The 72,089-nt window shown below is 38.6% G+C and overlaps 1 long non-coding RNA gene across 1 annotated transcript; it reads right to left on the bottom strand.

Annotated features, from left to right (window-relative positions):
* Positions 1–35,907: 35,907 nt before the first annotated feature.
* LOC148116912 (uncharacterized) lies at positions 35,908–66,931 on the bottom strand. The gene is made up of 3 exons (XR_015733946.1): positions 66,865–66,931; positions 55,300–55,357; positions 35,908–36,112 (listed from the first exon to the last, which is right to left on the bottom strand). It is a non-coding gene; the product is annotated as an uncharacterized LOC148116912 (long non-coding RNA).
* Between the last annotated feature and the right edge of the window lie 5,158 nt (positions 66,932–72,089).

Raw genomic sequence — 72,089 nt, 5'->3', positions numbered from 1 at the left:
TCATACATACTTGCCAGCAATAGAAAAGCTTCTATTTTCACAACAGTTCTTTACACCTATAATTATAACAATTTTTTTTCTTCCATTCAATCATATCTCATTCTTGGAGATTTTTTTATTTTTTTATTTATTTTATTTGTCAAGCATGTATTAGATAACAGATATAAGTATAAACATGATTATGAATACATGAAATGGATACGAATAAAAGGGGACATTACGACAGGGACGGTAGGCACGTTGGTGCGTTTATGCACGCCCCTTAAAGCCCTTTTAGGAATGGAGTGAGATCAACACAAGACAGACTAAGGTTAAAGTTTTGGGGGTTTGGGGAAGAAACCACAGAATCAGGTAGTGCATTTCAGGCATTGCCTGAACAACTCTCTGTATTTTTCTTAGCAAGGTTTTTCAAAAATGGTTTGACATTTCCACCTTAGAGCTGATTAGCCCAAGGTTACCCAACTGACTTTTTACTTAAGGTGGGACTAGAATTTACAGTCTCCCAGTTTCTAGCCTGATGTCTTAAACCATTACACTAAAGTGGTTCTCCTCTCATAAAATAGATACTATTGAAATATTGAAGTATATTTGAGAGAGTTTAAATTTTCTTTTTTGAAGGTAATAAAATCAGACTTATCTCATTAAACTTCTCCTGAACTTTCATAATATTATATATTGGTGATGAGTGAATTTGAATGTCTTATCTCTACACATTTTCTTAAACATGACTTTTAGTGTACTAAGTATTGCTCAATATACAGTCAGGCGGTAGAAAAATGGTTCATGGTTTGTTTTGTAAACCAGATGATATTTATGTGAATACTGAAAAATTAAATATTTTGAAAAAGCAGTGGGAAAGCAGGGTTTTCAGATCTAGCTCCAAAAAACAAAGACCAAGGTAATTGCCATGCAGTTGCCTATGAATGAATCATTGCCCGTAAAGGAATTATTAATTTTGTAGAAAGGAAGCATATTTTTGTACTTCTTGTTCATAATTATGCTTTTGTACCACCATTTCTCCAGAGGCTTCAGGAAAGCATTTACTCATTCAGTCCACACATAACCATTTGAGGTGGTAGTAATCAGTCACCTAGTGGAAATTAATCTCTAATGTGAAGTCTCTGCAAAAAAGCAAATGTAGCCCAAAGGCTCCGTAAAATATTCTTGAACTCAAAATATCCTTAGCTCAGAATGATTATTTCAGCAAAGCACCCCATGATATATATAGTGCCTTTTTTTCTCCTTTCCTGGGACAAATAGGATATAATGTTCCACACTGTTTCAAGCATACCAATGTCTTTCCCTTACTTAAAAAAACCCAAAAACTTCTCCAAGTCATGGAGACTTGCAGCGTGTGCTATCCTACAAAGCTGCATCTATGAGTTCAGTCCACTTTGTCATTGCCTGAAGCTGATTATGACAAAGAACCAATAAGCAACACCCTACCCCATTCTCTATGTAATACTTCCTCAGCCCTTCTGTTTTTCTCTCCCCTTCAATTATTTAAATTTCTGCATCTCTGTCCCCTCCTCATAGGAAAGATCTGCTTCCATTGTGTGTGAGTGCAGGAAACGGGACTCCTACTTAAAATTCTTGGAGAATATCTCAACTGAAACAACCAACAAGTTGGAGAGATTTAATTAGATGCACCTTTATTTTAAAAAGAAAAGTAAAAGAATAATAATCATCAAAGACTTATGCAAGAAGAGAAAGCACACTCTGGCAGACACAAGAGTGGAATATATATATGTGTGCAGTATTCATACTGATTTAACTCTGTATGTTGCTTTTCTAGAAGATTCATAGCACATAGTAGAGAAATTCTCTCTTTAGCTATCGATAAGGATCAATCTTTTCCCCCAAAACTTTGTTATATTTGAAAAAGAAAATATAAAATACAGAAAACAATGAAAAAAGAATTAAAAAGAAAGAAAGAAGAGAAGGAAAAACCAAAACTGAGGAATGCAGACAAAAAAGGTAAAAAAAATCTATGGAAAAAAAGATAATTTCCGACTTTCTTCAATACAAGTAAAAACCTAAAAATCAATAATCTTTTGAACTGGAATAAACCTTAACAAACAGTATGTCTATCATCATAAACAAGTCTAATAATCAAGCCACGGTTAAAATTTAATTTCTTTCAGTTTCAAGCAAAAAATTCAAGAGTGGTTTCCAAATAGAAATGAAGCTAGATAAAGTCTTTTCTTTAATCAAGGCAGTCGGTTTTGCTGTCTCTGCCAACTCCATTAATTTCACCATCCATTCTTCCACTGCAGGTATTTGGGAATCCTTCCATCTCTGCACATAGAGTTGCCTTGCTGCTGTTATCATATATTAGAATAAAGTATCATGTTTTTTTCCCAGTCTGTTTGTCCATCAAATCTAAAAGAAAAGCCTCTGGCTTCAGTTGTACAATTGGTTTAAGAATTTTCTGAGTTAGAATACCTATATGATTTCAATGACTCTTAGCATTTTTACATATCCACCAGAAGTGATAAAAACTGCCTTCAGATTGTTTACATTTCCAACATACATTTGACCGACCCTTATACATCTTTGTCAATTTATCAGGTGGTAAGACCCAATGGTACATCATCTTACATAAATTCTCCTTCTAGTTATAATTCAATGCAAATTTCAGTTCTTTACTCCACATAATCTCCTACTGATCAAACATTATATAATAACCAAAATTTCTTGCCCATTTGATAATATAATCTCAAACATATTCATCCTTCTTCATTCTTCACTGGTTTTTACTTTCAGTTCTCCTTCAGAGGAAGTCAGTAAATCAGCATACGTCAACCAGGTATGCGTGGCTATTATTTCTCTTCTAAAAAAACACTTCTTGGCCTAACAAACATAAAGGAATTTTGGGAGTCAATCTTAATTTGTATATATTCCAAATGGCATTTCTATCAAAACTATCAAATGGTTTTGAAAATCTTTATTAACTTTAACTTTGTCATACCATAAATAACTGTGCCACTGATAAAGACTAGTTCTGATCAGTTTAGGAGTAAAGTGGTTGTGCCAATTCACAAGGCTACTTCAGGAAATTTCTTCAAAGCTATCTAGTTCCTGCTACTGGCTGCATAATCTTCTTGCTTCACATATTTCCCTTTAATAACAAAGCTCCCCCCCCCCTTTTTTTTTTTTTTTAGTTTTTTAGTTGTTTGGCTTTTAATCTGTCAATGGGTTTTACTTCGAATTGTTTTAAATTTGGGCCAAAGTATATAATTCTTTTAATAATTTTAAATTTTTTATTGTTGTGTGTTTTAGTTCTGGCTGAGTCCACTAGGAGAAGGACGGTATACAAATAAAATAAAATAAATAAATAAATAAATAGAATTCAATGTATTAATATTGTGTTGGGTCCACACACATATTATATTCTGAACTTTCCTGAGTTGATCCTGGAAAGAGACTGGGGCGAAACCTTTCCTCATTCTCCAGACCACATGGTCTTGAGTTCCTATTGTTCTCTAGAGTTCAACTTTCAAAATATTTCTTTTGTGAATACAACTCATTTTGAGCATATGCAATGGATTGTTTTCTTCTCAGCAGGAGAACAGAACTTTTTTTTTTCATTTTGTGTACACTAAAAATAGTCACATTGTTTGGATTATGTATTGGTAATGTAAGAGGAATGTATATCTGAACAAATAAAAGAGGAGGTAACAAAATTGGTCAGAGGTGTAGAAGATAAGTCCTATGAAGAAAAGTTAAAACAAGTTGTTTTGTTTCATTTGGAAAAGAAAAGGAACTTTTATTACTACAATCTACCCACTGCAGACTTTAATAACTGTAATGTCAAAGAGGACAAAGGCTGGTTCTCTGCTTTCTAGAAATCAGGATAGGAGTTTTTAGTTATTGAAAGATATATTTTCTTTTACACTAGATAGAAGAAAGTTCTTGATGAAAAGAATTGGTACAGTGCAACTAATCACCCACTCACTGGAGTTTCTTTTAAGCAAATGCTGGTCAGACATTTGCAGTTTTTCCTTCATTCTCCTGGGAATTGGGTTAGAGGACCTTATTCCCAACTTCTTGATTCATAAAATAAACAAGGCTGAACTGATATACATATGGCAATCTCATCTCGTTGGTAGGAAGATGGGGATCTAAAACTGAGTTTATGCCATTATATGGCATATTCTAATGTTCAGGAAGCCATCACATTCTAAGTCAGTATTTCTCAATATTGGCAATGTAAATTTAAGGGATTTCAAAGGATTTCAGGCCAAGGAATCTGCTATTAAAAAAATAATAACCATGGAACCCTTGATTAAGACCCAAAACTCTGATGATGGAAAATTAACTCTTGTCATGTAATTTTTTTTTACTTTAATCATAAAACTTTATTAAGTTCTTATAGAAAATCCCAGAGTTATAACAGGACACAGTTTAAAAAATCATGCTGGAATCATTACACCAAAAGTTTGATTTATTGAACAAATTGATTCACTAATTTTATTGTTTATTGAAAGCTCTTACATAATTAAAAGAATATATATATATAAAAAAATAGAAAATATATATGAAAAGGTGCTAGAAACATTACAAACATTACTCCCTCAACACCTGAAGCATTAAAACAGGAAGTAAAGGAAAGAAGACAAACCACAGAATGATAGTGTACTGTTTCCCTTCTTCCTCCAGAACATTCTACCTAACTTGATAAGCAGTATTAGGAAATATGCTCAGTGGCAGCTATTTTCATAAATTACAGCTAGATCCTTTGCAAGATTTAACATTCAGCTAAATTTTTTGATTTGCATCCCAACTGGACAACCATTTGAATGGAATGGCATAAGACTCCTGCCTTGAGGAGTGGACTAGAACAGGGCTGACAAACTCCCCGCCCATGGGCTGGATGCGTCACGCACTAGTCACGCCCACTTTAGCGAAGGGAGAAAAAGTCCCAATATGTCACATGATGCCGCCATGACAACATGAGTTTGACACCCCTGGACTAGAAGATCTCCAAGGTTCCTTCCATCCCTATGATTCTTTTTATTCCACTCATAGAGCACCATCAAATAAAGCAGGCAAATTCATCTTCCATGTTTCAGCCTTCCCCTCTGCTGTTCTCTTTTCCTCTGGATCTCTTTCTTTCCTTTTTCCCCCTCAAGTCAATTTCTCCTTTGAATTCAAGAAAAGACCCTCTTGTCTCTTCCACCACCCCTATATAATTGGGGTGGAGAGAAATTGCACTTTCTCTACTTTACACTCTCATAGCACAGAGCTATTACTTAAATTCTCTTGAGCTTTTTAAGATGGAATGCTTATTACAGTTATGTTTGTGGGCCAATCAAATATGACATTTAATCTGTGAGGTTGATATTTCCATACCCAAACTCTTAAGAAGAAAGCAATAAGTTGTGTAAAGTAACCATGGAGGTTCAGTGACCATAATTAGATAGTCGCCCTGCACCACATCTGCCAGGTCAAATGGAGATAATCGCCAATACTGACTTCACCACCCCAAGATATTAATCTGTGGCTTTTGAAATCCTTTCATTATGCTTCCTTTCAGACTTGTGAATATTTTATTATTATGGCTTTCTCTTCAGCTTCCTTATGTTGAACACAATCATTATCCAATTCTGTAGGCATCTTGTAATTTATTTTTGATCTTCTTAAAGAGCAATGTAAAATACCTGAGCTGTATCTGACATTCTGTTTCAGTGAGATGCTTGCTCAACATTTAGCAAACGTCAAAATATGTGCCAATGGAAGTTAAATTCTTACAAAACTTTAAAGTCCTTTTTTTTTTAAAAAAAAGTGATTTGTCTGGAAACTGCTATTACAAACTTGAAGTGAGACTATAAAACAGGGTTAAATTTTTATCTACTCCGTCCAGCTTTATTTTCAAAACTTTATCTTCCATTTTAAAACAGCTGACATGCCATAGCTATATGCTAAATTGGGATTTTGTTACTCAAACAAAACTCAACCTCAACAGGCCTGCTGGCTATTAGGCCAAATATATCTGAGGACAAAACAAAACAGTTGCATTGTCTTAATAGCAGAGTGACACCTGCTGGACCATTTGAAAAATGCAGACTATCTTGTGGAAATTCAACCGTCTTTGTAACCCCTAATACTGTACATGTTCCGTATCATAACAGCACAATCTGTGGAGTTTGGGGGTGGGAGGGAGCGTTTCAAGAAAGTTAAGATGGCGGCTATCACTGTGCGATCAAAACTCTGCCCCTTTTCACATGCACTGTGTATGTGATGAAAATAAAGAGGGGAAGGATGTTGAGCTTACTTCTCATGGTTGTCATCTAGACATTTTTAACACCCTTGTAGATTATCCCATGATACAGTCGAATATACAGGTGTAATCACACTAATAAAAACATTTTTTTCACAATCACAAGTCAGATGCTTATCTGAACATCTCTTAAGTGCACCAAAGTCTATTTATCAAAGGTGGGGAACCTGAAATCCCTCAATATTGCTAAATGGTATCTCCCAGCATTCTAGCTGTCTTGGCCAATAGTAAGAGAGACAGAGAAATGTTTTTTTTTTTTTTTAAATGGGATGGAGTGAATGTGGATGTGAAAATTTGACATCTTGGGTGTTTATGCTGATTCAAGATAAGTATCTAAGTATTTGGGGAAAAAGCAACACTGACTTATCTGTTGCTGCACCCAAATTTGTTTAATGTGACTTTTAAATGCACATGATTTCTTACTCAATTTTAACATGATATGAATTATGCAATATAACCACTCTTCTTGGATAAGCGCCAGTTTGTAGCTAAACAGATAAATAAACTAAGCTGTGCCATATCTTACCACAGAAGTGATGAATCCTGAACCCATATCCAAACTTTATTAATCAATGCCTATGCTGATGTGCATCTTAAAAACTGCCTTTGTTTCGACTTTATTCTTATTATTTGCTAGGTATGCTGCCAATTCCATATGACTGCAAAATGCATCAATATCTTTCCCCCACCCAAAACATTTGCTAATACCGCAATTCACGTCTGCAGGATATTGGTCAGGATAGCTAGGCGGATGAATGTTTCCACATTCCTGCTTTGTATCCAAAATACCTTGTTAAAAAGAGAGCATTTGCCACTCGGAACAATAGAAGTGCTTCTAATTGTTTCCAGATTTTAGATTCTTTCTATGCTGCCTTCCCTTGTGATTACAGGAAATCCAAAACTCCATATAAAGTATTCAAGAAATCTAGGAATAAAATCCAATTAATTTGGCAGCAAATGTATGAAGGAATCATCTTACTAATATTGTCGAAAAGAGATCTTCTTTCTTCCAAACAATATCTATGTCCATGCATAGCTCTTCTGCAACAATCTAATAGAGCTACCCACTCTGGGCTCCAAAAAACTTTACTTTTTTCAGTTGTTTGCTGCAAATACTTGTTCCAAAACCTAGATAATCACTAGCAGTGGTAGCAAAGAGATACAGAAAATTTGAATTCTTTCTTTGAATTCTAGTGGGCCTCTGGATTTTTGTAGTTATGATTTGATAAATATAATTTTAAAGTTGCAAAGAGGAGTATTCTTGGTTAGCAGTTGAATAATATTATTGTGTTTTTATTATTCAACTAATAATAAAAATACAATAGCATAAATAACATGATAATACAAGATCTAACAGCAGAGGTAAATTTCTATGATAGTAAATAGAAATGGCTGTCAATTATAGATTGTTGATTGTAGATTAAATGGATCTACAGTATGTAAAATTTACCATTAAACTGTAGTATTAACATAGAACATTGCTTATTTTCTAGCCAGATCAGGCACTTACTTGAGGCCACATAATTGTAATCCAGTCGATTGGAGCTCCTGCAGCACTCTGCCGGATGAAAACAGGCCGCACAGAGGCCCCATGAAGCCCATTTTCATTTGGCAGAATGCTGCAGGAGGCTGTGGAGGCTGAAAACAGGCTGCCTGTTTTGACCAACAGAGGCACTGCGGGCTGGTCCTTTGATATTTCCAGACCAGCCCCACAGGCCAGATTTAAGCACCACATGGGCCGGGTTCCAGAGGTGGTATTCAGCAGGTTCTGACCAGTTCTGGAGAACAAGTAGCAGAAATTTTGAGTAGTTCGGAGAACCGGTAAATACCGTCCTCTGACTGGCCCTGCCCCCATCTATTCTCTGCCTCCCAAGTCCCAGCTGATCATGAGGAAATGGGGATTTTGTAGTAACCTTCCCCTGGAGTGGGGAGGGAATGGAGATTTTACAGTATCCTTCCCCTGCCATGCCCACCAAGCCACGCCCACAGAACCAGTAGTAAAAAATTTTGAATCCTACCACTGCCAGATTCGGCCCGTGGGCATTGAGTTTGACACCCCTGTTATAGACCCTAAAATAGTACTGCTTTTATTTGTTATTTAAACTGAGATGCTCTTTATAGAGATTGGACTTTATAGAGAGAGGTTATTTTTAACCTTTTATTTTAAAATGTCTGTAGATCAAACAGGAAAATCCAGTTTCCCAGAGTTATTATCTTTTTCATGGTTATTGGTTGCTATCTGTAAAAATTTGAGGATGATTGACGGGTATTTACACAACCTTCTGAACCTTCTGAGCATTAACAGAATGCTCAGTTAATACTCCATGATAAGTAATTTTAATTGTGATTCATCTTTCCGACTTTTGTTGTTCCTGGTCGGAACAGCATGAGCTGCAGAAATCAGCAGGTGAAACTGTTCACAGTGTGGAGCAAATAATTCTCCTCTGCTAATAATATCCATAACTGTAGTAAATATCAAAGACCAAGCAACAGAGGGTTAGTAGTAGTATAAAGAAATCATACAAACTTCAATGGCATGTTTCTCTATGGTTTCACAGCTGGTAAGGCATCACCAACAAGAACATGTTGTTATATTCCACCAGGAATTCATTATTAAATCCAGGAGTTCTTCTGCTCCCTTCAGAGTTAAAAGATAATGGTGCCTTTGCAACGACTACATTTTATTTCTGTCTTGCTAAGAAGTAATGGGGCTGTGTGTATAGTGTGGTGTGTTTTAATGACTAACTTTCTCACTGCAGAAGAAGTCTGATAAGCATGTTTTCAGGTTGGACGAAAGGAGTTCATAGTTAATAGAAGCCTCAAGTCAACTGCAGGTTTAACTCATCTAACTGAAGAAGTTTGCCTCTTATTCTATGTTTAAGAAATAAAGAATTACAACATCATTTTACTTCTTCTCGATACTTAAGGCAGGCTGGCTAATATGTACCTGCCAGCATCACACAACCAAGGAGAACCTGTTTTGTGGATGCAGTTGTAACCCACTAGCTTTGAAATGCCCATCCCTTGAAGGTCAAACTTATTTATCTTTTCCCAGTTGGTGAAGACCAAGCTTTGTCATTTGTGCCCCAGATAAGAACTATAGATTTATTTGTTCTATGATTTATTATTTTCATTCTTGCATTTGGAATCTAGCATCCAGAACCTTTTGTCCCTTCAATCCCATTTTGTTAATACCACTTGTGCATTATTGTGTATTCAAAATTCCTTTACTTGGTTTTTGTCTTGTGCTATGGTTTCTCTGAACGATGAGCAGAATATAATATTTTAAATGAATGAATGGGAGTGAGGAAGGAAAACAGAAAAGAAACAATTATGGGGAATGTGAAATTTAAAACTTAGTTGTCCCTGCAGTCTCTTCCGTCTCTCGTAACTCAGCTGATGTTCTAGCAAAGAAAGAAGAGCTATTACAGGACAATCTTTTCCTCATTCAATTGTTTGCTTCCTCACTCAATTGTTTGCTCACAGCTTAGCTAAGCAAGATGGGAATGAGTGAAAATACAGAAGGGATATTTAACTGTTTCTCCATGATCTCTACATACTAAGGTCTTATTTGAGCAGTCTAGAACATAAGAGCAGTATAGGAAATAGGGGACTAGCAGAAGGTTGGTAAATCAGGTGAACTCCAGAAGCAGGCAGTTCCCAGAGACATTGTGATATGGTGGTTAAGATGGTACTCAGGCTAAAGTCCCCAGTTAGCCTTCAAATGTGATTGGATCACCTTGGGTGAAGCATTTATGACATCACTGATGTTACCTAGTTTGGGTAATGAACTGTCTACAACAGGGCTGTCAAACCCGTGGCCCAGAGGTTGGATGCTGCCATGATGATGCGAGTTTGACACCCCTGGTCTACAAGAAAATAACCATGCTCAGAGAATACCAAGGACCCTTCATTTCAACCCTGAGCTACCAATATTTTCCTCCTTCTCTGAGAATCATTTATTCTCAGTCTAATCTTATGGGGGAAAGTGTAGAAGGAAGTATTGCATATGATACTGGGAATCTTGGAGGGAAAAAGGACATAGATCTCCTAAAAAACAAACCAGCTTGTAAACTCTGAAGAAGATTAATGTTAGTCTATCCCAACCCCATATCAAGCTAAGCTTCATTAAACCTCCCCCCAAATATCTATTATATTGAGTTTAATATAAAAAAAGGTATTTTAATATTTATTTTACCACTAGTTTTAACTAAACTGTGGGTAACTATGGATTTGTGAAAGAAGAGCTGTATGTTCTGAGCATTTTCAGTGTTGGGAAAAGACTTTGCATCAGATGAAGCTTCACAATCAGTGGAATTGACTTCCATGTAACTCTGTTTAAAACAAGTGATGATCATTTCTAGCATGATTTAAACTTATAAACATTATTTAGAATAACATTGTCTGCATTCACAGGTTCATCACCAAGCATTTGAATTAGAGTATACAGATGGAGGTGAACTCACTTGTCCCAGACTCACTAGCAGTTGATTATAATCACAGTGTGCTTGTGCTTCATTTGTTTGACAAAATGACCTGTTGAGACTGAAACACAAAAGGAAATATAAAGGTTGCATCCACAGCAGTGTTTAGAGATGTGAAGATACACAGGAGGTTCCTAGAGCCATTATCTCCCATCTGTCTAAGTCTTATGGGAAATAAACTAAGAGTCTACTCATGTTGGGAACAGGAGATAATTATGAGAAAAAGCTAAATCCAAAGAGAAAAAAAATGTGTGTTGACACAAAAGCTGTTGTTCCTGTTTCGGTTCCTTTAACAACCTGTGGACATTTTTTTTCTGGTATTTTGCCATTTAACTTTCTATAACATGAGGATTATAGTTAACAATTCTAGCAAAGCAGCAACAATAAAAAAATATTGGTGCTGAAAGATGCTTCATGACAAGAGCTTGCTTGTTTTTGCTCCAGTTAATGTCAACATGCTTGGGGCTTTAAACCAATAAATTGGCACACAGTCAACATCTTATATGGAACACATAAATCGAGCTATTAATTAGCAGGTTTTGCTTCTCTCCATAGACCATAGCATAGAAATGTTTCCATTTAGGTTGATGAGCTCAAGGCAGTGGCAAATCTAGCATAGTTGACATATGGAATGGATCATTTTTAACACTCCCTCCTTTGCTGTGAGCCAGTTTGGTGTAGTGATAAAGTCATCAGACAGAAACCAAGAGATTGCAAGTTCTAGTATGGACATAGTCACAAAGCAAACCTGTATTAAAAGGACCAGATCTCATTCTTTGTCCTACAAATATATGCCTCTAATGTAGTTTTAGGTGCAGTGCTCATCCAAAACCATAAAGGGATGGGCCATTCCTTCCTCCTCCCAAGAGAGCAAAGATACAGTAAAATTGATAAAGAGACATATGCACTAAAATGGGCAATAGATGTTCTGCAGGGATATCTATGGGGTTGGGCATCCTCTCATCAACCACTCACTTGACTGAAACAAATGAAGGATACCAATTCATGTCTGACCAACAGTATTTGACACTTGCAACCATATACCAATTTAATATTGAACATCAAGCTAGAGAGCAACATTTCATTGCTAACACTTCATATCACTGTACTGTAAAAACAATGAGATTGTAATGACTTAGCCAATTTGATCTACCCTGTTTCCCCCAAATAAGATATTCCCTGATAATAAGCCCAAACGGGCTTTTGAGCACATGGCAATAAGGCCAAGCGCTTATTTCAGGGTTCAAAAAAATATAAGACAGGGACTTATTTTCAGGAAAACATGGTAGTGGTTAAGGCACCAGGCAAAAACTCAGAAGATTGTGAGCTCAAGTCCTGCCTTAGCCACGAAAGCCAGCATTTTGGGTCAGTCATTCTCTCTCAGTACAACCCACCTCATAGGGTTGCTGTATTGGAGAAAATAGGAGGAGGAAGGTATGTTGGATATGTTCGTCACCTTGAGTTATTTGTAAAAATAATAAAGGTGGGATACAAAAAATCAATAAACCTAATAAATTAAAGACTTGTTGTTTTTCTCTCTCAAAAGGGATGAGGTATGTGGAAGAGTAGGTTGTTTCGCAAAATCTTAGAAGGGAGATAAGGAAGAACAGACTTAAGAAAGAAACACTGAAGTATACCAGTAATAATATAGAGCAGTAATGGCAAACCTTTTAGAGACCGAGTCTCCAAACTGCAACCCAAAATCCAGTTATTTATCACGAAGTGCCAACATGGCAATTCAACCTGAATAATGAACTTTTAGTTTAGAAAAAACAACTCATTCATGATTAACGTCTTTTCTCTGAAACCCCCCCCCACAATAACAGAGGTTTCAATGAATCAAACAACTTTTTCTTGAATGGTAAAAGTTTGTATTTGGCATGCTTTTGATTAATGTGACTTTTGTTGTTGTATGTTGTTGTATGATAATTTTTCCAACCTTGGCTCATACTTTGTAAGTTTGAGAGCAATACATGCTCTTTTTCTCTCTCAGGTTAGTCCAGGCATGTCAAACTCAATTTCAATGAGGGCCACATCAGGATTGTGGTTGGCTGGGGTGGGTGTGGCCGGGGTGGGCCAGCTCCCACTGCGCTGTGCTCGCTCTCTTTGGCCAGGTTGCTCATGATGTGTGCGGGAGGGTAAAGTATGTGGGTCAGAAGGAGGCCCACTCCCTCTCCTTATGAGGAGACCTGGCTTTGTAACCAAAGCATCCTCAGGGATAGGATGGGAGACCACCAGGAGAGGTGAGGAGGAGGGGACAAGGGAATGGCAAAAGGCAGCAGGCCTGCTGGTGGTCAAGTGCAAAGGCAGGATTTACCTCAGGCCCTCACTCTCTCTCATTATAAACTCCTTCCTTCCCTTCTTTTTCCTTCCCTCTTCATTCTTTCTTCTTCCTTCCCCTTAGGTGCCATAGGTTTGCCATCACGGATATAGGGCATAGTATATAAATAATTGTAACAGGATAATTGGAAATAAAGTAATATAATATATTGAATAGTAAGTGGAGAGAATAGTATAATCATTCTCATAGTAATAGTAATCTCCCCAATCCTTATGGGAAATTATATAAACCTCCTCTCTAGAGTCCAATACTTTTAAGTTTCTATTGAGTTTGGGTCAATCCAAACTCAATTGGATATGGTTTTAAAAACTATATGACACTGATATTTTCTGCATGCAGCTTCTAAACAGCTCCTTTGCTCTTATGATGAAATGCAAGAAAATAGTTAACTGAGAACTTCTTATATAGCAGTGGAGTCAGAAAGCTAAGAAAACTTGGAAAAAGAGAGAGACGTGAGTAGAAAGGCAGTTGATAGATGACCCCACAACATCTTGCATACCTGAGGCAGCTTAAAGTCATTTAGCTTCTGAGCACTAAATTCATGTTCATAGCAATTAATAGGCCCTGTAGTGTGTGTCATGAAGTGACAGAAAGAGAACTAGCTCATGCAATCTCTCTTTGCCTGCCAAATCTTTTGGGCAGTTTGGAGAGAGACTAGCTAAATCTGGATGTCCAGCTGTCTGTCAAAACCATCCAGATCAACAATACTACTATGATTGAGAGATGGTTTTCTGACAGCTGGTGACATTATGAAGGGGGCGGGAGGGCAACTCAAGGAAATGAGAAAGCTGTCCGAAAGCCAGAATGGAGCATTGGCAGTGAGAACAGTGAAACCTGTATTGGTTTCATTTCCTGCTACAGTACCTCACAGGTGTGAGCTGGTCAAAGAGCCAGAATAAAAGAGAGAGCCAGAGGGGGAAAGGAAAGGAGACAAATCACTACTGCACATGATAAAGGAAATGAAGAAAGAGAGATTGGTAGATCTTGTGGAAAAATAAACTATCTTTCGGTATCACTGAAACAGAAGCAGCCTGTAGCCACACTATATTTTCAGTTGTTAAATGGATGGATGAATGTTACAAACCCTTTGGCCAATCAATGAGGCACAACAAACTTCTAATAAACTGGAGGATTGTTTTTAAAATAAATAAAATTAACATAACATTATCAATTCAGTTGCATCAACTGGCCCTTAATAGCAGTATAAAGATATTTTAGATATATCTGGGCTTAAAACTATAAAACATCAAGTTACATACAATGAATCCTTTCTCCCAGGGAACCCTGAAAGTAGAGGGTTTTTTTTTTTTTTAAAGATAATTTTTAGTGTCCCGGTAGAGAATACAATAGAGGAGAACATGTCTCATGGTTTGCATACATAACTGAAATTTTCTCATTCCTTGAGAAACTCATATCCAAATTGGATGATGGAAATGCACCTAAACAGGCATCAGTGAAAGAAACCCTGTATTTAAAGAAACTACCTGAGGTAGGTCTAGGACCACTTGCCATGGGCAACTTGCCAAAGCCAACCAAGAAAATGTGGTTTAAATGTATTCTTCACTAGATCTGCTTTGGGCCAACACACCATCATCTGTTTTGTTTCTCATCTCTTGCATTTGTAGCCCACCTTTTCCCTGAAGATGCTGTTCCTGGAGACCTTCCCTAATATGAATCTCAATTTACCTCCTATGAGGTAAATTGAGCTGAGAGAACAATCTGTCATAGGGACTTTATCCTGGGTGACTTTGATCTCTTAAATGTGATACCATATTGGTGCCTTCCAGATGTGTTTATTTATAGCGCTCATAAACTTCAACCAGTGTGCTCACTGACAACATTGTTCGAGGATGTTGGGAGTTTTATTCTGGCATATCCAGTGCAGTTTAGAAAAGTCTGGGCTAATAGATGCCATTAGCTGAGTGTAATATTGCCAGGAAGTTTTCAGGCCAGAATGATAAATGGTTGGAAGATTTTGCAGAATAGAAAAGGGAGCACTGAATCATTTTCTTATGCAGTTCTTCAACTATTATTCAGTTGAATGGAAAAGAAATTGTTTTCCTCACATTCCCTCTCCAGATATAAAGGGAGTAATACTTCAGAAGCATTTCTCATGAATGAACTGAGGAATTTTGGCATCGCTCTAGCTCCTAGGTAACCAACAGAGTGTTTTCTTCTGTAGGTGTCCTAGTATTATTTTTCCTTCCTTAGCAGCTTTCAAACTCTACAGTTTTCCAAACTTTAGTAAAACTGTAACACAAAAACATCATAAAGGAACTCTTTTCTCTTTGGGGATTTTTTTGATCAGGAAGTCTGAATAGTTGGAACTGTAAAAAGTGAAGTGGGACAGGGGACAAGTCAGACAGCAAAGGACATGAGATATATCATGATGTCCTCAAGAAAATAACATCAATTAATTTTCATGAGTTTTATGTAAATGGCAAATGTCTTCATTTGTGCAATGTCTCCATGTTATGTATGACATCGTGTCTTCTACGGGATGCTAGTAATGGAGAGTTGTGCATCAAAAAATAATGCTGGCACTCGCTACTCTTTCACAACAGTAAAATGAAAAACATTCCTCAAAGAAATTTACAAACAGTGTCTAAAGCATTCCGAGAATGATTTAAATGCCTCTTTTTGCAAAATAAGATTTTGATTAAATTGGAGGCAGATATTGGGAACTATTTAAGGAACTATATAAGAAAGTGCGTGTGATCTTAGGAACTCCATGAAAACAGCAACCATGAATTGTATGAAAAACACTTGAACTAATAAGAAAATAGGCACAATTTCTTCCTTTATTGCCCAAATATATCTTAGAAGATATTTCTGGGTCTTATGATTATAGGATTTCTGCCTATACTCTCCAAAAGTTATTGTTGTAGTTTATCATTGTTGCTATTAGGCTAGTCTGATGATGTTAATAGCCCAAAATTCAGAAGATGTCTTTCTGGGGGGGGGGGGGGATTCAATTTATTCCCCCAACTCCTAGCAATGGGTTGTGGTCTTAAAATATATACACATAAATAGAAACCACTGAAATTTCAGCTTAAGGTACAGAAGCAAACAAAATGGGAGTGATTCCATAGCCCCCCCCCAATACTTTTCCACTATGTGCAGTCTATATATTTGTAAAAGCACAAAGAAACAAAAACTCAAATACTAACAAAAGAGCAATAAGCTTCAAGTGGTATCTTCCTTCACAAACCAAGCCTGGATAAAAGTTATGTCTGTGGAATAGCTCATTATTCACCAAAGTGAAGAAAAGGTGATTTCTTTCTGTCTCTCTGCAAATACATTACAGAATGAAGAGGTGTTGACATAAAGTATGTGGAACATTGCAAACGTAATGGAGGGATAAGTATTTTCTAGAGAAACCTGTTTGGGACCATTTAGTAATAAATAAAAGCAATTGTTTTAAATAACAAGGGGAATTCCTGAATGACAGGGTATTTTAGTATGTCAGCCAAGTTTAAACACACTTAAGCGCTGTGTGAAGTAATAATAATAATACCGCATTATAACGTCAAGCGACATTAAAGCATTTAGAGGCTGGCTTATATGGAAGCTTCAAGCTACAAGAAAAAAAGACAAGCAGGCAGAAAGCAACAGCTAAACTGAAGTTTTGGAAAAATGCTGTAGAACATCAGCTATTTTTCAGGAGTTGCTAAGATCTGATAATAACATGAATCAAGAGGCAGTCCCATACCATGGTTTAGCCAGGTCTCTTTAACTAACGTAGCTTTAAATCTATATAATAAGGGGAAAATGCACCCTCAGGCTTGAACCTGAGGTCCTCTAGATGGGACTTCTCCATCAGGTCTCCTTGCCACCACTCCCAACATCTTCACTATAAGCTGTTTTTTCCTTTTCTGGGGAATCAGGAGACGTTTGAAGGGGAATTCCTCATCTCACCCTGGTTCTGGCAAAATATAAAAAGGAAAGAAAAGGGGAAAGAAAAAGAGACTTTGGGAATCTCTAGCTCAGCCAAGTTGAGGTGGGTGATAGGAGGTTTCAGAATTAAAAATTAACTTACAATGGAAAACTGCAAAAAAAAAAAAGTATTTCAGCCTATATATATAGGCTTTCTATCTCCTCAGTTTTTTTAGTGCACCTTTCTATTCCCTCCCCTGCATTTTTTTCCAAGTTATCAGACTGGGAATCCCATTTGTATAGTTGAAGCATCAACAACTAGATACCAAAGCATAGGAGCAACAGACCAGAAGTATCAATAGGCTTGGGAGAGATGGATGGATGGATGGATGGATGGATGGATGGATGCTTTTAGAAGAAAAAATTCCAAAGGAGCAATCTCTTGTGGGAACAATGGAGCCAAGATATGCTGTCCAAATCTTGAGGCAAAAGGGAGATGGGAAAAGGGAGGAGAAATAATCTGAAGTGGAAACGGTGTGTAACCTTCTACGCTGCAATAATTTAATGAAGGCCCAACATATTTCACATATGACAGTATCCTCAGAGATACCTTAAACTTTCTTCTCTCTCCTGCTCCATTTAGCTATGAAACCTGGGTCCTCAGTTTATAATGTGCTCTGGTATCTTTCATGATTAAAGTTCTATGACAGGCCACAAAGTTGCATAGCAACTGTAACCATGACTTAGTCATACTGAAATATTCTCGCAATGGTTCTGAAATTTTCCAGACTTTGTTGTTGTCAAGGGTGTGTGGAATTTCCGCGTTTGTGTGTGTGTGCGTGCACATGCACATGTGTGAAAGACAAGAAAAGGAAAGAGAGAGACCTTGTTCCTTTCAAATTCATTTTTGCAAGTTCACATGAGTGGATTACAAGGTTCCTAGTCAATTGATTCTAACTTGTAAATTAGAGTTTTAAGGCAGTTTGGTTTTTCTTTGAGACATTAAGACTTCACTATAGTCTTAAAATAGATACTTAATTTGATATAACATTTCATCCTGACCACCCAGGCATTTGTGCAATAAAAGCAATTCTGGGACCAGAATTTAGGTTGCTTGATTTATATTGCTTTGCTTAAAAATGATTTCTTTAAAAAAAACTTCATTGTTGTTGTTCTCTAAAGAACTACTTTTAGCTTTTTTGAGAGAAAAAGTAATATAGAAGTAAATCAATAGGCATCATCGAACTGGCTCTGGAGATTTGAATGCAAAATGCAAAAAAACAAACAAACATTGCTATGTAGTCATAGCTCTTCATCTCAGCCCAGAATCTCTTTCTCAGTGAGATGAGTGGCATATAAATTTAATAGACAAGCAAATCTTTACTTCTAACACTAGCAAGAGAAAAATGATTATTTTTTCTAGTCTCCATCTCAGGGCCTCAAGGTATCTAAGTGAACATGTGTATTTTTTGCATCTTATAGTCCTTTGTGGATCCTAGTGTGTTTCATGCAGTTTTCTTAGTTAGATTGAAAATAATTTGCTGCCTTCTTATGGCTGAGAGAGAATGTCTGATCCAAAGTCACCAAGTTGACTCTGTGCATAGAACTCCTGTTCCTAATCCAATATCTTTCATCATTGTGCCAAAGTGTACACTAACCATTAATCTAAGTACAATGAGCCATGCAGTAGTGGGTTTCAAATCCTGTCGTTACCGGTTCGCTCGTGGACACTTCTGCACATGTGCAGAGACGTCCGGGTGGGTGGGCAGAGCCTCCTGCCACCACCCTGCCACTGCCAAACTGCAATTTGGCAGTTCAAATCTCACCAGGCTCAAGGTTGACTCAGCCTTCCATCCTTCCGAGGTGGGTAAAATGAGGACCCAGATTGTTGGGGTCAATATGCTGACTCTGAAAACTACTTAGAGAGAGCTGTAAAGCACTGTAAAGTGGTATATAAGTCTAAGTGCTATTGCTACACCCTGCTGACTTAAAAGGAAATTTATTGGGGACCCCTTCTTTGACCTTGGCCATCGAACTCCTCTCAACTCTTCCCATTCTGATGCTCCATCTGCTTTTGTGTTCCTCTACACTTTCTTCAGTAACTTCTACCTACCACTCAATCACCAAAAAGGGTAGTCAGAACTGCTTGGAAGCAGCTGCAACAGCTTTCAATAGCTTTTAAGCTCAGAATCATTGAAAACATTCAGCTTCTTTGGTCATGCTCCTTCATTTTTCCTGAGTTCTTCCACAAAGCCAGACTCCTATTAGCTCTCCCTCTTTGCTCAGACACTGACCTCCCTTCCTGAAAACTGCCTTACTTTGATAGGTTAGGTTTACAAATGCAAAACAGAATAAAACTATTTACATGCATAACACTGATGTGAAAACTTATAGTACCTGCCATTTTATATTATTTTTCTACAGAAAAATTATGTAAAATAAGTTTAATGGTTTGCTCAGTTTGATTTCAGTGATTCCTCCATCATACAAAAGGATGGAGCTTCCAGTCTCAAGAGGTTTGACAATTGTGACTTGCCCAACCCTGCAGAGGTCTGACAATTGCCTAACAAACAAACAAAACAGTCAAGGGATTTCTTCCTCTTAAAAGAAACCTAAAAGAGAAAAATGCTCAAGTAATCCTTGGTCTTCTGTAAGGTGAGGGGATGGGGATGAAGAAATTGAGCTCTAAGCATCTACGTTACTAGTTAAGTGGGGAGTGGGGAAGAAGCCTCAGTCTTCATAATGAAGGAGGAGGTGTTGGTATATGGAACTGGCAGAGTTCCTCCTAGCTGCCTTCCAGCATTTTTAAGATGTGTATTGGGCTGATCCCCCCAAGTGTGCTGCTTTATGTACAGGAGTATATCCAAATCACAGCTAGTGGTTACTTTTATCTCAGAGCAGCTGTGTGGCTTTTAAAAAAAAGCAAAGCTCCTCTTCTACAAGGCTCAGTGGCTAAGACATTGAGCTTGTCAATCAGAAAGGTCAGCAGTTCGGCAGTTCAAATCCCTAGTATAGGTCTCTTGTGTGAACAGGGGGTTGGACTAGATGACCTCCAAGGTCCTTTCCAACTCTGTTAATATAACTGTTTCTGTTACATTCAGGAATTCTAGGTCAGCAAATAGAGCAGGTCCTATGGAAAGCAGCATAGGCACTACCATAAATATGGTAATACTAGCAAGGGATGATGGGAGTTGAAGTCCATTTCCCATGGATAATGAAGAAGGTTGCATTAAAGAACTTAGGGAGGAAGAGATATCCAATGGTATCATGCTGCACCGGCTGGAGGGATTGGGGGTGGGAGGCACCGTGTTGCGGTGGTTCTCCTCCTATCTCTCTGACCGGTTGCAGTCTGTGTTGGCAGGGGGGCAGAGGTCGACCTCGAGGTGCCTTGCTTGCGGGGTGCCACAAGGGTCGGTCCTCTCGCCGCTCCTGTTCAACATTTGTGTGAAGCCGCTGGGTGAGATCATCCGTGGTTTTGGGGTGCGATGCCATCTGTACGCTGATGACACTCAGCTGTACATCTCCACCCCAGACCACCCCAATGATGCCCTCGAAGTGATGTCCCAGTATCTGGAGGCCGTGCGGGTCTGGATGGGGAGGAAAAGGCTTTGGCTCAACCCTTCCAAGACCGAGTGGCTGTGGATGCTGGCGTCCCAGTATAGCCAGCTGGTGCCATCGCTGGCTATTGGGGGCGAGTCACTGACCCCCACAGAGGGGGCTCGCAACTTGGGCGTCCTCCTGGACACACGGCTATCTTTAGAAGAGCATATGACAGCCGTGGCCAGGGGGGCTTTTTATCAGGTTCGCCTGATATGCCAGTTGCGCCCCTTTCTGGATCGGGACTCCTTGTGCACAGTCACTCATGCCTTGGTCACGTCACGCCTGGACTACTGCAACACTCTCTACATGGGGCTCCCCCGAGGAGCAACCAAAGGCTCAAGCTGGTGCAGAATGTGGACGCGCGGGTGATTATGGGAGCAACATGGCGCTCCCACGTAACACCTCTCCTGCGCGAGCTGCATTGGCTCCCAGTGGTCTTCCAGGTGCGCTTTAAGGTATTGGTTCTCATCTTTAAAGCGCTCCATGGCTTAGGGCCAGGGTATTTGTGAGACCGCCTGCTGCTACCGATAACCTCCCACCGGCCAATACGCTCTCACAGAGAGGGCCTCCTCAGAGTGCCGTTGGTCAGGCAATGTCAGCTGGCGGCCCCCAGGGGGAGAGCCTTCTCTGTGGGGGCACCCGCCCTGTGGAATGAGCTGCCTCCTGGAATACGATTGATCCCGGACCTCCGGACCTTCCGTAAAGCCCTGAAGACGTTTTTATTCCATCAAGCCGGCCTAGCCTAAATGGTTTTTAATTGGGATTTTAAATTTTATGGATTTGGGGGTTTTAAATTGGGAAGCCAGTGATTTAATTCTTTTTAATTATCTTAATTTTTGTATTTGTATGTTTTTTAATTTTGGTTGTCCACCGCCCTGAGTCCCTTCTGGGAGAAGGGTGGTATACAAATTAAATTAATAAATAAATAAATAAATAAAAGTAGTCAGCTTATTTCATCCAAAGAAAAGGCAGACTCGAAGTCTGAAGAGATTTCCTTCCTTTGTCAGGGTTTTTATCTCTGTTTTGCATGTTTTCTTTCCACTGGGGAAAAAAAATATGAGTAAAAGTTCCAAGAGTGACATATAATTCAAACTTCAGAAGAGATTCTGAGGTTCCAAATCTTCCCTGCTTCTTGTCTTTGCCAACAGTCAAATTCCACTGTCAGAGCAGTAAGTCGGTAGTTGGGTAATTTTCAGCCCAGACCTCCTCCACCAAGATGGAGATATCAGCCTCTAATGGTGGCGAATCAATGCACCCTATGACACCTTCCCAAGGACCATAGAATGATAGCTCAGACAATTGAATCTATTCAGAAGTCACAGGCAAAAAGGAACATAAAGCAGTTACGAATCAGGGTTCATTTTAATCTATTTAATGGTGGGTTGTTAAGTCACCTCACTAACATCTGCGAAATCTGAAATCATGGAGAGGTTCAGGAACGTTCTGGCACGTTCTCTCTCTTCCATTTTGCCTCTTACCATTTCCCCTGACATTGTTTCATGTCTGCCAGAACCTATGACACCACAGCAAGGAAATGTCTACAATATTGGACAAATAAAAACCAGCTGTTCTTTGTCAAGCTTAATGACTGAAAACCATGATGGAAAAACTGTGAGAAAATATTTGAGAGATAAGGACACCGGTTTGGGTGGAAATAGCATATGGGTGGATTCACACAGTGTATTGATTGTGTGAGCAGTCAAGATGTGTGAAAGCTCTACATCAACTGTCACAGACTCAGGCATCATGTGTTGTTTCTTCTCATCAGAACTGTTGAGCCATATGGCAGAATAAAGTCTAATGGATAATACCACAGGGCTAATGTAGATTTCAGGAATATGTGCTTGAAAATTTTCTCTAGTGGTCCACGAGAAAATTTTGGTGGTCCACAGAAAAATTATTTGCATTTTTTATATTGCACTAAATCAGGGGTCCTCAAACTACGGTCCCTGGGCCAGATACATGCAATGAATGTTTGTGTTGCTGCAGAGAGTCTCCCCCTTCTGGGTCTTTTTGTGCAGGTCGGTGGGGGGCAGAAATTCCAAATTGGGGTCTGCTTCAGCCTCCTGGTGAAATCCAGCAGGTTCTGACAGGTTCTGGAGAACTGGAAGCGGAAATTTTGAGTAGTTCGGAAAATAGGCAAATACCACCTCTGTCTGGCTCCAGAGTGGGGTGGGAATGGAAATTTTGCAATATCCTTTCCTCAGGAGTGGGGAGGGAATGGGAATTTTGCAGTATCCTTCCCCTGCCACGCCCACCAAGCCACACCATGCCTGTCACGCCCACCACGCCCCGCCCACAGAACCGGTAGTAAAAAAATTTGGATTTCACCACTGGATTGCATCATGGCTTGGAACTGGCTGACCATCTCAGCCCGCTGAACCTCCAGGTGCTGGCACCTGGCCTTGCACTCCTGCAGGTTTTTCCTCTGCTTGGAAAGCCTATGCTCATAGTCCTCAGTGAGGTACTTCTGCTGAGCCTCCTTCTTTGTCAGATCCAATTTGAACTGAGCCAGCTGTTTTGCCAACTCTTTCTCATGGTGGCTGCTTAGCTCCAGCAACTGTTTCCTGTTGGGGCCCTAAGGAGCCCAGGCGGGCAGGCAAGGAATGGCGAGTAGAGGCTGGCAAGGCACCCCTCGATGTGAGTGACATCGAGTTGGCCACGCCCACCCAGTTACATGACCACCTTGCCACGCCCTCCCAGCCATTCATTAGGCGGATCATATTAGTGGTCTGTGGGATTTAAAATTATGAATTTAGTGGTCCGAAAGATTGGGGACCCCTGCTCTAAAGTAAGGTCTTAATCCCATCTATAGATATTTTGGAATGTAACAGCATAAGGTTAGATCCAGCAAGGAGATAATAGAAACTAACAATGGTTTTTTTTTTTTACTGCATCCTCTAACCAAACCAGTGATCCTGGGAATCCAGAGAGGATACCCCAGTACTAGTCACTGGTGCCTTTGTCTTCTGATGTTGATATATGAAACTTCAAACTTCCATAATGAACAAAGAAGTTTAACTTAGTTACGAAAGCGCTTCTAACATTGGTTATATACATGCAATATAAGAGATGCTACCTTTGGAATGATAAAATGGAGTTCATTTGGAGCTGTTCCCCAAGGAAAAACAATGTTGCTCTTAAAGGCAGGTGTTGTAAAAAATAGGGTAAGATGGTTGCCTCAGGTAGCGACAGTTGACAGTTGTCCACTGAATAGCAACATTCATCCTTCTGAGGTATCGTTTCTATCGAAGAACATAGCTGTTTGTTCAGGATGCTGTCCCCATTAGCAGTATAAAGGTGAATTGGAAAATTGAGTGGCCATTTTGTTCAATTTGTGTATGTGAAATGGGATAGGTTCCCTCTTGTCCTTCAGCAATGTTGGAAGAATATCTTAGATCAGCTTTGATTGAGGATTATAGGAGAGTGGGAGATAAAAACATGTGGCCCATGGAACCTATAAATTCCGGAAACCCATAGAATTCTTCAAATAGCCTTCATAAAACACATTTTCCAATATATTGAGGGGACACATAGTAGGGTGATTTGAAACAAGCAATGTGTTTGTCACTGTGGCTCCCCCTGACTAGGTGGCTCAGTGGCTAAGATACTGAGCTTGTCGATTAGAAAGGTCGGCAGTTCGGCGGTTCGAATCCCTAGTCTTCTGCATGAGCAGGGGGTTGGACCAGGGGTGAAATCCAAAATTTTTCCCTACCGGTTCTGTGGGCGTGGCTTGGTGGGCATGGCAGGGGAAGGATACTGCAAAATCTCCATTCTCTCCCCTCCTGGGGGAAGGATATTGCAAAATTTCCATCCCCACCCCACTCTGGGGCCAGCCAAAGGTGGTATTTGCCGATTCTCTGAACTACTCAAAGTTTCCACTACCGGTTCTCCAGAACCTGTTAGAACCTGCTGGATTTCACCCCTGGGTTAGACTAGATGACCTCCAAGGTCCCTTCCAACTCTGTTACTGTTACATTCCTTCAGCCATCACACTTCCAATTGGCAGGGCCCTATTAGAAACAGTCTTGGGCGATTGTGCTGGGGGAGGTTGCAATCAGGCAGAGGGCCAGAAGAAAGGGGTCTAAGATTGTTCACCTCCTCTGATCATGGATTATATGTTAGTGGAAAGGCAGGGGTATCTGCAGGGCTTGATCAGAACTATCAAGATGATGGCCATATTAGTTTGATTGAAGGTTGACTGTTTTTTATGTGCAACACTTCAGTTGTACCATTGTAATCATCATGTTGTCTTTTTTTAAAACCCATAGCTGCAGCCTCACGTGGAAAGAGTGTTGTTAAGGAAGGACTCTGTAATGCAGTCCTGAAGCTGAAGAGCTCTTGTTTTTTTTTTTTAAGTGTCCTTGTGTTCTGCCAGAAATTATGTTCAGAATCATCTGCTTTCTCCCCTCACACCGCTTTCTTCAAAGTACTTCTTGTTTGCTTTGTTTCAGGAAGAAGGGAATTACACATTCATTTAACAAAATGCATTTTTGTCCATAAATGACAAAATAATTCTCTGCAAGACTGTTGCTGGATTCAGAATAAATTGGTACATGCAGTCTGTAATGAACTTGGTGTTACTTAGATGCCAAACATGCTTTTATCTCATTTTTCTTTCTTTCCTCTTCATTTTTCTTCAGTAATAAAAGTAATATTTTGCAATGAAATAGACTTGAGCAGCAACAGAACTTGACAATGCCTCATTTCAGGATTATTGTGGATGTGACCCTATTCACAGCAGATATATGAAGGGAGGGGTGCAGAAGTCCTTTTTGAAGGCATATATCAATCACTTCTGACTTAAGAATTTTTTTAAAAATGTCAGATATGATCAAATGATTCCACAATTCAATGAGACAGAGAGTCCATCAGAAATCTCCCATGATCACACTCTTCCCTATTATGGTAAAATGTACAGTAATAAAATTGAGATGAAACTCAAATACTTTGGCCACCTAATGAGAAGGAAGGACTCACTGGAAAAGAGCCTAATGCTGGGAAAGATTGAGGGCAAAAGAAGAAGGGGACGACAGAGAATGAGGTGGCTGGATGGAGTCACTGAAGCAGTCAGTATGAGCTTAAATGGACTCTAGAGGATGGTAGAGGACAGGAAGGGCTGGGGGAACATTGTCCATGGGGTCGCGATGGGTCGGACACGACTTCGCAACTAACAACAACATAGTAATAAGACCTGGCGGTTCTCAAAGGCATTGGGTTTTAGGCATGATGCATGAATAAACTTTGGGGTGTAGCAAAATCTGTTTTTTCTTGGGGGTGTGTTGCTTTTTATTGCTATTGTTTTTTCATATATGTGTGTGTGTGTACATGTACATGTATATACACCTACACCTATACACACACAGACTATATTATTATATATTATATGTACAATGAATTTGAAACAAAAGCTTTTTCCCATGCGAAGGATTGTTTATGATTAATTTGAAATCTTTGACATTTTTTGAAATTTGAAAGAAAACTGAAATCTTATTTCAAATTTAGCTGGATCCTTAGTCCATTTGCAACTTTCTAAAATCAAATTTTGAATCACCCATTTGCTGTCTTATTTCAGAAAAAAATCAACTTGTATTTAAAATTTTTCACTGAGGATTGAAGGAAATTCAGTCCGTGCTGTAAAACTTGCCGATCCAAAGGTTCCTAATCGCTGAAAAGCAGTTAACAAGCCATTTCCTAGAAAAGGGAAAATAAGCTGTTGTCCTTCCTCAAGGGCCTACCATAGTTTGAGCAAGAAGGTTTGTCTCCCAGACCTTTAAAGTTGCCAGAGGCCACTGTCTTGCAGTCTCCTTGCAAGGAGCAACTGTCTGGAACCTTCTGTGTGGTCTCAAGTCCTCTCTTTGTCTGGAGAAGAATGATTGAAGAGCCAATCTGCTCACTGGCTCTTCTTATTGCCATGGTCATTGGATCTACTTTTTACACAGATGTCTTCAGTCCACCATTTCTATTCCAGAACTCCAAACTTTTGTGTAGAGTGACATTGAAAATTGTCTGCTTTTGCCCCCCTTATCAGTCAATAGACTAGGGAGCCTTTTATTTATTTCCTAATTCCAACAATCAGTCTCAATTCAGCCCCTTCAAAACTGTGATTATTGTCCTTCCCATTGCAGTTGCTTTGGTAATCTTCATGCAGCAAGTATGGAAAGGAATATATGCACTTGTGTGCAAACTTTTTAAAATTAGTCTAGAGCCATGATGGCGAACCTATGGCATGTGTGCCGCAAGTGGCACGCAGAGCCATCTCTCTGGGCACTCCAGCCGTTGCCCATTGTTCTTCTGGGTTCCGGCATGCACATGCACACCAGCCAGCTGGTCTGCACACACACTTGCGCCAGAAACCAGAAGCTTAGGTTCCCGACACGCACATGCATGCTGGGGAACTGCTCTTCTGGTTTCTGGCACATTCCCATGCCTGCACGTTGGAGAGCTGCTCTTCCAGTTTCTGATGCTCCCCCATGTGAGTGCTCCCGTTTCAGCACTCGGTGTCGAAAAGGTTCACCAACACTGGTCTAGAGGTATATGGATGAATTGCTTTCAAGCATTAGCCTTCTCTTACAAACTTGCAATCAACCATACTGGCCAATTTGAAGTCTGGCTAAGATGCATTCCAGGAACCTCAAAGTAATTTGTAATTTATTTATTTGTAATAATTTGCAAGTTTTTTGCCAGACTTCCTCCCCCCCAATACACATCTCACCAAGGTAACAGTGATTGCTTGCCTTTCATCCTGCTTATTGTCATCCTTGCTCTCAACCAGTGGTGGGTTTCAAAATTTTTTACTACCGGTTCTGTGGGTGTGGTTTGGTGGGCGTGGCTTGGTGGGCGTGGCAGGGGAAAGATACTGTAAAATCTCCATTCCCTCCCCAATCCAGGGGAAGGTTACTACAAAATCCCCATTTCCTCATGATCAGCTGGGACTCGGGAGGCAGAGAATAGATGGGGGTGGGGCCAGTCAGAATTTTTACTACCGATTCTCCGAACTACTCAAAATTTCCGCTACCGGTTCTCCAGAACTGGTCAGAACCTGCTGAAACCCACCTCTGCTCTCAACATTCACCAGTCAACAACAGTAAAAAAGGTTGTCCCTCTGTCTGCTCTCTCCTTAAATAAGAGTTTAAATATGGTGAGAATAACATTGCAATGATGACTGGAATCTGGATTCTTTTAAGAAGAGATTCTTGAATTGTGTGATACCAGAGCAGCCTAAAATGGTGAAGTTTTATGACTCCTCTCACATATAAAACAAAACAATAACTAAAAAATAATAATACTATAACTGCTTTGATCAGCAGCTGGTTTCGACAAATGGTTCGACCTATCTTGCTGCAGGCTTTGTTGCCTTCTTGCCCAGGAAAAGCAGAAGTAAGATTTTACAGTGCTCCTGTTTTGCCTAGGCAAGCTTTTTTTTTCTTTTTTAAAAAAGGATAACTGCGAACTCTTCTCATTAAATTGTTTGTGACTCCTTAGGGATGCAAGTATCTCTGGAACGCTCAGAATCTCTTTAAGTATAGAGAAAATCAAGATGCCAAATGCAGCTGCCATTTTGCTCAGTAGCACACGCAAACTCTTCTCTAAGGAGGTTGGATGTTGACCACCACATGGTAATAAGTGCAGAGCAAGCAGGGAAATGGCAAAATCTAGAAAGGGGAAGGGTACGTGGCAACAGCATTTGAGACCTTCCAAACTGTGCAGTCAAAGCTCTTTGCCCTGTACAGTAATTTAGTTCTCTCATTGTCTTTGCCAAAGGCTGAGATTCAGAAGGACCACCTACACTTCCATTTTGCATTCTTCTGAAATTTCAGGTTTTATTTGCATCCCGCCTTCACCAATATCTTCTATTTTTCTTATTCAATCTAACGTTATGCCTACTTTACCCATGTTACTGCTATAAGAATAATTGCAGCAGTAGTACTAATGTTTGTTTTAAAAAACAGAACTTATTTTATCTGTTTTTCTTCTTACCCCATTTACTGGACAGTTACAAAAAGAATTGCTTCCTGGCCCATTTGGTTTCTAGAGATATTCAGCTTTGAAAAATCTTGGCTTAAACTATTGCAATGACATATTGAGAAAGGGACTCATAATGAATAGCTTTGCCTGTTTGAATGGGCATCCTTGGGTAACACAATCAAGAAACACAATTAACTCTCTTGCCTAAAACTATGAAAGAACCATCTGTGGCAGAATGAAAATAAAACATTTACAGAATAAACCAAATCCAACATGCTTTTGATTTTTGTAAGTCAGATCATTAGGCAGTTTAATTATGTGAACGAGAGACACCTACCAACACTGTTTTAAAGTGAAAAGATGTCTCCAGACACAGCCAGCTTGAGGAAAGGGCAGGTTTTCAATTTGTTTTGACAAAGCACTTTGCCATCAAATTATGAAATTCAGATTAATTCACTGAAAATTTGAACAATTACCTGTTCTATTTATTGTTGAAAACTTATTGTAAGAAGACACTAATGAGAATAAAACAGACACATTTTTCTGTCACACTGTATTTATTTCAAACAATCCCTCATGTTCAACAAATGGTAGAACTTATAGTAATTGTTGGAACAAATATCCATCTTGGGTTCAGTTCCAAGTGGGGAGAAAGACACTGGAAACATGGAAGCTGTTTGGAAAGATAGTTTAATGGTGGACAAGGCCACATGGTTTGAGGTCCTGGGCAATTGAGCACATGGGTGAGAGAGAGAGAGATTTATACCCTCTCTTGGGCCCTGCTTTGGACCCTCCTGTTCCTGTGTAAGGGCAAGTATCCTGATTGGTTGTCAGACTCCCATGGTGCCATGCAGGGGTAACTTTGTAGGTTGTCTTGAGTCCCAGGCTTGGTTGAATCTTGCTGGGTGATGAGGTAATGAAGCTAATCCTATCATGTCCTGAGGGTGAAGGTCTTAATCCCATCACCCTGGACCTAAAGTGTGGGGCAGGGAGCTGCTTTGTCTTTAAAAACATGTTTCTCATTTTCTCATCCAGGGAAATATAATATTCTGCCTTTTTAATATTTCCTACAATATTTCATTTTTCTAGGAGATGGGTGGGTGCTAACTTTCTTACATAGTGATAACATTTTCCAGGAGCAGGCCTTAATCAATCATTTTATGGGTTATTTGCTTAAGAAGCATTTCAATAAAATGGTTGTGCTTAGAGGAATGACTTACCCATCACAAAAAAGAGAAATGCTTCACAAAAAAGCAGCAAAAGAAGGCATGTACAGCAAAAGTCTGTAAACATATATTACATGTTTATTTTAAATACATAAATAATAATATAAGGAAAAGATAATATATCCCATAAAAGGTGGGAAAGACTGCAAATTGCTTGGTTTGTCATCTGTCGAAAATTGGTCACTGTTTTTCTTTTTTCCTGTTCTTCATATTTTAGCCCTTTAAATAGGGGGCATCTCCAAATAGAGAATAAAAGCTGTTGTGGCTTAGTGGTAGAAATCTTGCCTCATAATCAGGAGGCTGTGAGTTTGATCCTAGGTAGAAGCAGATGTAGGGTTTCCTGCTTGGGCAGGGGGTTGGACTAGATGACCTGCAAGGTCCTTTCCAACACTGTTAATCTGTTCTTTATCTTCTTTATTTGAAAGTAAGATAGCAGGACACATGCTCTCTATATTTTAGTTATCTATTCCAAAAATGAACACAAAGCTTATTAAAAAATATGCAACATGCTTTCATAAGAAAATGTCTTTTATCTGTGCTTTCAGGAATAACAATAGTTGCAGTTGTTGTGTATTTCTTTTTCTTAATAAAATATAAGGAAACATTTTGCTGATCCTTCTCTAGTGCTTTGTAATTATTGCAAATAGCAATCTCTTTTTTTTAAATGTACCTATTTTTTTTGCCTTTTTTCTTTTTGCATTTTAAATTTGTTAAACTTGTTTGTTCTACCTATTTTTTTTTTGTTACTTATTCTTCTATTAACATATAAAAAAGCACACAATACATAGAGATGTTTAGCCTAAGACCAATCAAAATCTTTATTATATAAAACGCCTTGCTGTCTAAATCTTAGATGTTGTTTGGCTGTATCTGGAAGTGTGGTGCAATTTTTTTCGACTAGATTCACACTTCAGTACTATTTTTCTTCTTTTTAAAGTAGATAATAGAGTTTAAAATTCTTGAAAATAAATTGATAGATGCAAAGCAATGGTGCCCTCCAGTGGTTGCTGTTGTGCTTTGCAGGTTTTGATATTCAATTGTAAGAAAAATATTGCTTATCTTAAATATTTGTGTTTTCACAGTCCGGACTTTAATTCAAAGTAAAAAAATGATTTTACTCTGTCCTTTTTTATTCTTCTTTGGTCTCCAACTCTGTTCTCTGTTCTAACCCTAATTTCTCAGACCCTGGTCAGCAACCTTTTCTGGCCTCAACAGGTATTTAAGTTACCTGCAGTCTCACAATATCACCAGTAAGTGTCATCATTCTGAGAAATGTTATGATATCAAGAAAAGAAAAGGAAGGGAAAGGGAAAGGGAAGGGAAGGGAAAGGAAAGGAAAGGAAAGGAAAGGAAAGGAAAGGAAAGGAAAGGAAAGGAAAGGAAAGGAAAGGAAAGGAAAAGGAAAGGAAAGGAAAGGAAAGAAAAGAAAAGAAAAGCTGAAATCATGAGATTTAACAAGACAAAATTGAAATCATGCAAGATTTTCTTCATTCACAAAAGTTCACAATATTTGGATCATTTGATTTTTTTAAAAAAAAAAATAATAAAGAGGGAAGGGCAGTGGTGAAATGCAGCCGGTTCTATCTGGCTTGGGCAAACCGGTAGCGCCGGCGGCAGGAAGCTCTGCCCACCCGCCTTTGACACTCTGCGCATGTGCAGAAGGTCCTGCGCATGCACAGAGGTATTGCGTGCGAGTGAAGCAAGCTCCCATTTGCAAACCGGTAGCGAAGGTTAGGTGGATTTCACCCCTGGGGTGACCCCTTGAGCCACTGTTGTCAATCTTTGACTTAATATAACTTGCTTTCCATATGTAATTATCTAGCATCTCACAAGAAAGTAGAATGGAAAAATTAGTGGATAATATGCTAAAATAAGCAAATCTTTATGAAAAATAAAGATATTCTTCAAGAATAAGTTTGTGAGGAATGTTTTATGAATGTTTATGAAAAATATTGAATGATCTATCCATCTCTCTCTCACGCACACATTCACTCACTCCTAGACAGCATGTGAGAGCAGATAATAATACCTGGAACCAGACAGTGTTCGCAACTCTGAATTTGAATGATGTTGAACATGGATTAGGGAGGGATTAGAAACAAGTAATTATGAGAAATGATTCAAACCAGTAAATTCTAATACGTTGCTTAAATTTATGACATAGGAAATATGTCTGTTGTGGCATGCCAGTGGATCTGGCAGCAGATTCGGACAGTGAGGAGGTTGGGGAGGAACATGGGCCAGTCCTGGAGCCTGGGGAAGGCTCTGACAAGGGCTCTGAGTTGGAGGCAGTGATGGGGCCACAGCCATCTGACAGTTGTCAGCTACCTTTAGAGTCGGACATCAATGAGGCAGAAGAATAGCTGGATCCTGTTCCCAGTGTGCGCATGCACAGAGCTGCCAGGAGAAGGGAACATCTAAGGAACAAGGGTCAACTCAGGAGTAAAGCCACAGGTGGACAGTGAATGGCCCCTCCCATAGGGAATAAAGAGGAGCAAAGGGAAGGGGAGTTTTCAGGAGACAATTAGTTCATTTGGGTGAAGATCTGTTCCTGCATTGTCAGTTACAGTGTGGAGTCTGAAAGATATCGGCCTGGCCACTCTCCAAGCCTGATAAAGGTCGGCAATTGTGAACTATCTTAAAAGACTGTGGGAGAGGAAAGACTTGCTGGAGAGGAATTCACTGTAAATTAAATAAAAGGGGTTTATCAGGACGAAGATTCGGCTTTGTGCTGCTGGGGAAGCCTAGATCAGAACAATGTCCAAATTTTCTGAAAGTATATGAACATGACTTGTTGAAGGTATGGTATATTGCAGAATAGAATTCATGAGAGTGGGGTCCATTCTTATCTCAGGAGGCAGGCTGTTTCCCCTGGAGAGGAACCCAAATATTTATACTTTTATCATTTTTGTACATTTTCATATTAGGAATAAATCCTATTTTGTTGTTATTAGCTCCATGGCTAAGCTGTTATTTTATTTGTTTATTCATTATGTTTTTATGCCTTCCCTCTCACTGATACAGTTACTCTGGGAGACTTACAATATAATAAAAGTAGGGGGGAAAGTAATACAAAGAAATTAAAATTAGGAAAATTAAATACAGTAGAAAAGCTGAAAACCAAAACAATGGGAAGCCTTTAATCCATCATCAATCCTTAATGTAGCAGGCCCCTATTGGGGTCCAATGGCACAGCCAAGTTTTCAGGCTCTTCTGGAAGGCCAGAGTATGGGGGTGAACCCTGCCTCCACGCAAAGCACGTGCGCGAAGAGAACCGGTAGTAACACCGGTTGGAACCCACCACTGGCATATGTATATATTTGGACTATTTGGATAAAGTTGTATTATAATTATTTCACTTTGTTGTTATTTTGTTCACCTACTCTGAGAGCATTGGGAGATTTAGCTTATTTATCTTCGCCCCTCAAGTCATAGTATCAGGACTGGTTGATTGACTGCTGATACATCTTCTGACAAGTACATCATGCTGTGTCCATACAGGCTCTCTTGCTTCTCATTGATTCCATGATGCAGCCAAGCACATCCTCTTAGTTCTGATCAGTCACCTTGTCTTGTTGATGAGCTGCCTCGGAAACCTTTTATTTGGCATAGACTTTCCATCACCTTTTGTTGATATTTTATGCAAGATTGTTTTTTTTTCTGTTCCTATCTATTTTGTTTTTGCTCTTCATATTATCTGGTTTACGCTTTCAACTATTCCCAGTCTCTCATGCCTACTCATTTTCTTTTTCTGCACTAAAATAGCTGCATGTATAATATGCATGTGTGCATATAAACATCTACAACCACTGTGACAATAACTTCTAACGATTCTGAGGAAGATAAGTTATGTACTACTCCGCTGCATATGGGAACATATGGGGAGGTATACAAAAGTCACCAGTTTGGAAACAAAATATTCTAAATGGATAGATAATAGTCTCAATTGCAGTTATCAGTTAAGGGCGATCTGTATTTTGGAAACAGTTTGGTAGTTATTGGAAGAAAGTCTTATGAAATGAAAGTGGTTTGGAGTATTCTGTGGCAATGTAGCTTAACAATCCTGTTTCATTTGGAACACCAATTTAACATGGTCTTGAAGAGGAATGGAATTTCTAGTATTCTCTGGAATATTCTGATCCCAAATTGGTGAATTTTACTCATGCCTAGTACACAATATCATGATACTCAAGACAGCTTAATATCTGCTTATAAGCAATTGTAATACTGCAAACTATAACAGTACAGCTCCTGAGAGCATGGAGAGAAGCATTCTTCATGGAATAGGAGTATCCATTTTTCTGCAGCTGCTCCTTCTCTGGTTGATGGATGGGACCGAACTGGTCTTCCTCTAGATATTATGTTATCCTTAGGACGCAAAATGTATACATTTACAACTTCCTTTCATTTCCTTGCTGACAACAGATGCCAGAGTGTCTCCTCAACTCAAGACCTCCACAGCTGGAGATACTTTTTTCCCTTCATTCTCTTACAAGTAAATTTCTTCTTCCCATTTATGAAACTTTTTAATTCCTATAAGTTTTTTTAAGGACATAATAAAACAAAAATCATGGATACCTCACTTTCTGAATTGTTTATCATAAAGCTGAAACTTCATCATTCCTTCTTCCCTGTTCCCTATCTTGGTGCTTCTAGAAACTTCTTTTCAGGACTGCAAAGCAGAGACTGGCTAGACAAATCGAGTATATATTAATAACTGTCTTTAAAAACAAGTTAGCAAATATATTTTTCAAATGCTTTCTCAGCAAGACATACCATATATATATTTATTGTTCTATTATTTCATACATATTATTAATACCAGGCTGAGGTCTAGGTAGATTCCATTTCTTCCTCAACTCACCTCTCTGTTAAGGTCTTGCAAGGAAAATTTAGTGCTCAATCTATCTTTTTGCTAAGTAATTTTAAAAGATTTTGTCAAGTGGTTCCTTTTCAAATCAGGTTCATAGTGACTTCTGGACAAGAAATAGCAAAGTGAAGATGGCTCCACATTTCACAGAACCGATATTGCAGCCAGGGGTGAAATTTAAAATTTTTCCCTACCAGTTCTGTGGGCGTGGCTTGGTGGGCGTGGCAGGGGAAAGATATTCCAAAATCCCCATTCCCACCCCACTCTGGGGCCAGCCAGAGGTGGTATTTGCCGGTTCTCTGAACTACTCAAAATTTCCGTTACCGGTTCTCCAGAACCTGTTAGAACCTGCTGGATTTCACTCCTGATTGCAGCTAAGAACAAGAATTTGGTGAGTAAAGTAATTTTCCCAATTTAGGGTATTTCAATAGTTCTTTGATGTGTACTTCTTGAAGTGAAAGTATGTCCAATTTTAGACTTTGTAATTTGGACAATATTTCTTTCCTTTTTGTAGGCGAGTTCAGCCCATTTATATTGACTGATTGATAACAACTTTATGTTATCACATAACATATATTATGTTATATTGCAGCTAAGAGCAAGAAGCTGGTGAGTAGATTGGCTCCTTTGATCACCTCTGGAGAAAGAGAGATGTGAGATTGCCTACATCATACTCCATATGGTTGTTCCTCCCAAGGAGACTGTAAGGCAGCAGACTCTGGAGAATGGAAGAATTGGGAGATGAAAGAATTTCCCATTGCTGCTCCAACTGCTGTCAGAATCTTCAAAGAACATAACATTCGCCCTTGGATTAAAGAGCAAGAAGGAACATAAAGTTAGCTTATTTGATTAGGTTTAAAATGGGAAATGTTATTGTTCTGAGAGGTTCTTTCTGGACTTGGTAACAACTGGACTGGAAAAGATATTGTGTTTTGGACTGGTTACAATTAAGAGCTGAGCTATGAAATGATATGTTTTATGTGATTATTTTAGGGCTCTGTTTAGACTTTTTGATGGCACCTGGATTGGAAAAGATGCTGTTTATTGGACTTGCTTATAGTGAAGATTTGAGTTATGGGATGAAGATGAAGATGTCAGAGTTTAGGCAGCGTAACTAGTATTATAAGATAAACCCAGGAGCAAAACACAGCACACAGAGCCTTTAGATAAATAACAGTGGTTTTATCTACAGCTAAATATTTACAGTCTTATACATGGTTATAAGGTATAAGGTATTTAACCATTTAACTACTGATACACGGAGAGCAATAAGAAACATGATGAGAGAATATGAGTACAATGCATGAGGAGAAGGAAACACCCTCTAATGGCTTCCCTTATATAGGCAGCTTCTTACCCAGCTTCTTAAAATGGCAGTAACTCTGCTGCCTCATTCCATTGCATCAACTTCCGGTTGCCTCCGCTTACAACTTGTCATCAGCTTACAGCTATTAACTCTTCATACTGTGACAGAAAAGATAGTAAAACTGTTTATATTTCTTGTGATGAGGATGGGATATTAATTTCTTAATTTCTTTTCTCTTTCTCTTTTTGCTTTCTTTTTTAGTTTCATGCACTTTCTCTTTTTAGTTTGCATTATCTTTTATTATTGTAGCTAAAGCTTTTTGATATATATTTCCTGAACTAAGGAGAAATTTCTTATAAATTAGAACAATTAATCAGCAGAACAACTTGCCTCCAGAAGTTGTGAATGCTCCAACACTGGAGGTTTTTAAGAAGAGATTGGACAACCACTTATCTGAAATAGTATAGGGTCTCCTGCTTGAGCAGGCAGTTGGACTAGAAGACCTTCAAGGTCCCTTCCAACCAGGAGTAAAATCCAGCAGGTTCTGACAGGTTCTGGAGAATCAGTAGCGAAAATTTTGAGCAGTTTGGAGAACCGCCAAATACCGCTTCTGGCTGGCCCCAGAGTGGGGTGGGAATGGGGATTTTGCCATATCCCCTGCCACGCCCACCAAGCCACGCCCACCAAGCCACACCACACCCACCAAGCCATGCCCACAGAACCAGTAGTAAAAAAATTTGGATTTCATCACTGCTTCCAACTGTTATTCTGTTACTGGTACATATTTTTTAAAAGAAATATGTTGACAGTGTGAGAAATGGTGAGGAGTAATTCATAATAGTGCTTTCAGGGGTAGCTGGGAGACGTTTCCAATGAATGCTAAAGTTTTTAATGTTGCTCATACTGTGCTTTTGTGGCTAATATACAACAACGGTGAAAAAGTGTACTAACCAAGCTTGTATGTTTGTAAGATAAGCCCTTTGCATGAATGCAATTAAGAACTCGTAACCCAAAGGGGATTGTTTTCCAGTAAGAAATCAATTGTGATACGTTTGTTTATTTTGCTGCCCAAGAGAAGCGTTTAGCATTACCATTTTTAAGCCAAAACCTGAGTTAGGCCAATCAGGTCTTCTATTTCTTTTCTCCCTTTGCTTAGGCCCTCAAAACTGGCTTTTAATATCATACCAAGAGCTCTTCCCCTAAATACTGTGGCTGGAGCATCGCATAAAAGCTGAGTCAACTGTTTTTACTGTTCATATTTACATTTAAACTAAAATTAGATATATTGTACTTAATATGATATTTAATACAGTTCTTATGATCAAGTGCAATCACATACTAAACAATTTTCTCTCCTTCTATCATTTTGTGGTAGGTAGGCTACAGGCGGGCCACCCCTGCCAGTCTCAAATAATCTTAATTTCAGAGTGAATGCATTGGCTGCCTGTAAAGTTGCAGGCTCAATTCCAAGTGATGGTTATTTCCTTTACAGACTTTTATGGCATAAAGCAGAGATATCTCGACTAACCCCTTCCCAGAATTGAATCTCCCTGCTAGTCTAGAAAGACTGCAGAGAAGAGCAACAAAGATGATTAGGGGCCTGAAAGCTAAAACATAAAGAATGGTTGCTGGAATTGGGTATGTCTAGTTTAATAAAAAGAAGGACAAGGGTTGAAATGATAGCAGTGTTCCAATTTCTCAGGCAGGGGTGAAATGAAAAATTTGTTACTACCGGTCTGTGGGCATGGCTTGGTGGTGGTGGGCAATGTGACTGGGTGGGTGTGGCCAACTTTTTTTTTTTTTTACTTTTCAAAGCATTTTTTCTAATGCTTTGAAAAGCCTCTGCCGATCAGGCAACTCAGCTGGGATTGTCAGAGACTTTTCAAAGCATTTTTTTTACCACCTCTTCCGCCAAGAGGTTGCAGAAAAAAATGCTTTGAAAAGCCTCTGATGATCCCAGCTGAGCCGCACGATCATCAGAGGCTGGTTATTTTTTACTTTTAAAAGTATTTTTTCGTCGGAAGAGGTTGTAGAAAAAATGCTTTGAAAAGTAAAAAAAAAAACAAAACTCTGATGATCGTGCGGCTCAGCTGGGCATGGTGGGGGGGGGCAGGGATTTTTCCTACCGGTTCTCTGAACCACCCACTGCATCGCTACTGGATTGGGCGATCCGGTCCGAACCGGGAGCATTTCACTCCTGATCTCAGGAATCATCACAAAGAAGAGGGGGTCAAACTATTCTCCAAAGCACCTGAAGGCAGGACAAGAAGCAATGGATGGAAACTCAGCAAGGAGAGAAGCAACCTAGAACTAAGGAGAAATTTCCTGATAGTTAGAACAATTAATGAGTGGAACAACTTGACTCCAGAAGTTGTGAATATTTCAACACTGGAAGTTTTTAAGAAGAGATTGGACAACCATTTGTCTGAAATGGTATAGGGCTTCCTGCCTAAGCAGGGGGTTAGACTAGAAGACCTCTAAGGTCTCTTCCAATTCTGTGATTCTGTTTTCTGTCTCTTCACTTAGAGTAATCCTACTAAGAATTCCTATTAATCCTTTTGTTTTGGAAGGATATTTGTTACACCAAATATCAAATACTGTAGTGCTTTGAAACTGCCCCTTTTACTAATACGGATAATTTCATAGAACCTTAAACTTTGCTTAGATTTAATTACTGCGTGCCACAGTAACATCTATATATCCCGCAGCAGGAAACCCTGAAAAATTTGGCAGAGCTTAATCTTTTTTTATTATTATTTTGATAATCTAAGGAATGTAATAGGGCATAGAATATTTTTAGAAGGAGGTTATTTGTTCTGTTGGCCAATCTGATACTTATTATGAGAAACAATTATTTTGGCATGCGCACTATATTTGTAACATCTTGCATGAAAGTTTGTTTGGATGCAGTTCAGCAGCATGCAAATTGAAAATGTGGCTCCCTGCCAACAGTAGAGATAGAAACATCTTGAATGAGTGAGCTTTTTTCTCAGTAGCAATTGCAAATCCCATGTACCACTTAAATACCTGGGTTGCAAATTATCTCTTTCCGTTAAATATTCTTAATGATGAATCAGTTCTTTTTATTGTTGCTTTTATTTTATTTGCATTAGACTTTAAAATTATGCTCCAACATACATTTAAAGAAGATTATTTACAGTATGCGTGGTGTTAAAATAGCTCCCATCAGAATCAGGTGAAGAAAAGATAGCGATTCTCTCTCCCACTTCTTTGAATTTCCAACCACAGATTTAAGTATCACCTAATATAAAAAAAGAATCTCTGTTGCGGAAGTCTAGAATGTTCTGTCTGCTAGGACCAGGGAGCCATAAATCAAGAGCTGCATTCCTTCTGAGCATCTGCTAGCCATCTATATTTGATGGATTAACTTCTCCATTTAAACAATATTTCAAATTTGGATGTGCCACTGATTCTCAGGAGGGGGATTTCCTGATTTCTTGTGCCTAATTATGGAATAGGGTGGGGAACATGTGGCTTTTCAGATGTTCTTGGATTCCAATTCCCATCGGTCTCAACCAGTAAAAGGAGTTGGGATCCATAGTTCAAAAAACATCTGGAAGACCACAATTTCCTCTAACATGCTATTGATTTTTACCATTGTTAACACATGAGTACACAAGTATTTAAGAGGTACTTTAAAAATTACTTACAGCTGATATCTTAGGATGTCCTTTTTCTTCTAAGCAAACTCACAGATCTTGGAATATTGAAATATGGATCAATCTTTCCATATACTATATGCACAGAGTTTATGTGAAAGAGTGATCTTTATTAACAGCTAGAATCTCAGATCTGTCTACTCCGCAAGTCTATTATTACAAGGGGACAAATGGGATTAAACTGGAAACTATACTAGCAAATATTTACCAGAATATTTATTCACTTGATTGATTTATATAGCTGCTCATATCCTACTCTGCTGCTGCTAGTAGCAGTAATAGTTATGGTGGTAATAGTACTAATTGCACATTTTTAATAAGAATCTTTGCATTTATGACTTTTCTTAATTTGATTTGGCTTTGGATAATCTTTCCTCAAATTATTACAAATTATGATGGAACACACAAAAAGAAATACTGTTTGGAAAAACATAATTTGCAGTTAGATATACACTTTTTAAATTAACTAGATCATAGTAGATCTAGTTAAGTGTGGTGCAGTGGCCTAGAGGTGGAGCTCTTGCCTCACAAACAGGAGGCTGTGAGTTTGATCCTAGGTAGCGGTAGATATTTCTCCTCTTTGAGCACAATGAATAAATATCTGCTGTGAACTCTGCATTGGCGACAGAAAGGGCATCCGGCCAGTAAACACTCAGCTCCATTCAGTTGTCCCGATTCCACCCGGATGCAAAGGATTACAGGGTCATTAAAAGACCAAAAAAAAATAAATAGTAGATCTAGTTAGAACACTGCATTCTTTCATCAAAAATCAAATCACTATTTATGCATAATATATATAAATATACATCCTGGAAGAATGGTAAATTTTTCAGAAAAGAAAATTTAAGCTCACTTTTTTGTTTTCTTTATAACTGAAAACATTCTAGAACAAACCTGAAAATAATGTGCTGTCAAAAATTATTTCTGTTATAGTTTATGTAGGACTTAAACCCATAAGACTATCTAAGGCAACAGGGGGTGTGTGGGTGTGTGCTAGTTAAAATATAACAAGATGGTGACTGTGACCAGATAACAGAGCATAAAAACAGAACCTTTTTAACATGCACTGCATTTGTGATTTAACTGTATCAGCTTTTTAAGCTGATCTTGAAACACCTTGGCAGTCAGTCCATTTTAGATGTCTTGGGTTCTGACCTCTTAATAGATAATTAAATAATCTTTATTCATAGCTCCACTCAAAATGTACCACAGTAAGCAAACTGACTGGATTAAATTGGAAATGTTTCATTGGGGAAAAAAGAAAAATAATTTTAGCTCTGCTCCATATAGCAAAAACATTGCCTACGGTTGAAGTAATTTTGGAGGTTTCCCAGAATTGATCCTGGGCTGAAAACAAGAAAATATTATAGCTGTAGAAAAGAAGAACGGATGGCAGAAATGGTACCAATGGGTGATTTTTGTCCCTTTGCCTTGTTGTATATGCCATGACATATCTGGGATAGGATAAATCTCCTTTTCTAGTCTGTGCCACATATGTAATTCTTAATTAAACATATTGATAAAAGAATATGGCTTATAAAAACAAACACATTTTGATTTACATAAAAATCACAAAATTATGCAGGAAGATTTAAGTCTGAAAATCAGTGAGGATTTAAAAAGTATAATTCCTCTCTATTTTATGTTGTCTAAATCATAGCTGGAAAATTTTGTCTTGTTGATAGAGATTTCTCCCTCAAAAGAAAGATGCTCTGAAGCAGCTGAGGATGTTGTTATTTTTGCTATATTTTCCATATATGTTGCTCTGGGATTTTTTGCAGATTGCAAAACAAAAAAAAATGGTTATCATAAATTGGATACCAAAATATCTCATCCTTTTCAAAGTCTTCTTCATCAGCCATGAGGCTTAACTTCCTGGACTTTCCCAGAAACTGACCCTCTTTCTCACCATGTATTTACTACAAATGTACAAATATTTTGATGTGAACAGTTTGAGTAGAGACTTTGAAGAAGCAGGATAGTAATAGTATCAACGTTTTTGTACGTGTTAGAAAAGTCTTTAGGGACTATCACAGGTAGCCAAAACAAAACAAAAAAAAAAAAAACCAACAACACCCAAACAAACAAAGCAGAGACATCACCCTGCCAACAAAAGTGCGTATAGCCAAGGCTATGATTTTCCCAGTTGCAATGTATGGCTGTGAAAGTTGGACCATAAGGAAGGCTGAGCGCCAAAGAATTGAGGCCTTTGAACTATGGTGCTGGAGAAAACTCCTGTGAGTCCCTTGGACTGCAAGGCAATCAAACCGATCAGACCTAGAGGAAGTCAACCCTGATTGCTCTTTAGAAGGCCAGATCCTGAAGATGAAACTCAAATACTTTGATCACCTAATGAGAAGGAAGGACTCACTGGAGAAGAGTGTAATGCTGGGAACGATTGGGGGCAAAAGAAGAATGGAATGACAGAAAATGAGGTGGCTGGATGGAGTCACTGAAGCAGTTGGCGTGAGCTTAAATGGACTCCGGGGGATGATAGAGGACAGGAAGGCCTGGAGGAACATTATCCATGGGGTCGCAATGGGTCCGACATGACTTTGTGACTAACAACAACAACAACAACAGGTAGCCAAGAAAGCAAACAAATCTATCCAGAATTCTCACTTGAGACCCAAATTATCAAACTTCAGATCTATTATGTAAAGATCTAACTTTCAGAAGTAACCTATAATGCTGGAAAAAGAAAAAAAAACAGGATCACCAGCAACAAAGTGTACAGAGTCAATTGCAGCAGCAATGGGTCCAGCATTGGAAGACTTGAAGGAGAAGTTTGGGGACAGATAGTCATGGAGAAAATCTATCTGTATGGTCTGTAAGAATTGATATCAACTCGATGGCACATCATCTTCAATCACTGTTTTAATTTCAAACCAAAATTCTGAAATCTTCCTAATGTTCAAAAGGTTACTGAGCAGAAAGTTGGTATACTTCAACTTAGTTTACCTTAACTTTATTTAAACGTCCGAGAAGCCTAAAATGGACAAATCCATCTAAAAATCCTACATTTCTCACCAGTTCACTTGATGTCATACTGAAAGGGCATCACTAGATGGCAATATTTTACCAGCTAACTCCAACCTGACAGCTGGAGCAGAGAGAAAACTCAGCATTTCCTTTCCTGTCCTTAAACACCTTCCAAATCCCAAGCCCAGATACTGTTTCTAATTTGTGAACTGGCAAACCTTTCCTAATTCTCAGTGCTTCATCTTGGCACTATTTCCCATTTTTTCTTAAGAGGCAGACATAGTTCCAAAGCACTATGAAGAATCCAAAAGCCAGAACCTTCAGGATAAATTAGCCAAGAAATGTATTATCTGTTGTGCTGCTACTTTGAAGAAAATTCTCAAGTGCAATGAAGAGAGAGGGGAAATATATATTTCCCCATTTGAGCTGGGATTTTCAAAAAAAAAAAAAAAAGACTTTTATTTGACTTGTGATGTGAAGCTGTAATTAATGGGGCTGACAGCAGATTTGGAGCAGGCTTTCAGCACATGGGGAAGAAAAAATAGAACGGCAGCGTTGTGGTACAATATATAAATATTTCATTAGCACAATAATGGCCCTAGTTAAGTATTCCATGCATGGCTCTTCAAATTGAATGAGTGCAGATTTTTTACAGATGTCTCACATGCATAATGTAGTTGGCTCTACCATTTTGTAGAGCAGAAAGTACATTATATAAACGAGCCCCATATTTCATTTTCTATGCAAACACTACATCTACAGGTTAGGTTATCCACTCATGGGTAGAAACTGTAATTAGGTCTTCAATCCACTGAGTAAATGGGGCCATACAATTATTGTTCCAATGTTGCAATATCCGTCTTTTAGATATAACAAGGGCATGGAGAATACATGTATGTTGTCCACTTGTCAAGTTCCATGTACTAGATATGGAATTCAAGGGAATTTTATCCTCTGAAAATTGTATCTTTTGTCACATTTATGCAGTCCACTATTTTCTCTCAAATTTAGTATGCATCGCTGTAAAAACATGGGTTTTTAAAAAAACATTGTCCTTATTACATCTCCAACAAAATGCTCTGCTAGACAATTCTTTTCTATATGGAGTCTAAATTCCAAATATTATTTTTTGTTGTATAAGTGGTAGGTTAAAATCCATTAACACTTTTGTTAAAACATTGTCCTATTGTCTAGACCCATGACGGTGAACCTATGGCACGCATGCCAAAGGTGGCATACGGAGCCATATCGGTGGGCATGCAAGCTCAGATCTGGCGCGCATGCGGGCACCGGCCAGCTGATTTCGCCCCTTCTGGGCCCACCAGAAGTAGGGAAACCAACTGTTTCCTGCCTCTGGAGGGCATCCGGGATGGGGTGGGGAAGGCTGTTTTTGCCCTCCTCCTAGAAAGGCTCTGGAGCCTGGGGAGGGCGAAAAATGGGCCTACCAGGCCCACCGTGCCATCGCGTGCCAAAGCGGAGGGAGCGTGGCGGGTCGCGCACACATGCGCGGGGGGTGGGGTGCATAGAATTATGGGTGTGGGCACGCATGCGCGCGACACCCCCCCTGCTCCCCCCACTTTTGGCATATGATGGCAAAAAGGTTAGCCATCACTGGTCTAGACAATATAAAAACCTCTAATTCTTTATTCCTCTCATCTCTTAACATTTATTGATAACAAATAACAAATGTTAACAGATGTTGTAGTTGTAAATATTGCCACTGAGTTACATCTCATAATTATATCTGAAAGCACAACATATGTTATTCATTTTCATCATTTATCAATTGGGTCAAAATCAATACCCCACTGTCATCCAGTTTTTCCATATTTACAATCTTTTCCTCCATTTTTAATATTGGATTTTCTGATAAAGTCAATTTGACATGAGAAAAGGAATAGTTGTTTTTAGCTATTACATTCTATAGTTTTTTAACTGATATAATTGTTTCTAGAGATACAACTATTGCATTTAGACACTTATGCTATAGGTTGGTCCATCCATCCAATAGTACTATATATGTGTATTCCAAAGTTGCCCAAATCAGAAAATTAACAAGAATTGTGGGCTTCCAGTATTTAATACTTGATAGTAGGTAAGCTTGATGTTATAGCTCCAGATTCAGAAAACCAAATTCTCCATTAATTGGTAATAGCAATAGCACTTAGACTTATATACCGCTTTACAGTGCTTTACAGCCTTCTCTAAGCAGTTTATAGAGTCAGCATATTGCCTCCAACAATCTGGGTCCTCATTTTACCCACCTTGGAAGGATGGAAGGCTGAGTCAACCTTAAGCCTGGTGAGATTTTGAACTGCCAAATTGCAGGCAGCCGGCAGTCAGCAGAAGTAGCCTGCAGTACTGCACTCTAACCACTGTGCCACCGTGGCACCGTTGCATGTACTTTAAAAAAATGTCATAGGACATTTCTTCCTTTTTGCTTATTAATTTTCAGTCCAAGGAATAATATTTTCAAAAGTTTTCCATCTCAGAAGCAACTCTGTACAACAAAGGATCACAGAGAAGCATTTCTCGTAACCAAGGCCTGATTTTGTTTGGGAAGAGCAGCTCAGAAAAGAAAAATATTTCCATTACTATCAGTTGACATTCAACATTTTCCATGTAGACATAGTGCTTGAATGCTAGACAGAAGTACATTACAGCTAGCTGACACTCATTTTGTAGCAGTGTTTTCCATGTTTCATACAGAATAAGCTTTCCATATAGGTGAGATGGGTTTCTATTTGAAGTGTTTAGGAGATGGGAAGGCTAAGCTGGATGGCAGAGTTAAATGTATCATCATTTGGAATCTTGGAACTCCCACCAGAGACCAAAGTCCAGCGCCCGTGAATTCCACTGACCCTTATCTAGCACCAATTTGACATTGATTGTTAGTTGACCAGATTATTGTGTATAGGTAGCAATAATAAAGTTTTCAGTTCTTTGAACTCAGTGAGTGTTCTCAGTTCTTTTTTCCTGACATTTACTAGATGCTTTGTTGATTTCCATTCACTAGTAGTAATAAATGTTGTTGTTTCATATTTATACATCTTATTGAATTTATCATACAGATAGGTCAGTTTTATGGTGAATCACTTCAACTTTTTTTAAAAGGGCAGGATACAAATTCTGCACAGGAAATAATAATAAATAATAAAAATAATATTAAAGTGTGAGGAGGAAAAAATGCTGAGGGAAAGAGAAGGATTTTGATAAGATTAGAACTTCTCAGTAAAGTTTTCACTGGGGTCTACGTATAACCCAGATATTTTTTTAAGCATTTCATAGAGTCATATCGATATGAATCTGAAGAATATCACAAATTTATCCACCCCATTTTTTGCAATATGCGAGAAAACCAATTACATTATTCTTGAAAGATATTGGTCCAGCCTCTTCTTAAAAAGCTCCAGAGATGGAGAAGCCACAGTTTCTGAGGATTTATATTGTACTAATCAGTAAAATGCTTCAGAAATGATATGAATGGAACAAACAAGCAAACAAAAAATAGTCTAAATCAATGCATTCAAAACTTAAAATGGAGTTTTGCCCATAGTACTTTAATATAGCCTGGAGGCATGTCTTTGAGATGTCAGAATGAAGGGTGACTCAGAAAATCAGATGCACAATATGAGGGTTCCTAATGTACTTCCTCTGTTTGCGAGAATGCTGGAACCCTACACCCCACAAAGAATGCTGGAGGCTCAGTGTTTCTGCACAAATGTGAAAGCAGTATTCTTCTGAAAGTTTTATATGTCTGCTCTTTTGGCCCTAATCTTGTACACAGCATGTTTGGTGTTGTGCATATTTTTTCCTGATTTATGCCTTTTTGCATGTGATTTTTTTTTTTACATGCACAATTTAGGAAAGTTCTTTTTTTAACTTTATAAACTGCATTGTAAAATACTTTGTAAAAGGAAGAAATCAATGTGAGAGTATTGTTTCAGTTTTCATATGAGCTCAAATAGTACAAGCAGAATATATTTAAATAGAAATTAAGAAACTCTTTTCCTACAATTTTGGAAAAGAAAGTGCAAAGTAGAGATTTTTTTTTACATATAAATGTTGTAATATGCAGGAAGTTTATTGTTTGTGAGGGTTGGAAGGTGGAATTAAAGACAGGGCCAATCCTGCTTAAAAAGTGGGAATTATTAGTTGGAATTATTAGGAACCTCCTAAAATGGTCCATGCCATTCTGCTGAGTGATGAACTCAATACCTAGGCATCTATGGAAAAGTTAGTCCTATTATTAAGCAAGCCAAATGTCTTTAAGAATACCACCGATACTGCATTTCTCTGAAGCAACGCAACTCTACAAATCCTCAAGCTTCTCTCAAGATGGGTGTAACCAGAATATTCCCAGAAGCTTGATACCAAGTGCTTAGTAACCACTTGCTGCTTTCTGAAGATTTATATGGCCAGTAGTTATTCTACAAGAAATTTATTACTGTCAAATAGATAGATCATCGCTGTTGCTATAATAACAGTTTATTGATAGCAAAAAGCCCCATAGATCAGTTTATATAGTATTGCACCATTGTGGTGCAGTAGTTAGAATGTAGTACTGCAGGGCTAACTCACTGCTCACTCCAAGAGTTTAATTCTGACCAGGCTCAAGGTTGACTCAGCCTTCCATCTTTCCGAGGTTGGTAAAATGAGGACCCAGATTGCTGAGGGAAATATGCAGACTCTGTTAGCACTTAGAGCGGGTTGTAAAAGGCCTGTGAAGGGGTATATAAGTCTAAGTGCTATTGCTATTTACAAGTCAGCATCTTAGTTCTCCTTACAAGATAGGCTGATTTAGGGAATGGTTAAACTTCATGGTGGTGCCCACCTGACTTTAATATTTAGATTCTTTTAATTTTAAAAAGGGGCAATTTGGCATGATGCCAGGGGATTCTGGAGTGTGTGTCTGTAAGGGGTAAAAAAGTCAAGATGGCCACCATAATCTTGTGATCCATTTCTTTTTTATATCTTTAAATGATGCACATTAAAAAAGCAGGACATTTATTGTATGCTGGTGGTTGCCAGCTTGACTCTTTTCACAGACACAGACACAGACACAGACACAGACACACAAACACAACACTTCCCTGCAGACAATCTGTATATTGCAAAACACAACACCAGTTTTCAGCTTTTTTGTTAGCCAGACTGCCTTTGGACCTCTCAAAGTGAGTTGCTCACTAGCCCCCTTGTCCATAAAAAAAAAAAAGACAGAGATCAATCAAAGTTGAAAAAAACACATTTCAGTGTGTTGGAAGCATATTCAAGACCCGAATACACCAAGACTTGCATTATATATATATAATGACACTTCCAATTTTACGTGGGAGAAGACCCGAATAACCAAAGACCTACATACAAACACCCGCGAAAACCTGAGAAAACAAATATATATATATATATATATATATATATATATTTGTTTTCTCAGGTTTTCGCGGGTGTTTGTATGTAGGTCTTTGGTTATTCGGGTCTTCTGGCAACGAGGCTGCCTGGGTCTGCTGAGCGGGAACCCTCCATCTCTTGCCTGGCCCGAATCGCTCCTGGCCCAGCGCTACCAAGGGCCCCGAGGTCAGAAAGACCAGCCTCTAACTGGAGCTATGTGAATCTGGTCGGTGAGGTCGGTGAATCTGGTCGGTGAGCGGGAGATGGAAGCAACTGGAGAATCTGGTCGGTGAATAGGTCTTTGGTTATTCGGGTCTTCTCCCACATAAAATTGGAAGTGTCTTGGCGACGTTTCGACGAAGTCTCATTCGTCATCTTCAGGCTGGTGTTCTCAGCTTCGTGCTTCCAGGAGCAATCTTCAGGCTGGTGTTCTCGGCTTCGTCCAAAGAACACCTGGCAACGAGGCTGCCTGGGTCTGCTGAGCAGGAACCCTCCATCTCTTGCCTGGCCCGAATCGCTCCTGGCCCAGCGCTACCAAGGGCCCCGAGGTCAGAAAGACCAGCCTCTAACTGGAGCTATGTGAATCTGGTCGGTGAGCGGGAGATGGAAGCAACTGGAGCCTCGAGGTTGCCTTTGACCAGTGCTGCCTTTGATTCCCAGGTGGATGCTTTGGCAGTTCATGGAGCCTACACAAAAATTTCGGCCTGGCAGAAAAGGGGCTCCGGGGAGGGTTTGGGGGGCGGAAACAGGCAGGAGGGAGGATGGCCGGCCCTCCTTCATTTCGCCTGGAAGAGCGGAGGATTTAATCATTCCCCTGCCCTTGGCAGGCGGGGGAGGAGAACTGCGCAGCAGGGGTCCAGTGGGGTATGCATGACTCCCGGCTTTGCCGCTTTCTTCCTTCAGGTGGGAAGCCCCAAACCAGCCTCGAACCCCCACCGCATCCCCTCCCTCCCTCCCTCCCTTCCCTTCCCTTCCCTGCCCTACTATGCGTCTCCCCGTCGAGCCCCCAGAGAACATCTGTGTAGGGAGGATGGAGGGGGCCCCCGAGTTTCTGCTGTGGTGCGGGGAGCTGTGAAGGCCTGGCCTGAAAAGGTAAGGGCGATGGCAGGGGATGCAGAAGAGGCTGGGCCAGAGACAGAGATAAACAGAGAGAGAGGGAGAGAGAGACATAGAGAAATACAGAGAGACGGGAGGGGGAGACAGACAGAGAGAGATACAGAGAGAGGGGGGAGAGAGACATAGAGATACAGAGAGAGGGGGAGAGAGAGACACATAGAGAGATAAAGAGGGGGGAGAGAGAGACATAGAGAGATACAGGGGGAGAGAGACAAAGAGAAATACAGAGAGAGGGGGAGAGAGAGACACATAGAGAGATACAGGGGGGGGAGAGAGAGAGACAGAGAGAAATACAGAGGGGGGAGAGAGACAGAGAGAGATACAGAGAGAGGGGAGAGACAGAGACATAGAGATACAGAGAGAGGGGGAGAAGGAGACACATAGAGAGATACAGAGGAGGGGAGAGAGAGAGACATAGGGAGATACAAACGGGGGAGAAAGAGAGACATAGAGAGATACAAAGAGAGAGGGGGAGACAGAGAGGGAGGATTTTGTGGTTCCCATTGTTTTTTAGCAACCGGTTCTCTGCCCTAATCACCAGCTGAGTAGGCGTGGCTCGGGGGCTGTCATGTGACTTATGAAAGTGAGTGACGTCGAGTTGCCCACGGCCACCAAATGTTCGTGGAGACTTTGGAACTTCTTTTAGCCCAGCAGAAGCACCAGACTGAGCCACAGCAACGCGTGGCTGGGTACAGCTAGTATAATAATATACTATAATGTCTACTGTTGACCCCATTCCTAAAAGGTCTGTAAGGGGTGTGCATAAGCGCACCAATGTGCCTATCATCCTCATCCTAATGTCCCCTTTTATTTGTATCCATTTCATGTATTCATAATCATGTTTATAGTTATATCTGTTATCTTATACATGCTTGACAAAATAAATAAATAAAAAATATACCGTTATCACCCCTGAGACTAATACAAATAGTTGGAAAGAGACAGAATTATCTTAATGCCTCTCTGATCATTGCAGAAATAAGAGGGAAACTGCATTAAATCTTCAGAAGTTTTGCTGAATTTTGCTACAGCTGAAAACTTCTTTCAATCCTTCATTTTAGCAATGAACAACCAGAAGTATCAGCCTTTCCTGAAGAGGCTTGGGTTCTTGTCTGATTTGTTTCTTGTACTTCCTTTGTCTGGTCACTCACCAAATGACAGAAAAGAAAAATAATTTCCTCCCAGCCTTGATAATCAGCCATAGCCCCATATTTCATTCCCAGGTGTGAGAATAGATGCCCTTTTGCACAAGATGAGATCCCAGTAGTCTGAGAGTCAAGGCCAATTTATTGCCATAATCTTGATGAATGGCATTCCTCTTAAGGCAAGAACTTGTTTCTCTTGGGAAAGATTTTCCCACCTGTGTCCTTAGAGAGGCTCTGTAAATTACCAGCCCTACATTTTCTACCAGCTCATTGCTACTCTTTGTTAGCAATCATCTACTGGCTAGCAATTCAGAAGGGTTCCAAATGAAAGGGAAGCCCCATTTTATATATTTCTCTGCATGATGCACCAGTGGTGAAATCCAATTTTTTTTACTACCAGTTCTGTGGGCGTGGCTTGGTGGGCATTGTAGGAGAAGGATACTGCAAAATCTACATTCCCTCCCCACTCCAGGGGAAGGATACTGCAAAATCTACATTCCCTCCCCACTCCAGGGGAAGGATACTGCAAAATCTCCATTCTCACCCAACTCTGGGACCAGCCAGAGGTGGTATTTGTCGGTTCTCCAAACTACTCAAAATTTCCACTACCGGTTCTCCAAACTACTCAAAATTTGTGCTACCAGTTCTCCAGAACTTGTCAGAACCTGCTGGATTTCACTCCTGGGATGCACACAGTTAAATCAGAAATCTCCAAACTGTTTAGCTCATCAACACCTTCATATCAGACTGTACATTGACTCTCAAACATTTATGATATTAAAATAACTTAATTAGTTATTAGTTAACTACTTTAACTAATAATACTATAATAGTAACAACATTGATCCCTTGGATAGTCCCATTGAACTATAGGGAGCAAAACTGACCACTGAGACGAATACTGAATTAAACTACGTAATTCAGTAGCATCGAATGTAATAATGGCTATCAATTTAGCTGGATTTATATGGTTCTGGACAAATTTATTCTAGCTGTTGAAGAGCAAGCCCGAAAGAAGGATCTCACTGGCCAGCAAGTCACATCACGTAAAATTGGAAGTGTCTTGGCGACGTTTCGACGAAGTCTCATTTGTCATCTTCAGGCTGGTGTTTTCGGCTTCGTGCTTCTAGGAGCAATGTGAGATCGCAGCTGTTTCTTCCTTTTAACTGCTAGTGGGGGTGTGAACTGATTGGGTGGGAGCTTGGCTGTGTTCTGATTGGGTGGAGGTGTGTTCTGATTGATTGGGGGTTTGGCTGTGCTCTGATTGGATGGGGAGTTGGCTGTGCTCTGATTGGATGGGGGTGAAGCCTGAAGATGACGAATGAGACTTTGTCGAAACGTCGCCAAGACACTTCCAATTTCACGCGGGAGAAAACCCGAATAACCAAAGATATATATATCTATATCTATATATATATCTTTTTTCCTTTTTCGTAGGCTTTTATGTGCATATTCTTTCTAGCCAGGTTTTACCTACGTAAACTTATACTCCATACTAAAAATAATTTTAACAATTATTGTAAATTTATTTTAGAAATGGTGGATGATACAATGGAAACAAATTTAAAGAGGACCCTGTAGCAGCTGTATTCATCTCTTTCCCTTTTCAGACTAAAAACTGTTATTAGGGCAAAATTGTAAGGTACCAGTACTTCAGGGGTGGGTTCTACTAACTTTACTACTGGTTCACAACGAGGCCGCGTGCAAGCGCAGAAGTGTTTTGATGACATCAGGGTCAGTGGGTAGAGCCTCCCACCGGTTTTACTACCGGTTCTATAGAACCGGTGCGAACTGGGGGCAACCCACCACTGCGGTATTTCAACTTTAGCAAAAAAATATTCTTCTAAGAAGAGTTTGAAACACATTGAAGAGAGACACATGTATGGCTGCTAAAGGTACTTATTGGCTGCTATCCCACACCCAGATATCTGGTGCTGCTAAAAGGCAAAAATAAATAAATAATAATAATCCTCAGAGTCTGCTGTCTTCTTGTTATTCCCCCCCAAGCATTCAGCTGCTCTCCTTCCTTTCCAAGGATCAGATGCTTCTTCATTGTGGGAACCTGTTTCAGGAAGAGCAGACATAATTTCCTCCCATATTTCTTTAACCACTTTTGAGCAAACTCTGGCTTTGAAGTGGTGTGTTGAAAACTGATTTACTTCCTTCCAACTAGAATTATATTATAGTATATTGATGTACATAATGTATTTATTGTGGATAGCACAGCTCTGGTGCAGCATCTGTTTCCCAGAGAGATCCCTTTCTTGAAACAAATTCAACAGCCAAGGAAGATTACAACACTAAGAGGTCAAGAGATTTATTCAAGGTCAAGCCATAAGTCAGTGAAGGAGACTCCACTGGGATTATCAAAACTCAGGTCCTTTGTTTGGTCTCAGAGATACCTTAATCCATCCTGTATAGTTTAGGGAGAGGGAGAATAAGAGAGACAGCTGCAGGCTTAGAATACAGATGATGACCATCTTGATTTAGTTGAAATATGTTATTTGCTTATCAGAACTGAATCGTACCCTTCTTCTAAAGGGAAAGGGCAACTCTAATCCCAGAGAAGGTTAAGTAGAACCTTCTCAGATCTCTTTATATCTATTCACATTTGCAGCAATGTTCTAACGATGACATCAAGTTAGATTTATCCAAGATTAGAAGTGGGAAGAAGCCTACACGCTGTCTATTGTATCTCAGGAAGTATCTGTTTTTGCTACAAAGCATCCAGCAGGACACAAGATGTGGTGAGCCATAAATCATGCAAGTGCTAAAAATCAGATTCTTTTCAAGATTGCTTTTGCTGAGTAATCCTATTGAGTAATCCTTTGTTACAGACTGTATCACACAGTTCTTTACTCTGAAATAAGTCTCACAATGTTTGATCAGATGTAGTTGCTGCAAGTAGGTTTCAAGATAACATGTACTTGTCCAGTTATTAATGATCTGTAATTCCCATAATACCTCACCACCAGTCTTCTGCCTAAGGCTGAATTCAACTGCAACAACATCTGGAGGGCACACAGTGTCCATTTCTTGTACATAGAATAAACTATCTTTTTCCATTGCCCAGAGCTTTTGCATAGGCAATTAAAAAGCATAAACACAACAAAATCTGTGAATGGCTTCAATTACTATGATTTTTCAGCTTCTGTATTCCAGCATTTGTTTCTCACTAAAGCTTTTATGGTTTGTTTCTCAGCTTCTATTTATTTACACCAGGGTTGGGAATCTTTTCATGCTTCAGATCACATTTAACATTCTGAGCAGAAAAAGAAACTGCAATAGATGGGATAAAAATCAAAGAAGGTGAGACTTCCACATTGATGGGCCCTCGATTTGATTCCCTTCTTTCAAATATAATAAGCACTATGCCAGGGATTTATACTACAGTTCTTGAATATTTCCTTCCTAAGAATGATAACCAATCTTTGGCAATAATAGGAAAGACATCTGGGCGGGAGGCTACACATATGAGCATTAGGGTTGTAGGTAACTTGCCTTGGCTGTCCACCTCTAATTTACAGAGTCCATTGGAAGACAACACATATAATTGGAAAGCTTGCACAGTAAAACTGGTACATTCACATCACACAGGATAGCTTTAATGGAGAGAGAAAAACCTTTACAACAAATAAAACTTGGAGTGAGAGATCAGGTCATGGAGGAAATTGCTTCGGGTCTATTGTCAAATTCTGTTCAAAACTAAAATATTCTACCTGGTTGGAAGCAAAAAGAACCAAACACATACTGCTTTTAGAAAATGAAATCATGATACAATTTTGAATGACTGTAAAACTGGATATTTGTCCATATTCTCAGATAGTTAAGTACATAGGAAATTCTAGAAAAACCTCTGGAAAGATCTTTAATCCTCACGCCATTCTTTTGTGATATTATATTAATAACATACTCAGTAACAATGTACATTTAGCTGAAAACATGAATGGCAAATTAAAATTGCCCCATATTTTGAAGTTTTGTTCTTTGGAAATGATTTCTGGGTTGGAAGAGTATATTAATTTGAATTCTGCAAGGGTGTTTTGGAGTATTTCCAAGAAGAAAACTAAACTATTCAATTTTTGAAAGGATATAATAAATCATGTCTCAAATAAGACCACCATTAAAAATTAATTTTAAAACCCTACAAAATAGAGAGAGAGAATAGCTCAAGAGAATAGGTTAAAACCATTTAATTATTATTAAGTCACCAAAAGTCTGGCTAAATTTTGCAGCATATAAATTTAATTCAATAAATAAATGAGACATCATATGCTATCCAGTAGAACAGATGGAATTTACCGTCAGCATACCATCCAAAAGATAATATTTGGTCAAATCAAGCCAAGGGAGCAAATGAGTAATCCTTAAGAGAAAGTTGAAAGTTTGGCCATCACCTCAGAATAAATTCTTTTTCACCACGTGTAGTATATAAAATACTTTGCTTGACTGAACTTGAACAGATGGCTTCTATTGACTCATTGGCCTATCCATTGGTCTATACTGACTCAGACCATTGGTCTATTTCACCATCAGCGTGAAATACTAAGTGTTCCATCATTCAGAAGGATAAAAAGATACCAAGGAACTGTACATGGACAATTTTACATAGAATACATGTGTTCTTCCAGGCAGCTACATTTCTTCATTGTATCACTGAATGGAAGCGATCCTGGTTTTGAGTGAAGATTTATTAGCTCTCCATTTCTATGGGAATAGATTTGATTTAACTTCCCAAATTAAATGTGGATCTCAGTATAATTATTTCTTGGCTCTCACCTGTCCAATTTGGGAAAATGTTTCTCTACTTAAAAAGTACATTTGTAAAGTATATTTTAAGTTAAATCATATTCTAAGGAGTAGAGTAATATGTGAAAACACATTTCAGGATAATATTCATATTTTGAAAAAATGAAGACCATACTGTGAATACTGGTGCTTTTAAAAATCAAAGGCAGATATTGATGGGAGAAATGAAAGAGGTCTCTGTGAAGATCAAACAGACTGGAAGGAAATCTAATGATCACTTACTTTTATTCCTTACTTTTCTTCAAATATGCTTTTTGAACATTTCCCCAAGAAGTCTCTTCTGTTGAGAGGAAAAGCCACAAAATATTGATTTAATTATTTTTTCATGAACCTCTCACCATTTTTCTAAGCTCAGCGGGGGACTCTAAATGTTAACGCCTCTCTGCATCATTTTAAGCTGAGTGATTCCTTTCTACAAAATCCGTTTCAAAGAATGTGAAAGTACAGCACAGCAAACTGGAAGCACTTCTAACTTTCTCATAAGGTCTAAGCACTTCTGACCCACCATCTCCTGGGAGCTGACAAATTGCAAACCATGTCATCTCATCTCTGTGAGTTGGCCTGGAAAGATGTGGGTTCTTTTAATTTGATGGGGTACTATGTGATTTTCTAGAAACATCACTTGCTAAATGTAAAGTGCTAATCAACAGTGTCAGCAAAATCATTCCTTTGACATTATTGTTTTGACACTGAATGTAATAGACTGATTAAGCCAGGAAAGAGCAATGCTTATTTGACTGCTGACAACGACTGAACCACAATAGACCAGCACACAGACTCCATTGAACTGATGAAACATGAAACTCAACAACTTTGCTGCAGAAAGTTCGCAGCCACAATACTGCTTGTCATTGAGAAATGTTTAGTCTCACTTAGGTGGGACATAACCAGTCCTTTCTTCCTCTACTGAAGTGAGTAATGTGCCACATTTCATACACTTTATTTAGTTCTCTTGCCTTCTCAAGATATGTTCATAGGCCTCAGCCTCTTCCTGTCTTTCCCAACCCACTTTTGAAAGGCAAAACACTTTCAGATGTGGGAATCAAAGTATGAAGGACAGCAGTTTGTTCTAAGGAGTAACATTCAAATAATGGCACATCAAGCTATTTATACGCTGTGGTTTTCAGTGTGAAGACAGATACAATGTAAAAAGAATTCAAAGTATCTCCCTCCGTCATAAGGTGAGCTGTATGTATGAATATATGTATGTATGTATGCAGTGGTGGAATTCAATTTTTTTTACTACCAGTTCTGTCGGAGTGGCTTGGTGGGCATGGCAGGGGCAGGATACTGCAAAATCTCCATTCCCTCCCCACTCCTGGGGGAAGGATATTGCAAAATCTCCATTCCCACCCCACTCTGGGGCTAGCCAGAGGTGGTATTTGCCAGTTCTCCGAACTACTCAAAATTTCCACTACCGGTTCTCCAGAATGTGTCAGAACCTGCTGAATAGCACCCCTATATACACTGCTCAAAAAAATAAAGGGAACACAAGCAGAAGACATCCGAGATCTGAATGAATGAAATAGCCTTATTAAATACTTTATTCGTTACATACAGTAGTTTTGTGTTCCCTTTAGTTGTTTGAGCAGTGTATAAACTATTGTATTATATAGAACTCTTTAGTTGTATGTAAAATTAACTGTTGGTTTAGAATTATCTAGAACATCTTATAGTAACAGTAGTAGTTTTTGAGTTAATGCATCAATTCCCAATTGTGAAATAAAAATATATGCTTTAATTGGATATATTACCACTCAACAATTGTAAGCAACCCAAATTCTTCTTGGAATACATCAAATGATCTTAAAATTGATTAATAATATTTTTTTATCTCTGATGCTTCAGAAAAGAAATTTACCTCCAATTTTCAAGTCAGGATTATCCTAAAGTGTCAATTTTTCATCCAAAGAAAGATCTAATTTAAGCCTCATTCCCCAAACAGAAAGTTGGCATGTTGATAGTAGATAATCTCAAAGCCTAATTAACACTTGAATAGGAGTTACCAGGAAATAGCAGAGTTGAGGATTGACACGGAAACTGTAGGTATGTGAAGGGGGGGTGGAACCATCCTGGAAAAAGACAGGGGCGTGCCAGTTTTGTGTTGTTGCCAAGAAAGCTGTATCCATAACATCTCTAGAAGCTAGGCTAAACTCAAATGAGGCTTTACTTTGATGCCATTACACTGTAATCAGCCATTACCATTACATTTCTTCCCTTGCTGTACTGCTTTTGAGCTTAATAGTGGGATTGTAGAGAGCATTCTATTAAGCAAGAATATTATGATTATTAAGTCCACATCAGGGGTGAAATCTAGCAAGGTCTGACAGGTTCTGGAGAACCGGTAGCGGAAATTTTGAGCAGTTCAGAGAACTGACAAATATCACCTCTGGCTGGCCCCAGGAGTGGAGTGGGAATGGAGATTTTGCAATATCCTTCCCCCAGGAGTGGGGAGGGAATGGGGATTTTGCAGTAACCTTCTCCTGGAGTTGGGTGGGAATGGAGATTTTGCAGTATACTTCCCCTGCCACGCCCATCAATCCACACCTACCAATCCACACCACGCCCACCAAGCCACGCCCACAGAACTGGTAGTAAAAAAAATTGGATTTCATCACTGGTCCACATAATATTTTTGTGAGTGCATTTTTCACATACACACATACAAAATTCCAAATCTGGTTCTAGCTCAAAATAGTTGATTATAATCCTGGCTTAATAAATCAGATGAAGTGATTTCTGAATTAAAATACATTGGAATTCAAATGTTTAGGCTTGGACCTTGATGGGATTTTAGCGGTAACATCATTCAAGCAAACGAAGAGTTATAAAAGAAGCCTTACAATCTTTTTTCATTGCGATCGGAATTGATTGACTGGCTTGTCACCCAAGCCTGATATCTGAGTCACTGACCCAAAATCATCCATCTGATTATCATGGCTAATCTGCCATTAGAACTCATAGTCTCCGGGTTTCTAGTCTGTGGCATTAACCAAACTGGTTATCATAGCAGCTACTTTATGCAGCCAACTCATTGAAGTTAATATAACCATTCTTATTTCCAAGCCAAACTATTTGTATGCTCTGAGGAAGTGGTGGAACAATTATCATTTGTGTGATTGGCGAAAAGAATGGTGAATACACACACACAAAAAATCAACACAAGATATTTGTGGTGAGAATATATTTATTTAGAAAATCTATATTTCCACCTACTTGCGCATGGTGACTCAAGATGGCTTACAAGGACATAAAAACGCCATATAAAAGAAATAAAAAGAAAAATGAAATAATAAAATAACCCCCTACTCCCCCATCCCGGTGACAACACACATTCATACTAGCTATTTAATGAGCTCCATCCCACTCTGGGTTCCCCAGGCCCGCTGGCAGAACCACATCTTCAGGGCTTTCTGAAAGAGTGTTAGAGTGGGGGCCAGTCTAATCTCTGGGGGATGATATTCTAGAGAGAGGGAGCCACCATGGAGAAGGCCCTTCTTCTGGGCCCCACCAGAGGTATCTTCTCTGGGATGGTACCCACAACATTCCTTGCCTCCCCCGCTCTAAAGTCAGGTAGATTTGAGCAGCAAGAGATGGTCCCTCAAATAACCTGGTCCCAAGCCATGAATCCCAGCTATAGATTGACTCCACTCCCCATTTCAAGGAGCGATATATGGTTTTTTTGGCATAAAGTCCTCCTTCAGACAAGAACCAAATACAGTCAGGAGCAGTTCATGACAGAGTGGGTGAATAATTATTGGAGCCACAGCCATTGTTGGGTGTGGTGAGTCAGTGATACCTTTACTGATTTTGCACTGATGTGGTTTAAAAAAGCTGTATTTGTTAGGCAGAATTATGTCAGCGTTCTTAACAGTTGATTAATAAAAGCTGTCTGACCTATACATCTTGCTTCAATCTTCCCCCTGCAGGACAACATTTAGTAGGAAATGAGAGATTTTGCTTTCAAGTCATAATCCTGCTGGAGGAGAAACCCTCAAAACCTGCTGTTTGCGCTATGAGGAATGCAAGTTTATTTTTTCCTTTTCTGACAATTATTAGTCCATCTCAGAAACTGCTGGATCAATTTAAAAATACAACATAAAAGTGCAAAAATGTACTTAACACCTGTTGCCACTAAACATTTATAACTAGAACTTCCAAGATGGTAGCTAATCTTTCTTGGGGTTATAAATTCATTATTTTCTCTTATTAAATATCAGACTACCAATAGAACTGGACAGAGTAGTTCCCTTCAAGTTTTGCATCCCTAAGTCTCCAAATTATTACCTGGGCTTATCCTAGATACATTTTATACAATATACAACAGCTCTAAAAATATTGAGTAATCTGTGGCCAGAGCAAAATTTAATAAGTCAGTTTCATGATAAATAAAAATTATCATTAAAAAGGACCTGGAACAAACATATTTGTACAATTTTTTTCCAAATACTGCCAAGAATTTTATAAACTATGATTCAAGAATGGAGTGGGCAACAAAGTAAGACCCCAAACTATTATCTTGTGAAGATTAACATTCACCCAGAAACACACACATATGAAATAAATCAGTGATTACTAAACTTGTGTTGCATCAGAGGTGTCCTTTATAATTCAGGACTGATTCATTTATATTCCATCCTTCAATGTCACTTCCTATTGAGCCATAACTATAGTGTTATATTGTCATAACACAGTTCCAGGCCTTCCTAGCAGTAACCAAATAAAAAGTGCAAGGTAACTGCCAAAACTAAGGCAAGCATAGCAACACCGATAGCTATTTCAATATCCAAGGCAACTCTATTATCACTACTAATCACTAACCAGACATGCTGATAGCACTGCCTGACTGGAAGGAGAACAATCAATAGAGATAGCTGATTACCCGTATTGATCTTTGTCACGTGACTTACACACAGAGACACTTCACAGACTACAGCCGTTGCACTCAGTGTTCCCTCAATTTCTCACACATCCAACTTTATTATTCTTTCCCATTTCCATATGCATTAGCATTGTTTAATTAAAGGGCTCCATGGCATTTGATATGCATATATTCACTATCTATGTGCGTCCCTTGGTTGTATATTTTATACACACACACATACATTGTGTATGACACAATGTATATATATACATACAGGTACATTACATTACATCACACCTGGGGTTTCTCTTCATTTTTTTTTTGAATTATTTTATTCTTAGATTTAATAATAGCAAATGAACTGCATTTTTAAAAATCTGGAAATGTAGGTTTCAACCTGAAAGTAATAATGACATATTGATCCAGGAAATACAAACTGGTTAAATCTCCCCTCACATGTCAATTAAATAAAATATTTAAATCAGCTTCCCCCTCTTGCCTAAACCACACAAGCTCCATTATGTAACAGACAATAGGATGCTTTTGAGCTTCTGTCTTCTCTTGAGAACTCAATATCACTACTAGCCTTAGTACACAGCCATAAGTAAGGAACAACTAGTCTCTCAGACTCAATGCAAACTGCTGTTTTTCACTGTTAAAGTCCTTAATGACTGAAAACTGACATCTCCCCTACTTGCTTTCTGTGTATTCTGCAGATTGAAATAATGTTTTGTTTTGTTTTCTGATATCCCTGTTCATCATCTCACCAAGGAGGATAGGGAACAAACAATGGTACCACTTGGAATATTTTATTTGTGTCCCACCTTTATTATTTTTACAAATAACCCAAGATTGGAGTCAAACATCTCCAACATGCTTTCCTCCTCCTATTTTCTCTATAACAACAACTCAGTGAGGTTAGTTGGACTGAGAAAGAGTGACTGGCCCAAGGTTACCTAGCTGGCTTTCATGGCTAAGATGGGACTCGAACTAACATAATGAAACACCCTGATCCAGTGACCCAGGATAAGGAAAGATGTCCTAAGAGGAAGAGAAGGTTAAAAATGAAATTCATGGGAAGGTACCAGTGGTGGGTTGCTACCAGTTCGCCCCAGTTCAGGAGCCCAGACATCATCTGCCCAGACGTCATCAAAAACGCTCTGTGCATGCACAGAACCACCGCACGCTCGCAAAGCGTGTCTAATAGCAAACTGGTAGCACCAGGATTTCAAACCCACTACTGGAAGGTAGGTACCTGATGGTAAATATTTTCCTCCCCACTGGGAAGGAGAAACCTGCTAAACTATGAACATCAAGCAGCTGATGAGGATACAAGAGGAGTCTAGGATTGTAATCAGTTGACAACTAAAATCCTGTCTTTTATTGATAAGATGAGACCTCACATGGAGTCCTGTCTCAATAATGATTAAGTATCTGAATGACCAAAAAGGTTAATATTTTTCACTCAAGGCATTAAAACTAAAGAATTGTTTCAAGAAATTCTGCAGCGGTTTTTTTTTTTTTTTTTTGGTTTCATTATATATTATTGTTTACTCTGACATTTGCTTCCATGCAACAAGCCATAGGCTGTAGAGAAAAGATAATGGTAAGGGAACAAAAATGAAAATTTTGCCCCTGAACTGCTCAAAGTCTTTAAAATAGCCTGTACTGAATTATAATCTCTACTCTTCTCCCCCATACTAAATGTTCTAATTCAGTGGTTCTCAACCTTCCTAATGCCACGACCCTTTAATACAGTTCCTCATGTTGTGGCGACCCCCAACCAGGGGTGGGTTCTAAATTTTTTTACTACTGGTTCTGTGGGCATGGCTTATTTTGTGGGCGTGGCTTGGAGGTCATGTGACTGAGTGGGCGTGGATAGCTGGTCATGTGACCAGGTGGCCATGGCTATGGGTATAGGGACTACTCAGAGGGCTGAAAAAAGTCATTTCTGACAGGTCCTCGCACTTTTGACTGGTCCTCACACTTATGACCATCCTCACATTTATGCCTATGCAGCATTCTTAACAACCAGTCACCCATTTCACAACTGCTTCTCTTCAACATGGTATAAGATAGGGCAAAAAACGTAAAATGTGAGGACAGTCGTAAATTCGAGGACTGGTCAAAAGTGCGAGGACCAGTCAAAAATAACTTTTTCAGCCCTCTGAGTAGTCCCTGTGCACAAAAGGACTACCCAGAGGGCTGAAAAATGTGATTTCTGACAGGTCCTCGCACTTTTGACCGGTCTTCGCAGTTATCATCATTTATGCCCATATCATGGTCATCATTTATGCCCATTGTACCATTCTTAACAACCATGTCACTCATTTCACAACTGCTTCTCTTCACCATGGTGACAAGATAGGGCAAAAACGTAAATTGTTAGGACAGTCGTAAGTTCGAGGACTGGTCAAAAGTGCGAGGACCAGTCAAAAATAACTTTTTCAGCCCTCTGAGTAGTCCATATGTATAAAGGATACAGCAATAGAGTGGGGTGAAGGAAGGGAAGGGAAATTAGAGTAGGAGTGAAGGTAAGAGAGGGAGGAAGAGAGGAGGAGAAGGAGAAAGAAAGAGGAAGTAGGGAGAAGAAGAAGAGGGGGAGAAGAGAAAATAAGAAAGAAAGAAAAGACAGAGGTGATAGGTTTGAGGAGAAAGACTGCTGTATAATAAAAAAGATGAAAGGGAAGAAAGCCAACCCCAAACAAATATTAAGATATTAAGATAAAGAATGAATTGTTAAACTTTAAAGAATAAAAGAGAACAAATAGCAATAAATAGCAATAATTAGAAACACACATACAAACATACAACGTATTTTCTTTGAACAGAGTATTTGGCCGGTTCACAAATTTAAACAGTTGTAGGAGGTTAGACCCACCCCTTTTCTAGAAGAATGAAATATTAAAAAGGCAGAATATTATATTTCCCTGGGTGAGAAATGGAGAAGCATATTTTACAGACAAAGCAGCTCCCACCTTCCTGCCCCCCACCCTTTGTTAATGGGCCAGAGGCAGAAAGTCAATCCTTTGTCAAAGGACATTTGCAACACAATAGCAACAGAAACTAACACAATGGGCCCCATCAAGCCATGTGATCCTGTCCACCATTAAACCATCTTTCCAAGCAGTCTCCATGTTTCCAGTGTCTTTTCCCCCACTTGGAGCAGAACCCAGAAGGATATTTCTTCCAACACAGTATTTAGTCATTTCAATTAAATTTACAATTTCTATATTTCCTTTTTACCATATTTATTCCTCATCTATTTTTTAAAAAAACCAATATTACCCTTCATCCTCATCTCTAATCTTAAATCAAATTCAATTTTTCCCTTCTATTCTATATTATACCCCTTCCCATTGTCATCTATTTTTATATCCATCCTCACATTGGTTAATTATGTAATACAGTTGTTTAATACAAATTCAACATTTTAATATAAATCAATTAGTTATATAACTACCTTTTTTGTATATTAATCAATATGAACATGAATATTCCAATTATTTCCATGCAATCCAATTTCTTACAAATCAATTAATTATATTTACCAATAATAATAAACCAAATAATTTCCCCCATATATTCCTCCAAACCACAACTTAACCATTTCTGCTTTCAATACAATATGCAATTAATAGTATCTCAATTATTACAATTCCCTAGTTAAATAGAGCTTTTTTTCTTCTGTGTTTTAAAATCTTGAACCTCCTCTTGCCCTAAATTTCCCATTGTTTGTAGTTTTGCACCTACCTTTTTTGGTGAGGAAAAAGAAATCTCTCTGCCTCATTTTGTCACGTTGCACCAAAGACCCTGCTTACTTTCAATTTTGCTTTTTCAGCATAGCTTGGGGAAAAAAAATCTGCTCCAGGAATTTACCTCTTTGCAGCTAGCTAGCAACAGAGCCCTCCGAAAAACAGCTGAGAGTAGGGCGGCTCTTTGAAGCCCCGCGGCAAGAATTTAAAGTTTTTTTTCCCTCTAGCCATCAGCTGGGACTCCGGAGGCAGCAATAGATTGGGAGTGGGCAGGGTAAGCGAACGGCGACCGGGCGATCCAGCAGAGGCAGAGGGTGAGGGTGAGTGAAGGCGTGGGGGGGGCGAGAGAGGGCTTTGGCGACCCCTGTGAAATGGCTGTTCGACCCCCAAAGGGGTCGCGACCCCCAGGTTGAGAACTGCTGTTCTAATTGTTTCTGGGTATGCAGTCTCTTGAGAATGGCAGATCAGCTGTTTCACTTTGCATAACCTTGTAGATTCAAAACTCTAACGAATGAAAACGTGATAAAAGTAAAAAAAAATAAAGTAAAACCTGATAGGAGGAGGAGGAAATGAAGGTGGGAAATGGAGAAATATCAATTATGTCTTAAATAATCTTGGATTGATAAAGGTTATACAGCTGGTATTAGCTATTTAATAGAAATAAAGCTATCAAAAGGATATTAAAAATGCCATTTAAAAATCAATGGATTCATCAGAAAATGTTTAGAATTTCACACACACACACTGATATTCAGAATTCATAATTGGACTGTACCTGTGCATTTTGTTTTTCTTCCCTAAATGTAGAACCTTGCTTTTTTTACTGTTGAATTTCATTTTGTTAGATAGCGCCCAATGTTCAAGTCTGTCAAGATCCTTCTGTATCTTAAGCCTATCTTCTGGAGTGTTGGCTATTCCTGCCAGCTTGGTGTCATCTGCAAATTTGATGAGTTCCCCATCTATCCCCTCGTCCAAGTCATTGATGAAGATGTTGAAGAGCACTGGGCCTAAAACAGAGCCCTGGGGTACTCCACTGCATACTTCCCTCCATGTAGATGCAGTTCCATTGAGGACTACACATTGGGTGTGGGTTGGTCAGCCAGTTATGAATCCATCTGGTGGTGATGCTGTCTAACCCACATTTTCTACTTTATCTAGTAGTAGGTTATGGTCTACTTTATCAAATGCTTTACTAAAGTCCAAGTAAATTATATCGACAGCATTCCTCTGGTCTACTAATTTTAATAATTAATAATAATATCTTAGTAGTGCAAACTTTCAAAAAAAGGACGAAGTAAAAATTGTTAAATACTCATCACTTTCAGCCTCCAGTTTAACTGTTTCATATTAGTTTCTAATCTACCACTATGTCCCATTTGGTAATCTAAGATGCAACTTCAGTCTATTTGCCCAGTATGGGAATTAAGAAAAGGAGTAACATTGTGGAGGAGCAAAATTACAACTTTTACCAATCTTTTGCCCTATGGCGTAAGTCTTTCAGGTTTTCTAACTCTTGGATTCTCTGTCACCAAAAGTTCCCACCAAACAAAGAAAAGCTACTTTGTTAGGGTACAAAAAACACCAAATGTCTGAAACCTATGATGAGCAGGACTTTGAAACAAAAATGAAAGATTGCTTCGGAACAATTAGAAGGAGTCTACTATTCTATGTGAATTTGCTTCAGAGAGCAAACCCCAAAATGAGACTCATCAGAATGTCTACTGAGATCAGCAATTGGCCCTGATCCAAGGGCAGCAATGGTTCCGCCATCCATAATGACTCAGAATTTGGAGGCTGCACCTCCGCTGCACCCAGCTCTGAAGGAACAGTAAAAGCTAACTTGAAGCATCTGCTTTGGCTGGAGTATCAGTGAAAGTTTTCACAGCTGCCAGGCTGAACTCTTCCCCTGCTCCAATTTTACATGCTTTTCAGGGGGTTGGTATATGAGTAATACCACATATTACCATTTGCCTTATGAAATGAGCTCTTTATATGACAGAGCATCAAGTATCGGGTAATCTCTGTCGAGAGGAAAGTTTGCACGCGAAACAAAACCCCATGGCCCAAGATTTCTATACTGGCTCATTTTGGAAGAGTACATATAAAAAAATAAAATATGAATGTTCATAATCAAAGAAAATGGCTTGGTCTTTTCAGTGCTGCATGAAGAAATGGGGTTTAGGATTAAAGACACCATACACAATTTTTGCTTATCCAAAGTTCTTTTCCTTCCTCTTAACTATAATTTAACACCTGCATACAACCTAGAAATCCTGGGAATGAATCTTGCAGTACATCTGAAAAAGTTGATTTAAGTTATTATGACATTTAATTCTACAGTACAGTGAGCTTTAGTAATACAAACATTCCACTATTCTGAGCCATGTGTATTATCAATCCTCTCCCATCTTTCTTCACTGAGTTTCTCGTGAAATTGATAAGACAATAAAGATGATGATTTTGTAATTTTCTATGTAGCTGTACCTAGAAATATTTTGACCAAGACTCTATCTGCTATTAGAATCACAACAGAATCCATAAAACTGACTTCCATTGCTGAAATCTACTCACAAGGAAGACCAGGTGAAATGGTGAACAACTTTACAGTTTCAGTCTTGAGTGATAAGGAGAAAGTTCATGCAACATAAAAATACAACACAAAGAATGAGCATGGGTTTTACAAAAACAATCCAACTAAAACAAGTATCTTATAGGAACTTAAAGACAGAAGAGTTACAGCCTCAATATATAATTGGTCATCTAAATAAAGCAAATCTATATCAATACATTTGACAAATTCAGCAGAAGAAAGGTGAAGGGACTTTCTGGGTGATTCCAATCATGTTAACTTCAACAAACCTCAGCACTGTTAGCGGTCTATGCAGTAATTTATCTAAGTGTTCAAACTATACAACAGAATTCCTATGGAGAAACAAGGAGTTGGTTTGAGTACAGAAGCTTTTATTGAAGATACTAAATAGTCCTAGTAACAAAAGAAGCCAGTTTTACTATCATATTAATCCAGCTCTCTTTTCTGCATTATGACTTGGAGTCTTCTCTGTATTCTATAATTACTATATTCAAAGGCACCAGTATATTATGCAAAAGCATCTGATGGAATGGGATGACGTCTAGTTTGTATTTGCTCATAAAGATAAAAACACTCACCTCCATTTTGACTAAATTCTGGAAGGGGAAAAAATGGTTGAAAGGTGCTCAGCTAGTCTAATGTTTCTCACCCTCAATAATTGTAAGATGTGTGGACTTCAACTCCAAGAATTCTCCAGGCATCTTATTGGCTGAAGAATTCTGGGAAATGAAGTTCACACATCTTACAGTTGCTAAAGTTGGGAAATCCTGAGCTAGTCAAAAGATTCCATCTTCCATTTGGGAAAGCACACAGCTGTAAGGAATTAAGTAATCAGGCTTAGAAGCCAAAGACTAAACATGACAAAGATTACAGCCTTTGAATGTTCATCATTGCCAACATCGTTAGAGAAACCAGCTGAGTCTTAAACTCCAAAAACTCCCAAATTCAAGGGAACAGATAAACAGAAACAAAGGCCACTCTTTTAAAATCATTAATTATGGACCAACAAAGCAGATAACCATTGCTTTCATTCACCAAAGTCTTGCCTGAGTGATTCAAAATTCCATGAAACAAAGGTCTGGAAACCAAAAGTATGACTACATGAAAGCCAGTGATGAATGCTTGCTTGCTTCTGCCTGCAAAGGCTGAACTTGGAAAAGTTTGGTACTGGTTAGACATAACTTTGAAATGGGGAGGAATCCAATCAAATGTTGCCATTTTGACTGCAACTGTGGCATATAAAAGACAAAGACGTCCTCCTGCAACCCCTCTTAGTGATTACATGTAAATTGTCAACCCACAAAAAGTGACTTGCCACTGTCATCTTCTGCACTCTCTCTTCAAATTTCTAACTCCATAAGTTCTTAAGATGCAGCTTTGTTTAGCTTTATAAAGATCAGCCCAGATTGCTAGGTGCTATGAAGGGCAAGCAGTATGTAGGAATTTAATCTTAAAAGAAAAAACATCCCACCTCTACTTGTATATTTTTCTCACGTCTTGAAATATTTGTTAGCTCCTCATTTACTTGACAGATCAAACAGACTTTATCAATGTTGCAAGAAGTTTTTTTCATGTCTCTATGGAAAGGAAGGAAGACTTAGAACTATACACCTATTTTCCCTTTCCATTGCCCATATTTCATTTGTAAATTTGATGTTAGCCTTGCAAGGTAGTCCAGACATGAAGCATACCTAGATGCACAGCACAGGAAACAGTACTAGCCATTTACTAGGCAGCTGTCCTTTCATATCCCTCATCAACCTAAGAAAATAGGAAGGGTTCCTTCTGAGATGTTTGCCATATCCATACTCCTGCTGCAGATTAAACTGCCTCTTATTCAAAAGTATCTCTGGCCTTAGCTCTTTTCCATGTCCCCAAAGTCATTCCCACATGAAATATCTTCATCTGTTTTGAGTGCCCCCAATAAGACAATCACAAATATTATTAAAATATTCTGTTCCATTGACCTGCAGTATACTTCCATAGAAACCATGCTTACTAGTTTGCCATGCTCTTGTTCCCAAGTTATAATACTGAACTCTGGATGAGTTCATATGATAAAAGTATCTACAGTCCAATGATATGAAACTATGTGGATTCAGAGGTTCAGATCTCTTCCAATTCTCAGAGGCTCCTTATCCACTAGCGAAGTATATAACATGTGCCTTATGTTAGCATATTTTGGGGGAAGTGTGTCACTCATTTGTGGAACACACATTTCTGAATATGGGTTAATTTAAAATACCTCCTGTTCTCACAAGATAACTTAATGCTGTTTGTGTATATATCTTCTCTTCACTCTTATTTATTTATTTATTTATTATTTATTTATTAATTTTATTTCTATACCGCCCTTCTCCCGAAGGACTCAGGGCCGTGTACAGCCTGATTAAAAGCACAAAGACAGACAAAATTTAAAAATTTAAAAATAATTAAAATTAAAACTCTTGTGTGAAGTCTTACCATATCCACATGTGCTGCCTAGAAATGTAACTGTGGGATGCTGGTTTCTTCTGTCTTACTTATGCAGAGTTACATCACTATCACATCTTATGTTCATTATCACCAGAATAAATCATGCAAACTAAGATAACATGCATCATTTATTGGATTATAGAGCAGTTTGAAGTGAGTTGCAGAATTAAGATTTTTCTGATATAGAATTTTGACTCTTGGTTTTAAAACTCAGATTGTGTACAAGTTAGATAGCAAGGTGCAGATAGATCTTCCTTAGTCAACATTTTGTTTATTATTAATATTAATTTTTATCTTACCAATATATTCTACGGCTGAAAAAGAAATTGAAGAAATATGTTTTCATGGGTCTGCACTGATTTGTAAGTTTAAAGAGTTGTAATTATTGAAACAAAATATGTTATCAATTTGCTCTTTATTTCCCACCAGTGTTCACCTGTCGTTTTATATTATCATTTCTAGGGTCTCTTTAATGATGTCACCCCTTATGTTTCCTCAAATTCTCCAGTGTTCACTTCAAATGATTGATGAAGTTCTAAAAAAAAATTCTTGAATGTTTCCAAACTAAATATAATTTGCAGACATTATAGAAAAAGAATGGTCAAAATGAAGAATTGTGTGTTTCCTAGAAATTCAAAGGCCCATTGGCATTGCAGTATGCAGTAGCTCAAATCTCTGAGGGGCTTTTATGCAATCCAATAATATTTTTACCCTTGAAAAGGAAAAAGAAAATCAAGAAAGTCATCCATTAAACTATTTCAAGTTTACTTGTTGTCTAGAGCATACACAGATCATTAGCCAATGCAAAGTTAAAAACTATGTTTTGAAATTATATATTACATATTAAAGTGGCAGGCTGGTGGGTGTATATATTAAGTGTTTCAAAATGATCTGGCTCTGGGATAATTCCTTATTTTTTAAAAAAATATTACTTAATAAATTAAGGCAGAGAGTACAACTTGGTTGATTTGCCTCAAACTGTTAGCGGTATTTGGTTTAATCAGTTACGTTATTCTGAACCAACATGAAGAGCAGCAGTTTATGGGGGCCAAAGCAGAGCAAGAGGACAGGGCTTTTTGGCTTTTTGGCCCTTCAAATGAAAAATCTAGTCTGATACACACCAAATGTCTTGGTTCCCAAATAATTGTGTCTGAATGATGGTTTAAACAAAGTAAAGCCAGTACTGATTTTCAGCTCTCTTTAGATTTGCTAAATAATGGATTTTGGCAAAATTGAATTCAAAGCCTATCATGCTCATACTAGAAACATGCAAATGAACGAGTGAGCTGTATTATTCATGACTGGGAACTTATTGGTGGAATGCTTTATTCACATACCGTAATATCTATATATAATTTTATGTCTATAAACTTGCCAAAGCTGTATTCCATTTGAAAGCAGTCAGATTCTGTTCTCTCTCTAAGCAAAGATTGTGCTTCATTGATTTGCCAGTAATTTGAGGTGAGCTAAGATTGTCTGTAGATGTTTTTGTTTGTGTAGACTAGCAAAAAGATTCCCAAGACACCATTACAAAATACTGTCTCAAGACTTGGTTTCCCTGTCTTGCCATACTCATGTACATTTATGATTAGGCCATTCTTCTCCCATTCCTTTACAGAGAAACTCCTGCCCATTCATCTTTATTTCTATGGACATTATTAAAAATGAATGTGGCCATATATTAGCATACATTTCCCAGTGGCCATATATTAGCATACATCGCTCTATGCAATTTTATCCTAATATACTACAGTTTTATATTATTTTCATCAACTTTCATGTTGTGTGGATTTTTATAAGAAATACCCATTTTTGTATAGCACTTTTTATTGGACAATTGCTTAACAGAATTTGAATATGCAGGAATTTGGAGTAATAACTGAGTTTCCATGGATTGAAAAGTACATAACTAGGAAAACATAGCATTAAAAGAGAACTAAATTAATTTTTTTCTCAGATGTGGATAAAATTAGTGCAATGATACTTATTCTAGAAATTAGGCATCATATTTTAAAAAAATATTCATTTTTCTTTCATGTCTTTGTTTCTGTATGCAGAATATATTTGTAAACTTTCTGACATTGATCCTTGATTAAATCCTTGAGAATTCTTCATTGGCTTATCGTGAATGTGATTGTAGATTTGAGGTTTAGAATCACTAAGTTCAGTTTTGACAAAGCTTCCTTAAAACAAAGCTGCTTTGTAAAGGAATTTTGGCTTCTTTGCTTGTAAGGAATCTGGATGGTTTCAATCCTATTGCTTCTAACAGGTCATGGACACTTTAATATTTCTCCCTCCACTAAGGAAAATTTGTCTCATGCAATTAATGTTCTTTGGTGTTTATATGCTGCACAGGAAGATATGAATTTTTTTCATATTATAATTTTGTTATTTCTTTTCTTAAGCTGATTTACAGACATCATATATATATGATATATATGATATATATATACCCTGCTCAGAATCATGAGCACTGGAGCAGTAAATAAGACCAAAAAATAAATGAAACAAGACAACTATATTGTTACATGTTCTTCTGCTTTTTCTCTTATCCTTCTGCTGGAAAAGTCTGGAAGTGCTGGTAGAAACATTTCCATTGTCAAATGATGGGGGAACTCCTAACAATATGTCAAAGACATATGGAACCCCCTTAGTCCATGCTGAAGGATTTCCATGCTGAAGGGTCTCAGCATCCTTTGAATCCCACAGCATGTGTTGAAGCCACCTAGCCTATAAACTCTTTGAGCAGATCTCTCAAAATGCTTCAAAGTGATGCTGATTGCTTCATTGAGGTGAATTGTCTCATGTTTTCTTTTTGATGAAGAATTTATGTCATCTCCTCAGCACAAATTTCTGACAGGTAATCTAACTCAAGTATCCTCCAAATTAGTGCATCACTACACATATTTATTATGTGTATGCAGCATCTTGGCAAGATGATATCTTTTGCAGCTTTGAGATACCCACACCCACACCCACATATACATACACACACACACACACACACACACACACACACATACATTTGTGCAAGTTTTGAACTATGGCAGAACAGGGGATGCAGTTGGAGAATAACTATAAAGAACTGCTCCCTTCATGTGACTTGTGGGCTTTCTAAAGCCTTCTGGATAAACACTGTGGGAAAAAATTATACTAAACTATAAAAATCTTAAATCTGAACCAGAAGACATTTTCTTATATCATGAAATTCATATAAAAAATCTATGCTGAAAGCCAATTTCTGACCATCACATTCTTAGTTTATATAAAAAGAAAATACTTATTGCACAAAACCCTAGAGAGTTGGAACATTAAGATTGTGAAACTA

The sequence above is a fragment of the Pantherophis guttatus genome, chromosome 1 (genome assembly GCF_059756535.1).
Source record: "Pantherophis guttatus breed Tessera chromosome 1, ASM5975653v1, whole genome shotgun sequence".
NCBI classification, from domain to species: domain Eukaryota; kingdom Metazoa; phylum Chordata; class Lepidosauria; order Squamata; family Colubridae; genus Pantherophis; species Pantherophis guttatus.
This window is presented reverse-complemented; position numbering and strand designations above follow the sequence as displayed.